General features: G+C 26.0%; 15 non-coding genes across 15 annotated transcripts; 9 read left to right on the top strand and 6 right to left on the bottom strand.

The window, feature by feature from the left end:
- The first annotated feature begins 19,332 nt into the window (after nucleotides 1-19,332).
- Trnak-cuu (transfer RNA lysine (anticodon CUU)) lies at nucleotides 19,333-19,405 on the top strand. The gene has a single exon. It is a non-coding gene; the product is annotated as a tRNA-Lys (tRNA).
- Nucleotides 19,406-21,853: 2,448 nt separating this feature from the next.
- On the top strand, nucleotides 21,854-21,925 carry Trnae-cuc (transfer RNA glutamic acid (anticodon CUC)). Its single transcript has one exon. It is a non-coding gene; the product is annotated as a tRNA-Glu (tRNA).
- A 753-nt stretch (nucleotides 21,926-22,678) lies between these two features.
- Trnap-ugg (transfer RNA proline (anticodon UGG)) lies at nucleotides 22,679-22,750 on the top strand. Its single transcript has one exon. It is a non-coding gene; the product is annotated as a tRNA-Pro (tRNA).
- Nucleotides 22,751-27,745: 4,995 nt separating this feature from the next.
- Nucleotides 27,746-27,818, top strand: Trnar-ucg (transfer RNA arginine (anticodon UCG)). The gene has a single exon. It is a non-coding gene; the product is annotated as a tRNA-Arg (tRNA).
- Nucleotides 27,819-28,316: 498 nt separating this feature from the next.
- Trnar-acg (transfer RNA arginine (anticodon ACG)) lies at nucleotides 28,317-28,389 on the bottom strand. The gene has a single exon. It is a non-coding gene; the product is annotated as a tRNA-Arg (tRNA).
- A 3,150-nt stretch (nucleotides 28,390-31,539) lies between these two features.
- On the bottom strand, nucleotides 31,540-31,612 carry Trnav-cac (transfer RNA valine (anticodon CAC)). The gene has a single exon. It is a non-coding gene; the product is annotated as a tRNA-Val (tRNA).
- A 1,142-nt stretch (nucleotides 31,613-32,754) lies between these two features.
- Trnae-cuc (transfer RNA glutamic acid (anticodon CUC)) lies at nucleotides 32,755-32,826 on the top strand. The gene has a single exon. It is a non-coding gene; the product is annotated as a tRNA-Glu (tRNA).
- Nucleotides 32,827-35,744: 2,918 nt separating this feature from the next.
- On the top strand, nucleotides 35,745-35,816 carry Trnap-ugg (transfer RNA proline (anticodon UGG)). The gene has a single exon. It is a non-coding gene; the product is annotated as a tRNA-Pro (tRNA).
- Nucleotides 35,817-36,640: 824 nt separating this feature from the next.
- On the top strand, nucleotides 36,641-36,714 carry Trnat-agu (transfer RNA threonine (anticodon AGU)). Its single transcript has one exon. It is a non-coding gene; the product is annotated as a tRNA-Thr (tRNA).
- A 1,185-nt stretch (nucleotides 36,715-37,899) lies between these two features.
- Trnap-ugg (transfer RNA proline (anticodon UGG)) lies at nucleotides 37,900-37,971 on the bottom strand. Its single transcript has one exon. It is a non-coding gene; the product is annotated as a tRNA-Pro (tRNA).
- Nucleotides 37,972-40,889: 2,918 nt separating this feature from the next.
- Nucleotides 40,890-40,961, bottom strand: Trnae-cuc (transfer RNA glutamic acid (anticodon CUC)). Its single transcript has one exon. It is a non-coding gene; the product is annotated as a tRNA-Glu (tRNA).
- A 1,142-nt stretch (nucleotides 40,962-42,103) lies between these two features.
- Trnav-cac (transfer RNA valine (anticodon CAC)) lies at nucleotides 42,104-42,176 on the top strand. Its single transcript has one exon. It is a non-coding gene; the product is annotated as a tRNA-Val (tRNA).
- Nucleotides 42,177-45,485: 3,309 nt separating this feature from the next.
- On the top strand, nucleotides 45,486-45,558 carry Trnar-acg (transfer RNA arginine (anticodon ACG)). The gene has a single exon. It is a non-coding gene; the product is annotated as a tRNA-Arg (tRNA).
- Nucleotides 45,559-46,056: 498 nt separating this feature from the next.
- Nucleotides 46,057-46,129, bottom strand: Trnar-ucg (transfer RNA arginine (anticodon UCG)). Its single transcript has one exon. It is a non-coding gene; the product is annotated as a tRNA-Arg (tRNA).
- Nucleotides 46,130-46,879: 750 nt separating this feature from the next.
- Trnad-guc (transfer RNA aspartic acid (anticodon GUC)) lies at nucleotides 46,880-46,951 on the bottom strand. The gene has a single exon. It is a non-coding gene; the product is annotated as a tRNA-Asp (tRNA).
- Between the last annotated feature and the right edge of the window lie 25,138 nt (nucleotides 46,952-72,089).

The following is a 72,089-nucleotide window of genomic DNA, read 5'->3' as shown; positions in this document are numbered from 1 at the left end:
TAACCTTAAAAGTGTATTTCTATTTAATTTAAATCAAAATCTAGAAACAAACCAAATAAAACGACTTGTGTTATATTTTCTACTACAGAAGAGAGAAATATAATTAAAAAACAGCTTATGACCCCTAAAATTCCTGAAATTTTTCCATAAATCTAGTATAAGTTTCAAAACTACCATTAAAATCGTCTAATACTTTTTTTGTTCCTCTTCGTCAACTCCAGCATATCTAGTATAAGTTTCAAATAATGACTTTATGGTCCCCTGTAACCGCATTACTGTTTATGGACCCCCAAGTTTCAGTAATGGCCCCCAAGGGGACCACTTGGCCCACTTTGTTGACCCTGGTGTATGCTGAGTTGTATATATGACGTAATAATGTGGTGTTTATAAACCGAACTATTAGCATTTTGTAAAGAAGCGCCATGGCTTAGTTGGTTAAAGCGCCTGTCAAATTCAAATGTCAGGGGTGCATTGCTTTTTTTATGGTTTTATATTAAGTTTTTTTGGTAGTAAACAATAACTTTACTATAGCGAGTAATTGTGAGCTTCTACTTCAAGGTAGAAGATCTGTTTGTAACCCATTAAGCCACATTTATTTCCATAAACGTTAATTACTCAATATGAAAATCACAGAATAAAATTTTTTCTGTCAAAAGTTGAAATCATTAAGCGTTAAATTAAAAGTATGTGTTTATTTGGCCAAATATTTATAAGTTGTTTTATTTCATTTCGAATAGGTTTATAAATATATTATCAACATTATGCTTTCATTTATAAATTTCTCACTAAAAGCTTTTCTAAAATTAAAATCATTATTTTTTTATCATTATTGAGCAGAAATTTAATTTTCTATTTAAGCTGACATTTTAAATCAAATTCAACATTTATATGTTTTATCTTAATATAGTAGCACTACTAGACTAAAGTCTTAAAATGTTAAAATATCGAAATATTTTTTTTTTCAATTTGAAAATTTTATAACCACTAGAATTTTAGTTTTGTACTGAACTTTATTTAATATAGTTTAAATTTTTTTTTTGAAGTTATGTTTAATTGTATCAAAATATCTTTAAAACTAAATTCTATAACTATAAACGTAAATTCAAAATTTAGTTTAATCTATAAAGGTTATTTATCAGCAGTGGCGTCGCGTGGTATTTTTTTTAGGTGGTGCAGAATTTTGAAAAAAAAACCCCTACTTTAAAACTCTTTTTTATCTTTAATAAAGACTTTTTTCTACAACAATTACATTAAATTGCTAATGTAACCTGAGAAATTTTGTTTAGAAATAAAACATTTATTTTTTCAAAAAAAAATTATGTAAAAAATACCTTTAAAAAAAAGGTAAATACTTTGAAATTTTAAGTAAATATAAGAATATAAGAAAAAAAAATATTTTAAGTAATTAACAAGACTCAAAAAGTGTTAGCTTACTTATGAGTATTAATTTTTAAGAAGGCTTTAAAATTTAAACTAACAGTAGAAAAAAAATTGGACTAAACAAATTTTTATTATATTGAAAAACACAGCAACTTTAATAGTTTTTCTTTTGCATCAACTTAATTTAAAAAATATTTGATTAAACATCATACCAGTGGCGTCGCGTGGGGTGTTGCACTGCCGCAACTGCACCACCTGGAAATTTTGTAAGGAAAAAATTAAGTATCTATAATATTTTCGTTATTTTTTAGAACGAAATCTCTCTTAAAACTCCAATTTAGAAAACGACCATTTTGCCCACTTCACTGCCGCAAACTCTTAGCTGACTGCCGCAAATGAACTCAAAAAAGCAAAATTTCTTCAAGAATTACCGCAAAATCAATATCTTGCGGTAAGTAAGCTAAGTTGAAAATTCCCTAAAACAGGACATGCTTAAGTATCATCTACAAGCTATTGTAAACATAAAATAAAAACAAAGCTAAGCTACTGCAAAGGATTAAACTTGAGTTTATGTACTCACATGATTTTTTAAATTTAAACTTGTCATAAATTAGATATTTTGAAAAAAAAATATAAGAAACTTAAATCACCAAAGTCTAAGAAATTCGATTTTTTATTTTAATCTGCATACATAAACTTAACTATAAATAATTATTGTAATCATAAAGTTAATAAAATATTTAAATAAATAATATTTAAATGTAAAATTTGAGTTCTGAAAAAAATGTTAAGCAGTTTATTATAAAACTCTAGTTTACTCTTACAGAAAAATAATTTAGATTTATATTAAATAAAAATTATTATTATTGAAACAGTCACATATTTAAATAAAGTAAATAGCCTTAACTTAAAATATTGGTCTGACCCCCCATGAAACTTTGATTACTTAGAGTAGTTTAACATTTTAGTCTACTTTATATGACTTTTGGTTTAATTTTTACATAAACAAAGCAAAAATTTTAGATAAAATTGTTGAAACATGGTTGCCTTGCCACATAATCAGGATAACTTAGAAATGTTAAAAAAACTCAAGATGACCCAAGATAAATTAAAACTGACCAAATTAGAAAATACTCAGGCTGACTAAAGCAGTTTTAGTTTTTTACTCTGAAAATAACAAGTTTATTTAAAGTTAAAATATAAGTGTTTTACCCCTATGGCAACATGAAAACTAACTAACCAATTTTTTACTGTTATAATGGTTACATTATTATTAATTATCTTTAAATTTCTTGAAAAGTTCAACAGCCTCACCAACTAAACTTTAAAAAGTTGAGCTCCTTAGAAAAATACTCTCATCAAAATGAAAAACAAATTAAATTTAAATACATAAAAGACACCCTTAAAAAACTATTGAATTTTAAACCTCCAACAAAAAAACATTAAGTTTAGAAAAAAAGTTTATAAAAATCTTAAAGTTTGTTGAAAAAATTGTGCAAAATAGTGAGGGGTAAAGGGGGGGGGGGGGGGGGGGATGTGTAGGCACTTTTTTACATGTTGTTCTTATTCTAAGTTTTTCAGAAAGCTAATAGTTACTCTTTAATAAACTTGAATCTTCCAATTAAACTTTTAGATACAACCAGTCAGGCCAGAGATTACATTGATTTATTATACAAGGAGCAAACTAAAAGAGCAAAAAAATACAATTTTACTGTAAACCTATATTCTCCATCATTTTTAAAGCAATTTTTATCAAACTTTTTCATCCTAATCTTTATGAAATTTTATACTTTTGTTGAAGAGAAGTGTTAAATTTTTAACTATCAATATATATTTTTATATATACAAAAAAATATTACTTTTGTTATAACTTTTTTTTCTTAGTGTTTTAAATATCTATTTTAGCAAATTGTTTTATTTTATAAAAGAAACATCTAAAAATTTTGAGGCCAACTTATAAAAAAAGATATGGTTTTAGTGATTTGATTTATTTGTTGTTTGAGTTTATATTATATTAATAAGGACTATTTTGTATCTCTGACTGTGAATTCCCATATCTCAAAAATTAATATGATTTTTTATATTGATAAAAAATGCCTTGCAGTTAAATTAAAACTGTATAAAATAAGTTCAGTAAAATAATTCTAAAGTAAATGTTAAGGGCATAAAAGGGGGGTAAAGCACTTTTTTTTTAACTCTGTTTTAGTTTGTGCCTCCTGTAAGGAACCTTTTGTTGCCTTCGACTTTGATCGGCTATATCTAAAAAAGTATTTTGAATTTAAAAAATCTGTAAAAAGCATCTTGTAGCTTAGTAAAACTTCATAAAATAAGATCAAATTGTGAAGAAAGTGTTTCATCCTCCCAATGCCCTTAAAAGCAAAGCTTATCTTCAGGTGTAGCAAAAGTTCAGTTGTTTTCAAACTTGATAGTAAAAATATATTAAAAAAAAAATCTTCATGTCCTTAAAGTTATTGTAAAATGAAACTCTTTGTTTTTAAAATTATTTTAATCTTTTTTTTTAGCTATATTCAGGATTGCCACATACTCAGGGTACTCAGTGAAACTTATGATATTTTAAGTTCTAAAAAATCTCGGGGAAACTCAGGGTATTTTGATTTTTTCTCAAAAACACATGGTGACTCAGGGCATTTCAAGGTCACTCAGGACAGTTTCTTTTGACTCAAAGAGTGGCAACCTTGCTTTTATTTAATTTTTTTTTTAATTTTGAAATTATTTATTAGTTTACTCTGTATAGTTAGAACAGTTTAAGAATTTCACAGTTATTGTTGGCAAAATATTTTACTGTTTATAAATCCTGTTTTCCTTTAGAACTTATAGAAACAGTGAAGAAGTGTTATCCTGTAGTTGAATGTAAACAGTTAGAAAGAGAACTAAAAGCATTTTATTCACATGCATCAGGATGATTTAGTGAAAATACTGTTATATCTTGAAGAACATAACCTGACTAAAATATTTAACGAAACTACAAAGTTTCTTAGAACTTTGATAACTATTCCCATTAATAGTGTAGACGCTGAAAGAACATTTTCATCTTTGAAAAGGATAAAAACATTTTTGAGAAATACCATGGGTCAGTCAAGATTAAATTCTTTGAGTGTAATTTCGATTTTAGGGACTTACTTAAAAACTGTACTAGTTTCCAAGAAGAGGTGATGGAGAAATTTATCAGCCAAAAGGAGAGAAGAATGAATTTTAGTTACAAAGGTGAAAAGTAAGAGTCTAAGTATTTATGTTTGCAAAGTTAGACTTTAGATTTAATTTTTTAGGTAGACATTCAGTAGTAACTATTTTCTGTACTAAGCAAGTTTAGTTTTTCTTTAAAAAGTTGTAATTTGTACATAAATTTTTCTTTATTTATTTTTTAATTTACTTGTAAGCTTCATTATGCATTCCTTTTTTTTTGTTTAGTTAAAAATAAGTAAAAATTTTATTTTTAGTTTGGTATTTAATCCAATATTTTTCAAGTAAAGTTGAAGCTAAAATGAAATATTATTATAGTTGCTGTGTTTTTATTATAATATAAGTTTCTTATATCTAAATTGTAAGCTACTTTTAGTTTTAACTTTAGAGCCTTTGTAAAACTTAATGTTATTTAGTTTGCTTATTTTACTTTTGAGTTTTTTACTTATTTAAACTTTTTTTTTTATCATAAATGAATTTTAAATTTCTTTACTGAGTAATGTAAGTTGTTCTTTAAAAAAATTTCAATTTCTACACAACATTTTATTTGTTTGTAGACTTTTTAATTTACTTGCCAAGTATAATTAGACTTTTTTAATTATTAAATATTAGTAAAGCAATTATTAATAGTTTGATATTTAATTGTTCCAATATTTTTAAATTAAAGTTGAGGCTAAAAAAATATTATTGCAGTTGCTGTATTTTCTTATTATAATATTAATCTGTTTAATCTAAATTGTAAGTTAGAGAATTCGTAAAATTTGATATTTATGAGCTTGCTTATTTTACTTTTGTGTTTTTAACTTAGTAGTCAAGCTGTTTTTTTTTCAAACATAAAAATTTTAATTAGTTATAAGTTGATACTCGTTTATTTTTTTCATTTTTCATCAGTAAATAAGCAATTATTTTGTACTGAGTTTTAATAAATTTTACTTAAAATAAACTTGCAGTTTGTACATAACATTTTTTTGTTTGTTTGTAGACTTTTTAATGTTCTTGCCAAGTCTAATAAGAAATTTCTTTTTTTTTTTGTTAAGTTAAATATTAGTAAAATAACCATTCTTAGTATGATGTTTAATCAAATATTTTTTAAATTAAGTTGATGCAAAAGAAAAACTATTAAAGTTGCTGTGTTTTTCAATATAATAAAAATTTGTTTAGTCCAATTTTTTTTCTACTGTTAGTTTAAATTTTAAAGCCTTCTTAAAAATTAATACTCATAAGTAAGCTAACACTTTTTGAGTCTTGTTAATTACTTAAAATATTTTTTTTTTTTCTATTCTTATATTTACTTAAAATTTCAAAGTATTTACCTTTTTTTTAAAGGTATTTTTTACATAATTTTTTTTTGAAAAAATAAATGTTTTATTTCTAAACAAAATTTCTCAGGTTACATTAGCAATTTAATGTAATTGTTGTAGAAAAAAGTCTTTATTAAAGATAAAAAAGAGTTTTAAAGTAGGGGTTTTTTTTTTCAAAATTCTGCACCACCTAAAAAAATACCACGCGACGCCACTGCATCATACTAAGAATGGTTATTTTACTAATATTTAACTTAACAAAAAAAAAAGAAATTTCTTATTAGACTTGGCAAGAACATTAAAAAGTCTACAAACAAACAAAAAAATGTTATGTACAAACTGCAAGTTTATTTTAAGTAAAATTTATTAAAACTCAGTACAAAATAATTGCTTATTTACTGATGAAAAATGAAAAAAATAAACGAGTATCAACTTATAACTAATTAAAATTTTTATGTTTGAAAAAAAAAACAGCTTGACTACTAAGTTAAAAACACAAAAGTAAAATAAGCAAGCTCATAAATATCAAATTTTACGAATTCTCTAACTTACAATTTAGATTAAACAGATTAATATTATAATAAGAAAATACAGCAACTGCAATAATATTTTTTTAGCCTCAACTTTAATTTAAAAATATTGGATTAATTAAATATCAAACTATTAATAATTGCTTTACTAATATTTAATAATTAAAAAAGTCTAATTATACTTGGCAAGTAAATTAAAAAGTCTACAAACAAATAAAATGTTGTGTAGAAATTGAAATTTTTTTAAAGAACAACTTACATTACTCAGTAAAGAAATTTAAAATTCATTTATGATAAAAAAAAAAGTTTAAATAAGTAAAAAACTCAAAAGTAAAATAAGCAAACTAAATAACATTAAGTTTTACAAAGGCTCTAAAGTTAAAACTAAAAGTAGCTTACAATTTAGATATAAGAAACTTATATTATAATAAAAACACAGCAACTATAATAATATTTCATTTTAGCTTCAACTTTACTTGAAAAATATTGGATTAAATACCAAACTAAAAATAAAATTTTTACTTATTTTTAACTAAACAAAAAAAAGGATTGCATAATGAAGCTTACAAGTAAATTAAAAAGTCTACAAACAAAGAAAAAATTTATGTACAAATTACAACTTTTTAAAGAAAAACTAAACTTGCTTAGTACAGAAAATAGTTACTACTGAATGTCTACCTAAAAAATTAAATCTAAAGTCTAACTTTGCAAACATAAATACTTAGACTCTTACTTTTCACCTTTGTAACTAAAATTCATTCTTCTCTCCTTTTGGCTGATAAATTTCTCCATCACCTCTTCTTTGAAACTAGTACAGTTTTTAAGTAAGTCCCTAAAATCGAAATTACACTCAAAGAATTTAATCTTGACTGACCCATGGTATTTCTCAAAAATGTTTTTATCCTTTTCAAAGATGAAAATGTTCTTTCAGCGTCTACACTATTAATGGGAATAGTTATCAAAGTTCTAAGAAACTTTGTAGTTTCGTTAAATATTTTAGTCAGGTTATGTTCTTCAAGATATAACAGTATTTTCACTAAATCATCCTGATGCATGTGAATAAAATGCTTTTAGTTCTCTTTCTAACTGTTTACATTCAACTACAGGATAACACTTCTTCACTGTTTCTATAAGTTCTAAAGGAAAACAGGATTTATAAACAGTAAAATATTTTGCCAACAATAACTGTGAAATTCTTAAACTGTTCTAACTATACAGAGTAAACTAATAAATAATTTCAAAATTAAAAAAAAAATTAAATAAAAGCAAGGTTGCCACTCTTTGAGTCAAAAGAAACTGTCCTGAGTGACCTTGAAATGCCCTGAGTCACCATGTGTTTTTGAGAAAAAATCAAAATACCCTGAGTTTCCCCGAGATTTTTTAGAACTTAAAATATCATAAGTTTCACTGAGTACCCTGAGTATGTGGCAATCCTGAATATAGCTAAAAAAAAAGATTAAAATAATTTTAAAAACAAAGAGTTTCATTTTACAATAACTTTAAGGACATGAAGATTTTTTTTTTAATATATTTTTACTATCAAGTTTGAAAACAACTGAACTTTTGCTACACCTGAAGATAAGCTTTGCTTTTAAGGGCATTGGGAGGATGAAACACTTTCTTCACAATTTGATCTTATTTTATGAAGTTTTACTAAGCTACAAGATGCTTTTTACAGATTTTTTAAATTCAAAATACTTTTTTAGATATAGCCGATCAAAGTCGAAGGCAACAAAAGGTTCCTTACAGGAGGCACAAACTAAAACAGAGTTAAAAAAAAAGTGCTTTACCCCCCTTTTATGCCCTTAACATTTACTTTAGAATTATTTTACTGAACTTATTTTATACAGTTTTAATTTAACTGCAAGGCATTTTTTATCAATATAAAAAATCATATTAATTTTTGAGATATGGGAATTCACAGTCAGAGATACAAAATAGTCCTTATTAATATAATATAAAATCAAACAACAAATAAATCAAATCACTAAAACCATATCTTTTTTTATAAGTTGGCCTCAAAATTTTTAGATGTTTCTTTTATAAAATAAAACAATTTGCTAAAATAGATATTTAAAACACTAAGAAAAAAAAGTTATAACAAAAGTAATATTTTTTTGTATATATAAAAATATATATTGATAGTTAAAAATTTAACACTTCTCTTCAACAAAAGTATAAAATTTCATAAAGATTAGGATGAAAAAGTTTGATAAAAATTGCTTTAAAAATGATGGAGAATATAGGTTTACAGTAAAATTGTATTTTTTTGCTCTTTTAGTTTGCTCCTTGTATAATAAATCAATGTAATCTCTGGCCTGACTGGTTGTATCTAAAAGTTTAATTGGAAGATTCAAGTTTATTAAAGAGTAACTATTAGCTTTCTGAAAAACTTAGAATAAGAACAACATGTAAAAAAGTGCCTACACATCCCCCCCCCTTTACCCCTCACTATTTTGCACAATTTTTTCAACAAACTTTAAGATTTTTATAAACTTTTTTTCTAAACTTAATGTTTTTTTGTTGGAGGTTTAAAATTCAATAGTTTTTTAAGGGTGTCTTTTATATATTTAAATTTAATTTGTTTTTCATTTTGATGAGAGTATTTTTCTAAGGAGCTCAACTTTTTAAAGTTTAGTTGGTGAGGCTGTTGAACTTTTCAAGAAATTTAAAGATAATTAATAATAATGTAACCATTATAACAGTAAAAAATTGGTTAGTTAGTTTTCATGTTGCCATAGGGGTAAAACACTTATATTTTAACTTTAAATAAACTTGTTATTTTCAGAGTAAAAAACTAAAACTGCTTTAGTCAGCCTGAGTATTTTCTAATTTGGTCAGTTTTAATTTATCTTGGGTCATCTTGAGTTTTTTTAACATTTCTAAGTTATCCTGATTATGTGGCAAGGCAACCATGTTTCAACAATTTTATCTAAAATTTTTGCTTTGTTTATGTAAAAATTAAACCAAAAGTCATATAAAGTAGACTAAAATGTTAAACTACTCTAAGTAATCAAAGTTTCATGGGGGGTCAGACCAATATTTTAAGTTAAGGCTATTTACTTTATTTAAATATGTGACTGTTTCAATAATAATAATTTTTATTTAATATAAATCTAAATTATTTTTCTGTAAGAGTAAACTAGAGTTTTATAATAAACTGCTTAACATTTTTTTCAGAACTCAAATTTTACATTTAAATATTATTTATTTAAATATTTTATTAACTTTATGATTACAATAATTATTTATAGTTAAGTTTATGTATGCAGATTAAAATAAAAAATCGAATTTCTTAGACTTTGGTGATTTAAGTTTCTTATATTTTTTTTTCAAAATATCTAATTTATGACAAGTTTAAATTTAAAAAATCATGTGAGTACATAAACTCAAGTTTAATCCTTTGCAGTAGCTTAGCTTTGTTTTTATTTTATGTTTACAATAGCTTGTAGATGATACTTAAGCATGTCCTGTTTTAGGGAATTTTCAACTTAGCTTACTTACCGCAAGATATTGATTTTGCGGTAATTCTTGAAGAAATTTTGCTTTTTTGAGTTCATTTGCGGCAGTCAGCTAAGAGTTTGCGGCAGTGAAGTGGGCAAAATGGTCGTTTTCTAAATTGGAGTTTTAAGAGAGATTTCGTTCTAAAAAATAACGAAAATATTATAGATACTTAATTTTTTCCTTACAAAATTTCCAGGTGGTGCAGTTGCGGCAGTGCAACACCCCACGCGACGCCACTGTTTATCAGTAGTAAATAAATCCTTAAAAAATCAGAAAAAAAAACTAATTTGCACAGTAGCAGAAATGATTTAACTATCTAAAAATTTTATAATTTAAAAAAACTTCTTTTTCATTATTTTGTCTTGCAAAACATTTTATAAAGCTGCATTTGTTATTCAATTATTTTTTTGTACTGAACACTATGTAACAGTGAAGTGTTTTCAAATATCACGATACAAACATTGAGTTTTTTTGTTTTATGATGTATATTTTTTTATTATATAGTACCTGTAAAACACTATATATTAAATTTTTAACTTTGCTGTAATAGTTTTATTAGTTTTTAATACCAAAATTTTTTTAACTGACTACTTTAAAAGTTTGAGTTAAAGTTAGAAAAAATTATGGATTACTACTTTTTTTCAAAAAAAAAAGTTTTTTTGTTTCAAAAGAAATCACAGTTTTCGTTTTTTTAATGAAAAATTAGGAATCCAATTATTTGTAAATCAAATACTTTTTTTTAAATATACACATTTTACAGATTAAATCAGTTTAATTTAGTTTATACTGTATTTAGGTAAAATTAATTTTAAGTGCAATTTAAAATAGCTAATTGTAGAAAAATAATCTCTTTAAGTAGGTGTTACTGATATATAGATTTAATTTTGATTAAAAAGCCACTATTAACATAAGTAGCTTATCATAACGTCATACAATTAAAATTAAAAGTCTTTAACTTTAAACTGTGTAATTATCTAATGAACAGAATAAACTTAACATTCTAAATAAATAAAATATTTAATTCTTTTTTAAGTTTAATTTTTAAATTTTTATTGTAAGCTTACATTAGTTTTTAAGTCAAATAAATGTAATTAAATGAGCTTAGTTTTTATTGACCGATATGTAAAATTTTTGATAGAAGTTAATTAAAATTACTAGTTTTAAAGAAATAAAGGTAGTTATTGGAACTAAACTTGAGAAAATATATATTTTAACATACTGATAATTTAGCCAACCTAAGTTAATTATAACTTTTATATACCAAGTTTTATCAGTATTACCTATTTAACCGTTTCAACACCATCAATTAAGAAAGCTGTTTGTGTTCACTAAATTAAACAAGCTGTGCTTTGTGACGTAATAATGCTAAATAACTGATATATAAACGCAGTTTGTAATTATAAATCGTGCAGTAGAGTGGCCGATTGGTCAAAGGCGCTTGATTCATGTCTCTGCCTCAGGTTTTTCAGTATTATTTCTTATATAAAGATGGCATTTCATCAACCTTGTTTAGATTAGTTCATTTAAAAGTATTCATGAAAAACAAATCCAAATTATTAGTTTTTTATATTATTTTTCATTTTTTCGTTAAAAAAGTTTATCAGCAAGTTAAAATTAATTCCATTGTCTTAACCACTCGGCCACCTGGTCTTGCATTCGAGTCCTGTTGCTAGGCAACATATAACGCGTTGTTAGATGGGTTAGCCTTTTTATAAGTGTTTAAGATGGAGCAAAAACATCCCTAATAACCTACTAAAACTGATATTTAAGAAGACATTCATTAAACGATTTTATCCAGAGTTAGTCTATTTATGGTTGTATTTTTAGTTGAAACACATAAATTAGCAAAAATAAGTTCAAACAAGTAAAGTTTAAGTATGAATAATTGACTTTAATGAAGTTAGTTTTAATTAAACTTAAAAAACAACCATAAAATAGTTAGTTTATAGTTGGATTTTTTTGTTTGTTATTGTTACATATATACTAAAATAAACAAGTAAAAAACTAAATTGGGATTTCAAAAGTTTGTTTAAACACTGTCTTTTAGCTTTAAAAAAGTTACCCATAAAAGTATTTTTGTGAATATAAAAAAAAAATTTCTACCAAAAAGTATTGTGAACATAAACTTATAAAAAACACTAAAAAAAAAATTCCAAAGATTATTGCTTACGTATTCTTAAAAACATTAATCAGATTTAGAAGTTTTCGAATTTTTTGTTGCAAAAGTAAACTATTGCAACCATAACACCCTAAAAAATACCTTTCGTAACTAGAATGTATCAGCTGAGTTGGAACGGGTCAAATATGCACGAAGACACTTTTGCACGAAAGGTCAAATATGCACGAAGGGACAATTTTGCACGAAGTGTCACTTTTGCACGAATGGTTATTTTGGCACGAGAGTAAAATAGTATATATACATAAAGGTTAAAAAAAAAATAATAAAAGATAAATTAACAAAAAACAGTTATCGACCGAGGGTAATGGTTAAGGGTAACAGTGATTGTAAAATAAAACATCTAATAAAATAAGAAAATCAAATTAATAAAAGAATTAAATAAATGAAGAAAAATTTCAACTTGTGTAAAAGTGTCTTCGTGCAAAAGTTACCCTTCGTGCAAAAGTAACTCTCGTGCAAAATTGACGCCTTGCAAAAGTGTCTTTGGGCAATAATGTCCTATCGTGCAAAAGCGTCTACGTGCGAAAGTGACCCTTCGTGCAATAGTGTCCTTTCGTGCATATTTGACAACTACCTCAGCTGAGTATTTATTAGCTCTGATTCTTAAAAAGCGATTATCCGTAAAATTGTACCTTATTAATAGCGTAACAACTTTAGCGAGCGAACTTCTTTTGAAAGAGTAAGAGCCTATTTGTTATTTTTCACTGACGCAAAACATTTAACCGCTAATTTCTTTATAAGGTCAATAAGTCAACTATACGTTACGTAATAATAAAAAAACGCTATATGTAATCTCAAACAGTGTTGTTTTTTGTTGATAGTAGATATGGAAACAAATAAATACTAAAGGACAAACAATAAAAATGTATTTGTAGCGAACAGGTGTTAGTTTTGCGAAGAATAGCAAATGTTTACACTTAAGCAGACGCCTTAGTTCTTTTGCTCATAGTAAAATGTTATATACCACCTCTTGTAGTAATTAGAGAAGTTTCTTGATTTTCATAGCTTGGTTGAAGTGTGTTGACCCATTAACACACATTCTAACTGTGTTAATGTAATAGAGAAAGAATACTGTTTAATTTGTTATTATTGGTTTACTATCATTTCTAACCCGATCATTTCTAACATGATCATTTCTAACCCGATCAATTCTAACCCGATCACTTCTAACCCGATCAATTCTAACCCGATCACTTCTAACCCGATCATTTCTAACCTGATCACTTCTAACCCGATCACTTCTAACCCGATCACTTCTAACCCGATAATTTCTAACCCGATCATTTCTAACTCGATCACTTCCAACCCGATCATTTCTAAGAAGATCATTTATAACCCAATCATTTCTAACATGATTATATCTAACCCGATCAATTCTAACCCGATCACTTCTAACCCGATAATTTCTAACCTGATAACTTCTAACCCGATCACTTCTAACCCGATCACTTCTAACCCGATCACTTCTTACCCGATCATTTCTAACCCGATCATTTATAACCCAATCATTTATAACCCGATCATTTCTAACATGATCATATCTAACCCTATCATTTATTACCCGATCGTTTTTGATCCATATATAATGAATTTGAAAAGTTTTGCTAAAAATAGTTACGTCATAAAGTATAAAAGTCTGTTTAAAATAAGAGTTAAGTTAAACTTTGCTAACTTTAAGTTATTTATGAAACAAAATTTTTAAAACAAAAACATTTAAGATAGTGAAAATTTCACTTGAAACTAAATTAAATAAAAAGTACATTACAAAAAGCGACAACAATAATACTAAAAGCACGCTATTTATAAAGTTTTAAATTATAAAAATCTCTTTGTTTGCAAATTTTTGGCTCGCGACTTCGAGTAAACAAAGATTCTAGAACTGAGAGATGGTAGGAGTTTCTCGCTCTGAATACAATTTTGAACCTACTATCCAGGTAGTTCTCAGCGCAACTACGGTTTTTTAAGAGATGATCATGAATAGATGATTGTTCACCTTTTGGTTTTACGTCGTCATTAAAAATAAACATTTTTAGCTTTTTCATGACGTGCTGCTCTCGCCTGACGTGGAAACGTTGAGATGTTCGACCTACGTAGTCATTTCCGCAATGACATTTAAATATGTATAATACATCACTTAAATCATGGGTAGGTGTGGCATATTTCACAATTCCGTTAAGCGGGCGGTTGGTGTTGTACAAAACACGTAGCGAAACGCTACTAAAGGTTGATTTTATAGTTAATGAAGCTTGCTTAGCCAGTCTTATTGAGTTTTCAACCATATAAGGAAGGCGGAGGTAGACTGTATATTTTTGTTTGTAAAAAACAACAAAACTTACCATCAAGTTATATTTTTATTCTTACATAAGTTATAAAATCAATAGTAAATTAATATAAATAGTCACTTATTTAATTAGATTATTGGCTAGTTTAATTTTTTGCTTTGTTTTATTTTTAGATACATTAAGCTTGTGAAACGTTTCTAATATATCAAAACATAAAGTTTAAACTAGTTTGCCTAAAACTGTTAAATAAAAACTTAATAAATACATAAAGAATTTCAAATATCAACGAACTTTTATACTTAAAAAACCGTTTCAATGATTTAAAACGTTTTTATCAAGAATTGTATGTTGTATAGTATATAACAAACGTTTACATTGATTTATCTATAGTTCGTTGTCGACAAAATTGAAATAATTTTTGTAAGTTAGATTTGTGTGTTAAAAAGAAAACAAAAATCTTTTAGTAAACATTTATTTCTCCTTAATTTTTTTAAAGGATTTTTTTGAACTTCTTCAGCAAACTTATTTGTTTTAGAGTACTTAGTTTACATAAAAGTAGTAAATAAATTATTTTCGGAATCGAACCCGGGCCTCCTGCGTGGCAGGCGAGAATTCTACAAGTGAACCAATAATTGTTGTAAAAGAAATTGAGTTTTTGCGTTTATAAACTTAAAGCTCCTGTATGTTTTGGCATGTCTGCCCAAAAACCCTTGTGAACAAAACTGATGTAAATGTTTCTGATTAAGTGGTAAGAATAGCTACACATAATAATCATATCAGCTTTCAAAATTCAAATGTCATTTTCATAATTGGTTTTTAGTTAAAAATTATTCACCTTTTGTGCTATATTTGCAGCAGTTTTAGTTGTTAAATTGACTTGACTTCTTATTTAAAGCTTTTTATAAAATAAATTTATACACTTATTTGTTCGTGTACTTATTTATTTTAAGTATAAATAAAAAATTTAGGCTACTGAAATATTACTGTTTAGATTGTTTAAAGTTGTAACACACCTATTGTTAGCTGCTTTATCCATAGCTTTTGAGTAAAGAGCTTTATAAAACCCTAATTACGAAAACAATTGCAAGCGTTGATGGTGTAATGGTTAGCGTTGTTGCCTCTCAAGCACTAGTTCTGGGTCCGACTACCGGTCGATGCAATTCTGCCTAGTTTTAGTTTTAATATTCTTTTAAACTTACACACAAAACAAACTTAGTTATTTTCTAAATCATAAAATATTTTATATATACTTTTTTATTTGCTTGTTAAAGCTCTAACGATTTTTTATTTCTTAAACAACTTATATTACTAAATTTTATAGCTTACTACTACAAGTATCTTTTCTAAAAATCCTAACATTAAAAAAGTTGTTTTTATTAGAAGCTAAGTGCAAAAGTTTTGTTTTTTTGTTATTAACATACTTTCTTTACCATTAAGTATTTTTATATTGTATTTAAGTATTAATTACAACAAAGGTAACAAAATATAGTTTCGACTATAAAAAATATGTCTTCTCGGTAGCTAATTTATTAGGATACATAAAAATAAACTGATTGTAAACAAAGGCCTAAAAGTTTGACTTTTCATTTTAAAAGTACTAAAGTTATTTAGACTTAGTTTTGATTTCGAACTTTTAACATTAATTAACTTTTTTATTTTAATTTTATTAGAGTGTTAAGTTTTAGTTGTAATGTTATTTTTCCTCCATTTTGCATGTACTACTTTAATAAGTACTTTAAAACATCTAATACTACTCATAAAAGTTTTCAAAGTGAGTTATATTATGAACTAAACTAGCTACATGAGTTGATACTAACTATTTGAGCTGACAGCTAGTTATGTTTATTTTAGTAAACTTATTTAGTAAGAATTAAATGTACTTATTTCTGTTTTAGAAATTATATAACAAAGTCGTAAAGGTAACTATAAAAGTTAGTTCATATAAAAGCTTTTTTTACTTATTTATTGTAGCTTGTTATACTAACTTAAGTTGTATTTAAAATTGTTTCTATATTAAATATGAAAATCAATTATTGTGTAAATTTCACAATAAATGTTTTAAATAAAACGATCGATAAAGACACAAAAATCACAAAGAACATCGAACAACCAAGGGAAGATTTGAGACACTTAAAACTAAAATATTCTTACAATAAATGTTTAAACTGATTATTTCATTTAGTAAACATTTGTATTTTTATAGGTTTAGTATACTATAAAAAAAAAATTTGCTTTTCCCACATGCAATTACTTACTTTTGTTAGCTTTAATATACTATAATAGCATGAAACAAATACAAAATTAGTTAACTTAAAATATTTATTTTTATTTGATAAAAATAAATAAAGTTATTTTCATCTTGTATTGAAACAGATTAGAAAAAAAATAAGGTAAAAAAAAACTTATAAAACAGACCGAGACTAGTTTTTTTTTTGGTTGTATTAATGCTAAATTTAAATACTTTGAGTTGAATTTCAATAAAGTTTGAGGCATATTTAAGTTTTTTTTTTCAACTTTCCACCACTGTGTACAAAAAAATGCAAAAGTAGATTTTATTAGAACAAGCCTAAATTAAGTTTAATTTTAGTAGCTCAGGTTACTTTGTTTGAATAAAGTTTATTATGTTTTACTTTAAAGTAGCAATCCTAAACCAGTTTTAAAACAAATATTTATGTATAATCAATGAGCTTATAAAAAAATACAAGGGTTACTTAAAAAAATAATTAGTACCAAAAAACTTACACTAAAAGGGCTTATCACAGTATTTTTATCTTAGTACAAAACACAAGTTTTTCTTGGTAGAACCTAATATTTTAACAACTTTGTAACAATTACTGTTGTAGATTGTCGTTTTACAACTAAATTAAGACCTCCAACCTCTTTGCTTAAATGTAGTGATGTACCGGACCCGGATCCGGACTTTTTTTTCGAATTAGAGTCCGGCCGGAACCGGAATCGGACTTTTTTTTTTCAAATTAGAGTCCGGCCGGAACCGGACCCGGACTTTTTTTTCAAATTAGAGTCCGGCCGGAACCGGATCCGGACTTTTTTTTCAAATTAGAATCCGGCCGGATCCGGATATCAGACAAAAATGGCAATATCCGGCCGGACCCGGACCCGGATAGTGAATCCGGTACATCACTAGAATAAACTAGCCTTAGTCAGAATGAGGTTTTTAAAAACTGAAAAAAAAGAACTTCAATCTAATAACAAGTAGAACAGCTAGCCACAAGGTTTACAAATTTAGGGGTTATTTACAATTAAAAATCTGAAATCAAGTTCTTGAACAAAATACACTAGAAAATTACAAAATATTGAAAACTGGGTCAGCTCAAACTCCTTCAAAATCTAAAAGAAAACTCGCCTGAGTTTTTATATAAATTAAACTAGCCTGAGGCAGTCTAAGATTTTCTAAAATTCCCAAAAATTTTCAAACTAGCAGGGTTTCCACTGTTTAAGTCAATAAAACTAGCTAGAGTAAGTATAAACAAGCCTGAGTCAGAATGAGGTTTTTAAAAACTGAAAAAATTACTTTAACCTAATAATCAGTAGAACAGCTAGCAAAGATTGACAATTTGGTAGTAAAGTTGTGGTACACTTAACTTATTAGTACTACCCATCATAATTAAATCCTACCTTATTTAATTAACATCTAAAAAATACTAAATTCTAACTAAGACGACTTTCTATAATCAGACACGACAGTTTTGAGTGATGAATCTTTTATATAAAACACAACAAGAAGTACTAGCATATACAAAATTATTAATTACTTTGGTAACACTTTAAAAACTGGAAGCTATTTAAATCTATATCAAAAGATTTAAAACAAAAAACTAAAAATTAAATAAAACTTTTAGTAAACAACAAACTGTAAAATTTTTAATAAACTATTAAACTATAAACCTGGATTAAATTTTTAAACAATTAAACACCTGTTGAAATATTCATTTTTGAAACAAAACACTACTTACAATAAGCATTCACAAAAACGTTCAAGATATTTTGTTGCTTCAAGCTACACACCAAACTAACTAACTGCTTACATATAAACTGCCTGTCATGTTTTGATGTTTTGTTGCATCAGTTTTTAGTTTGAAACATTTTGTCATATGATTCTCACTGGCTCGTACATTCAACCGTTTTAACTCTGAATATTATCTGAGCTCAACTTTAAACAATAAATAATGCAAGTATTCATTCCAAAGTTTCCAATTTTACAACATATGTAAAGAGTTTTATTTCATGAAATGTTTTTTTCATAGTTTAAATGTAAACAAATGTAAATTAGTCACGTGTCCAAAATGAGCCGATCACGGTAGGTGTTTAATTTTAACTGACGAAAATGACTCTTATTAATTTACACAGGGTTTGTTTTTGAAAAAATACTTTTCAGTATGCTCTTTTTTACTAACTAGATCCGGGTCCGGCCGGATCTCTGTTAGGATCCGGCCGGACCCGGATCCGGACTTTTTTTTCAAATTAGAATCCGGCCGGATCCGGATATCAGACAAAAATGGCAATATCCGGCCGGACCCGGACCCGGATAGTGAGTCCGGTACATCACTACTTAAATGGCAATTAGTAATAACATCTAAGAATAAAAAATTCACAATGTTAGTAGTTTATACTATAGCTATGTATTTTTTGTAAAACCGATTTTAAATAATCTTAAGTTGTACAGACTTTTTAAGTAAAAACTGTACGTCTGTTTTGAAGTTTAAAACATACTAAGCAAAATTTAAGGTAATTTCTAGATACTCTGCTATTTATGGATCCATTGATTAGTACACGTATCCAACTCTGAAATAGGTTGGTTGTACTATTTTGTAAGTCAAGTTATCATTTATTAAATAAAATTTGTGGTTTGGTCATTCACAGATTCAAGTACGCTTTGTTACGTCGTAATCCTAATTTTGTATTAATATAAACGTAAAATTAAGTTATTCTAACGTGCCCGGCTAGCTCAGTCGGTAGAGCGTTGGACTCTTAATCCAACGGTCGTGGGTTCGAGCCCCACGTTGGGCGCTTTAGTTTTTTCTGCTCAAAAACTAAAAAAATTAAATGCTTAATATTTTTTATTTCGCAAACACTAGTGTTGTACTTAATTCTACAAATCATCTTAAGAATTTATAACGTTGTAGAAGTAGCAGCATATCCTAGGTATTTTAGAATTTCATATTTATGATATTTTTTAAACTATGGAAGTTTGTAAGCTTTAATAAATAAAAATTACTTATTTTAAAACTACACAGCACTCACTTACCTTATATATACTTTAAAATTTACATTGTAAATCAAAACTAAATAGACTATTTAATACCTCTTCCTCATTAGAATACCTACTTTTCTAACCTAAAGCATAAACATTTTACTTGATGTTTCATCGTGTTTTATAACTAATCCGAACTTGTATTTTTAATTAGTTAAAATGTTTTCCATAGCTTATTTACACTACTTTAAAATAAAATACTATTGTATTACATCAATAAAACAAAATCAGTGTTAAAATAAAAGTATAACGGTTATAAAAACTATGTATGAAAAGCAGTGGCGTAGCGTGGTATTTTGGTCAGGGGGTGCGCAAATTTTTTTCTCAAAAAATCCTCTAAATTAAAACTTTTGTAATTAGCTATAAAAAAACTTTTTATAAGTAATATAATTGAAATAAATCTATTAAGTAAAATAAGTTTGTTAACTGTTTTAAAAAATATTTATATATTGAAAATTAAACAATTAAATAAAAGTATAAATTTCATTAGAATTACTTAAACTTGCAAAAATGTAAAGTTACTAAATAAAAATTGTTTTTATTACTTATAGTAAACTTAATATCTTTGAAAATTTATATATTCAATAAAACGAAAGTACCTGTTTTATTTACGAAAAAAATATCAATCTCTTTAATATACAATACAACAGTGATAACAACACTTCATTGTAAATTATTTTAATAAAGTTACACAGAAGTTAAAATAGACCAACTTTATAACTGTTATTACAGTTTATTACAACTTAGTAAAATAGTTAAAAGTATACTTTTTAAATTTAATTCATTTGATTGTATTTGTTTAAAATAAAAATCACAAACAAAGTTTATTTCTCATAGGCCGACACGCTTATCTTGTATGTTTACAAAAATAAAGTTCAGAAAACTAGCAGTAGTCTTAACAATGTAGCATGAAAAAAAAATTGTAAAATTGTTTAATTTTTCTTTAAGCGTGACGTATTTTTGTAAATTTTTTGTAGAAAAATAATCTGCCATAAGGTTATACTACAGCGGTGCGCTATATTAATTGCGTGCTTTTTGAGTCTAAATTCTTATGAAGTTAATGAACTTATAAAATTTTTCCTTATGGAGTTTTTCATCAACATCGGTGCGCATTTGCAATTACGCACCGAATCAGTATATTGAGTAATAACATGTACTTTCCTAACTTGTCACTAATTGGTATTCAAAATTTCGTTAAACTTTTTAATATTAGATAAACATAGTTGAAAAAAGGTAAATTAAGCAGAAAAAATAAATTATAAAGGATAAAGATATTACATTCTTTTTTTTACATTTTTCTTTTTTTGGGTGGCACGCATGCGCCAGTGTCCCTCCCCACGCTACGCCCCTGATGAAAAGTAATCATACTAGATATTTAAGCTCAAAAAATTATTAAAAGTAGTTAGTACAATTGTTAAAAAATTAAAATATTTGATTTAACATTCGTAGCATACAAAGGTTAATTTTCTTGTAGAAATTTTATCGAGTTAGTGAAAAAAAAAATTGTAACTTAAAATCTTTTTATTAATATTTTTATTTAAAGACCTTTAAAATTTGTAAGGTTGTTTAATAAAACTTCAAAGAATTTTCTTAATTAGTATATTAAACTTTTATTATAACTATTTTTAGTAAACAGTTTAAACTTATACTTACATTAAAATATCGAATTAAAGAAAGTTTTAAGGAAATATTTTGATGAAAAACTACATGAACTAAAATTAACTTACTAGGTAACTAAAATTTATAAATAAGAATTTATTTTTACTTTTAAGTTACTGAAGTATTTTTCTAAGATAATAAAAAACTTGACACGTATTATCATTTAATTATTTTATTTACAGTCGACAACTTTTAAAGACACTAAAATATAATCTCTACAAATAAATTTTCTATACAACAACTAAACTTTTTAGTCTTAGAAACTTAAGATATGTACTAAAATTACTATACAAACAATTGTAAACATTTGTATATGCCTATAAAGTTATGTCTAGAGTTCATGTTTGGAAAATACAAGCCACTTTAACACCTTTTTATACCTCACACACAAGCTTTACGAACTGCAGTGACTAAAAGTACTTAGCAAAAGCACTTGAGCATGCTTAAAGAAGTTTGGTATGTAAAGCATGCTAAAACATACACGTCATAAGCTACAAGCGCGCATTTGTAGCTTTATAGATGCCTTATTATCAGCACTAGCGTCCTCCCAGGTGGTCTAGTGGTTAGGATTCGTGGCTCTCACCCACGCGGCCCGGGTTCGATTCCCGGTCTGGGAACATTTTTGAAATTAAAGCTGATTTTATAAATTAAGTTTATATACTTCAGTATAACAAGATTAAATATTTAAAAAATTGTTATACAGCATTCAAAATTATTAGTTAAGTTGAAAAGATATTGCCTTGAACAATATACATGACTAGTGTTTTAGTCTACTACCTAAAATAATAAGTGTATTCGAAACTATTAAGTACAAGCTGCAACTAGATATAACAATAAAAGAAAATAGCTTTGAGAAAATATTTGATCTAAAAAATGTGCATTTTAAATTTTGATTAGTTATACTTATATAGCAGTAATTAGTATTAAAAAATTCACTAAAATAATTTTTGTTTTAAATTAAAAATGTTTGAATTACTTTCAAAAATGTGAACTATATTAAGTACATCAACTGAATTTTTTGTAAACATACTTTTATATTTAATACTAGAGTTTGATAACAAATCGTAGATTACACCAATGTATACAAAATAAGTATAAAATAAGTTTAAGACTTTTTACAAAGTAATATTAATTTGAAAGCGTATAGTATGTTTATAACTATTTTCTAATAAGTTTGACAAGAAACCTAAGTCTGAGAAAATTAAAGCAAGTTGCTAGAAGATTAATTGTAAGAAGTGTGAAAATTTTGTAAGCAACTAGCTTACTTCCATAGTATGTAACAGTTGTATTATGATCGAAACTATCTGGATTATTACGTCATACTAACAATAAAACTGTATATATTTGCTGTATAGCTGTCTTAAACAAGCGGCTCGTTGGTCTAGGGGTATGATTCTCGCTTTGGGTGCGAGAGGTCCCGGGTTCAAATCCCGGACGAGCCCACTTATTTTTGTTTTAAGTCGGTGGTTTGGTCAGTTGGATTATTATATAATAAAAACTAAAAATTACAATCCGCGTCCACCGACTTAAAACAAAAATAAGTGGGCTCGTTATATGGTTGAAAACTCAATAAGACTGGCTAAGCAAGCTTCATTAACTATAAAATCAACCTTTAGTAGCGTTTCGCTACGTGTTTTGTACAACACCAACCGCCCGCTTAACGGAATTGTGAAATATGCCACACCTACCCATGATTTAAGTGATGTATTATACATATTTAAATGTCATTGCGGAAATGACTACGTAGGTCGAACATCTCAACGTTTCCACGTCAGGCGAGAGCAGCACGTCATGAAAAAGCTAAAAATGTTTATTTTTAATGACGACGTAAAACCAAAAGGTGAACAATCATCTATTCATGATCATCTCTTAAAAAACCGTAGTTGCGCTGAGAACTACCTGGATAGTAGGTTCAAAATTGTATTCAGAGCGAGAAACTCCTACCATCTCTCAGTTCTAGAATCTTTGTTTACTCGAAGTCGCGAGCCAAAAATTTGCAAACAAAGAGATTTTTATAATTTAAAACTTTATAAATAGCGTGCTTTTAGTATTATTGTTGTCGCTTTTTGTAATGTACTTTTTATTTAATTTAGTTTCAAGTGAAATTTTCTCAGTTTAATTATTTAATCTATGTTTGATAAATGACAAAAAGTTCTAAAATAAGTTTTATATGACTTTTTCAATCTAATATTAAAAAGAATAAGTTAGTACTATTTATTTTAACAAGTGTATAGTTGTATTATGAATTCATAACCAGTTTAAAAAAAAAAAATATATTTTATGTTTGAATTTATTTATATGTATCACACTGTTTCTGAAAAATATTTATGTTTAATATTCAAAGTTTGTTGTTATTTAACTAAGTTATTTTATTTAACAAGTTTGTTTTGTAAAAAAAAAAGTTTGATTCTTTTTTACAGCTTTTATTTAACAAATATTTTTTTAATAAGAACATTTTTTATTATTTTTTCACAGCTTTAATATTTATGCTACCAAAGCTAGTAATGACATTTACAAAGACGTGTACTCTTCCTTTCATTATGAACTATTTTTGACAAAATAAAGTAATTGTGCATCTGAATTTTATGTAATTTTGTGAACTGTTTTATTTTATATCTCTTTTGATTTTTATTTAACTACTAAAATTTAAGATTTTTATCTAAAAAAAGCAACAATTTTTGCAATAATTTTCTGAAGTGGGGAAACTGTTTTCAAAGTTATATATTTTAGGCCTATCAGTAATACTATTAAAGTTAAATTCTTAATCAGTATTTTTATTTAAATGTAAGTTCTTAAAGGTTCATAAAAGTTTCAACACATAAAAAATTATAGGGGGTCAAGAGCAGTACAAATTGCCTTGTACTCAGTTATTCGTTATACTTCAACATCCTATTTATTTTAACTTATAACAAAACTGCGCACTTTCATATAAAATTAAAGGTACTTAAAACTATTACGGTAGGACTTTTTATGTGTACTATTTTATGGGCACTATTTTATGTGTACAATTGCTGCAATCAATTCTGCCTATAATTTGATGTGATGTCATTAACATTATGTGTAGTATTTACATGTTGCTGCAATTAAGTTGCTGCAATTAAATGAAAAATAAAATACTGTCCAGGCCTTATATAAATATTAAGGATAGTTTTTGAGTTTTGAATTTATAAACAAACAAATTAAAAAAACTTGAATACACATAAACCAATAGTTTGATTTATTTGTACATTTATTTAAATTATATTTTCTAAACTAAAAAAAGTAGTGGCTAGACTTATTAAAAGATTATGGATTATTTTTTTTTAAGATTTAATTTGAATAAAATTAAAACTTGAATACACTTAAACTAATTGTTGGATGTAAAAATATATTTATGTAATTTATATTTTTTATATTAACAGAAGCAATGGCTTGGCATATTATAAATATTTTGAAATTTTTATTTACTTAAGATTTTATAAACAAAATAAAAAAATTAAAATTGAGCACACATAAACAAATTGTTTGATTCATAGTTGTATATATGTAACTTATATTTAGTAAACTTATAAAAGTAGTGGTTTGCTCTTATGTGTACTATTTTATGGGCACTATTTTATGTGTAGAATTGCTTCAATCTATTATATTCAATGGGTAGTATTTAGATGTTGCTGCAACAAAATGAAAAATAAAATACTTTCTAAGCCTTATATAAATATTATGGATAGTTTTTGTAGTTTTAAATTTATAAACAAACAAATAAAAAATAACTAGAATACACATAAACCAATAGTTTGATTTATTTGTACATTTATTTGAATTGTATTTTGTAAACTAACAGAAGTAGTGGATAGACTTATTAAAAGATTATGGATAGTTTTTTTATGTAATATTTGATAAAAAATAAAAGCTTGAATACACTTAAACCAATTGTTTGATTTAAAAGTAGACAGTATCTTATTTTTACTTAATTGCAGCAACATCTAAAAACTACCCATAATTTATATGAAATCACATAAGTTAATTGAAGCAATTCTACACATAAAAGAGTGCCCATAAAATAGTACACATAAGGCCAAACCACTACTTCTATAAGTTTACTAAATGAAAATTACATATATACAACTATAAATCAAATAATTGGTTAATGAGTTTTAAATTTTAATTTTGTTTATAAAATCTTAAATAAAGAAATATCCAAAATATTTATAATATGCCAAGCCATTACTTCTGGTAGTATAAAAAATATAAATTTCATAAATATACTTTTAAATCAAACAATTGGTTTAAGTGTAATCAAGCTTTTTTTTTCTTTATTAAATCTTAAATAGAAAAATTATCCATAATTTTTTAATAAGTCTAGCCACTACTTCTGTTAGTTTACAAAATACAATTTAAATAAATGTACAAATAAATCAAACTATTGGTTTATGTGTATTCAAGTTATTTTTTTTTTGTTTGTTTATAAATTTAAAACTACAAAAACTATCCATAATATTTATATAAGGCCTGGACTGTATCTTATTTTTAATTAATTACAGCAACATCTAAATACTACCCATAATTTAAATGAAGTCATATAAATCTATGGGCATAATTGATTGAAGCAATTCTACACATAAAATAGTGCCCATAAAATAGTAAACATAAAAGCATACCACTACTTTTATAAGTTTACTAAATATAAATTAACAACTACAAATCAAACAATTGGTTTATGTGTGTTCAATTTTAATTTTTTTATTTTGTTTATAAAATCTTTAATAAAAAAATTTTTCAAAATATTTATAATATACCAAGCCATTACTTCTGTTAATATAAAAAATATAAATTACATAAATATACTTTTAAATCAAACAATTGGTTTAAGTGTATTCAAGTTTTTTAAAATTAAATGTTAAATGAAAAAAATTTCCATAACCTTTTAATAAGTTAAGCCTATACTTCTGTTAGTTTACAAATTATAATTTAAATAAATGTAAAAATAAATTAAACTATTGGTTTATGTGTATTCAAGTTATTTCTTATTTGTTTGTTTATAAATTTAAAACTGCAAAAACTATCCATAATATTTATATAAGGCCTGGACAGTATTTTATTTTTCATTTAATTGCAGCAACATGTAAATACTACACATAATGTTAATGACATCACATCAAATTATAGGCAGAATTGATTGCAGCAATTCTACACATAAAATAGTGCCCATAAAATACTACCAATAAAAAGACCTACCCGTCCCTGTTACGTACTATTATTAAGCTTTAACAAGTATTAATATTATATTCTATAGTTTAGCTTAACACAATAGTAAATGAAAAGTGTGTTTAGAACAATGTTCTACTTCAATGTTTTTGTCGTTATCTTTTATTAATGAATTGTACCCAAAAAAGTTACTGACCTGTTTTTTTAGTTCTACATAATTTTCATGTACTAGAAAACTTTTATAAGTTTTTTTATAAACAAACAATTGTAACAAGTTTTTATATACTCAAAATAAATCTAAGTTAGCTAAATTAGGCAAAAACTAAATTTATATAATACTTAAAAATTGAACATATAAAGCCCAAAAGCATTTGATTGTAAACAAGTGTGCTTAAACCAAAGTGATTTTTGTTAGCATCTTAAGTATATAGTTGCATAAAGTCGTATTCTAACAAGTCCTCATTAGTATAGTGGTGAGTATTCCCGCCTGTCACGCGGGCGACCGGGGTTCGATTCCCCGACGGGGAGGATATTTTTAATAAAATTTTGTTGACTATATAATGTCCGTAATTACCGTTAGTTATATAGTATTTTTATTTAGAAATTATAACCAATTTTATTAAATAGGGTTATTTATAAAATTATTTTATGACGTCAAAGTTTTAGTACGTTAATAGTATATGAAAAACATCAAGTTTTAAATGTTTTATATAAATTTATAAACTGTTAACGTAAAGTTTAAAATTTCGGACAAGCCCAATTTTGACGTCAGAGTAACAATATTGTGTCATAACACCTGTAAAAAAGCTTTATAAACTGAACATCATTCTTTTAAAGCGTGCTCGGCTCAGTCAACGATTAAAAAAGGTGTTGATGTAATATTATTTTCTAGTTGAAATGCTTTTATTTTTATTTTAACATATTGTTCTTTGTTACCAAGTAAACTTAAAAAATTAACCATAAAGCAATTAAACAGAAAGTAAATAATATCTTATTGACTAAAAAGACTTATAAATATAAATTAATAAAAAAAAATTAAGCATTAAAAGCGTGTTAGATTAATAATATTCTTTTTATTTTTACAAATTGCGATTTTTACAAAGTCAACTAAAAATTGCAACCATTTAAAGATAGAAGTAAATAGCTATGAGCTACATTAGTGTTTGCTCACAACATAGGTAGTAGAGAATACACAAAAAGTAAAAGTGAAAAACTTGTACTTTATAAAACCATATACAAGAGGTTAGTCGACTGGCCGTGTGGCCTAATGGATAAGGCACTCGACTTCGAATCGAGGGATTGCGGGTTCGAGTCCCGTCATGGTCGCTTTTAAGTTTTTGTTAAGAATCTGTGCACGATAAAATTATTGTATTAACTTGATCATATTGGTGGTCATATGTTTATAAACTATTAGTATATCTATGCCAACTTGATTTACTGATTACAAGCTTCTAATACATTACTAATTAGTTAGAATGCCTTAACTTATTATCATTACAGACCACTTTTTTGCTTGTAAAATAATTAACTGTCGAGGCTAAAATTAAACATAGGCTACAAAGTTTGAATGTAAAAATATCTTTGTCGACTTACGGCGTTTAGCTGATTATAAAATGTATAAAACTCTGTAGAAATTAACGAGTAAGTATATCCAACAGATAAATACAAAAACTATGTGCATGTTTATCGTACATCTTTTACAGATTCCGTAGATTTGTCATATTTTATGAACAGCTTAACTACGTAACTCAATAATCATTGCGTACAAAAACAAATGATCAAAAAAAATTTATCGTTATTGACAAAAGATTGCGAACTAAAACTTGACCACGATGGGACTCGAACCCACAATCTTCCGGTTCGTAGCCGGACGCCTTATCCATTGGGCCACACGGCCGGTCTGTTGAAATCTCATATTAGCGTTTATAATGTTAAAAGTGATGCACGTTAAACTGAAAACTGTTAAACAAATACTCAATAAATACATACAAAACTTCAAAAATCAACGAAGTTTTATAATTAAAAATCCGTATGAAAAAACAAACTTTTTTAGCAAGAATTATATGTTGTAGAATATATAACAAACGTTGATTTATCAATAGATCTTTGTAGACAAATTAAAAAAATTATTGTAAGTTATATTTGTAAGTTTAAAGGAAAACAAAGTAAATATTTATTTCTTCTTAACTTTTTGTATGTATACTTTTTGAGCTTCTTCAGCAACTTCATTGGATATAGAGTACTTCGTACACATAAAGTTAGTAAATGAATGCAAAAGTCTATAAGTTACTAATATTAATTCTCAAAATTATCCTTTACCTACATCAATACAAAAATGCATTGTCCTGGAATCGAACCCGGACCTCCCGCGTGGCATGCGAGAATTCTACCATTGAACCAACAATGCTTATAAATGTGGGGTTTTCGCGTTTGTAAACTTAAAGCTCCTGCATGTTTCGGCATGTCTGCCCAAAAACCCTTGTGAACGAAAGTGATGTAAATATTTCTGACTTTAAGTGGTGAAAATAGCTACACATAATAATCACATCAGCTTTTAAAATTAAAATGTTATTTTCATAGTTGCTTTGTTGTTGTTAAACAAAACTTTATTAAAAAAAAAATATTTGTTTTAATTGTCAAAAAAGCTTATGCTTTTTGGTTTTTATTTTAAAATTTTTACAACAATTTACAAGAAAGTTTTGAAATTAAAAGAGATCTTTTATTATATTTTTTGGTGTAATTAAATTTACTTATTTATTTATTCGTTGTCTAAGTATGTATGCTAGTCTTGTTGTTAAAACTGTATCTATACAACTGATTATATATAACTTTTACAAAGCTTTTTCTACACCGTCTAATTATTAACAACTGTAGCTGTATAAACAATAAATTTTTAAAAATTATCAAACTTTAATAAAATATTATTCTTAGACAGTTTACGATATATTTTACAACATTTAACAAATTAGAACTTATTATTATGTACATCAAACTTGTTGTTTTTAGTTAAAAATTCTTCACCTTTTGTGCTAGATTTGCAGCAGTTTTAGTTGTTTTTAAGTTAACTTGACTTCTTATTTTAAGCTCATTACAAAATAAATGTATACACTTATTTATTCGTGTACTTGTTTATTTTAAGTATAAATAAAGAATTTTGGCTGCTAAAATACTTGTGAAAAGTATTGCCATTTAATTTGTTTAGAGTTGTAACACACTTATTATTACCTGCTATATCCATAGCCTGTTGCGCAAACAGCTTTATAAAACCCAAATTGCAGATTTAAATGCAATCGTCGATTGTGTAAAGGTTAGCATTGATGCTTTCCAACCTCCAATCCAAGCACTAGTTCCGGGTTAGACTGCCGGTCGACGCAAATTTTGCTTAGTTTCAGTGTAAAATTTATTTATTGATAATCTCTTTTTAATTTACACTCAAAACAAACTTAGTTATTGTTTGATTCGTAATATATTTATAACAATTTATAATTTGCTTGTTACAGCTCTAATGACTTTTTTTTCAAACAACTTATATAAAAAAAATTTAAAGCCAACTACTACAAGTATCTTTTCTAAAAATCGTAACATTGAAATAGTTGTTTTTATTAGAAATTAAGTGGAAAAGTTTTATTTTTTTTTTGTTTTATAAATATACTTTCTTAATATTTAAGTTTTAACCACAACAAAGTTAACAAAATATAGTTTCGACTGTAAAAAATATATCTTCTCGGTATCTACTTTATTAGGTTACATAAAAATAAACTATTTGTAAACAAAGGCCTAAAAATCAGTTCGATTTACTTTTTTAGTTATTGGCAAGTTTTTAAAAAAGCTAAAGTTATTTAGAGTAAATTTTGATTTTGAAGCTTCAACATCAAATAACTCAAATAACTTTTTTTATTCTTTTAGATTGTTAGGTTTTAGTTGTAGTGTTATATTTTCTCCATTTTGCATGTGCTACTTTAATAAGTACTTTAAAACATCCATATACTACTCATAAAAGTTTTCAAAGTTAGTTTCATTATCAACTAAACTAGCTACATGAGTTGATACCAACTATTTGCGCTTACACCTAGTTATGTGTGTTTTAGTCGGGAACGGGTCAAACATGTACGAAGACAACGAAGAGTCATTTTTACACGAGAGTAAAAAAAAGTAAATAGAAAAATAAGAAAAAAAAAAGTTACTGACCGAGGGTAAGGGTTAGCGGTAATAGTAATAGTAAAAAAATAATAATCAATCAAAATTACTTTAAAAAATAATTAAAAAATTTGTCAACACGTGCAAAAGTGACTCCTCGTGCAAAATTGACGCCATGCAAAAGTAACTTCGTGCATACTTGACCCTTCGTGCAAAATTTTCCACACGTGTATTTTAGACTCCTACTAATTTTAGTTAACTTATTTAGTAATACTCAATTAGATTTATTTCTGTTTTAAGAAGTATATAAGAAATTTATAAGAGTAATTATAAAAGTTAATTCAAATAACAGCCTTTTTTACTTATTTATTGTGGCTTGTTTTACTAACTTAAGTTGTGTTTAAAATTGTTTCTGTAGTACATTTGGAACTCAATTAAGTTTTAATTGTCACAATAATTATTTAGATTGTTTATCTAAATTTGTAAACATTTGTATTTTTAAAGGTTTTGACTTAAGTATGTTATTTAAAAAAAGCATTTGCTTTTCCAACTGCAACTAGTTACTTTTGTTAGCTTTAATGCAATACCTACACTATAGTAGCATAAAATAAATACAAACTTATTTAACTTGAAATACTTAAAGTACGCTTTATTACGTCGTAATCCTAATTTTGTTCCTTTATAAACGTAAAAATAAGGTATAAAAGCCACCCGGCTAGCTCAGTCGATAGAGCGTTGGACTCTTAATCCAACGGTCGAGGGATCGAGCCCCACGTTGGGCGCATCCGTCTTTCTCTTTTTTCTAAAATTAATGAATTAAATGCTGTATATTTCGCAATACACTAAAACTACTCAATTCTATAAATCATCCGAAGTGTCTATAACATTGAAGAGGTAGCAGCATAAAATGTGTTTCAGCCCGGGCTCGAACCGGGGACCTTTCGCGTGTGAGGCGAACGTGATAACCACTACACTACTGAAACACTTGATCACATAATACATTTTGAGTTTATAATACACAACTGTGAAAGTTAGATTCAATCCATTTCACTGAATAAATATTTCCAAAAAGCTTTACCATTATTCTAAATTCATTCATCGTTTTTATTAATAATAGCAAAAAGATTAATCAAAGTACTTAGATTATTAATTATTCAAAGATTTTCTTGATGAATAAGTCTTTAATTGTTATACTTTTATATACAACTTAAGGTAAAGTTAATCAAAACCCTTACTTTCAAATGTTACAATAAAACCAGAAAGGTTATAAAGACTATGTATGAGAAAATAATCATATAAGGTATTTAAGCTCAAAAACATTAAAAAAATAGTTACTAAAATTGTTATAAAACTATAATATATAATTCAACATTCATAGCATACAAGGATTAATTTTTTTATAATTTTTTCTGTAGAAATTTTATTAAGTTGGTGAAAAAAAGTTATTAGCTTAAAAACGTTTTTCAATTATTATCAAAGCCCTTTAAAATTTATAAGGTTATTTTAATGAACTTCGGAAGAATTTTTTTAATTAGTTGACTTAAGTTTTATTGTAACTATTTTTAGTAAATAGTTAAAACTTATACTTACATCAAAATATCGAATTAAAAAAAGTTTTAGGGAAATCTTTTGATGAAAAACTATATAAGCTAAAAATAACTTACTAGGTAACTAAGATTTATACTTAAGAAATTATTTTTACTTTTAAGTTACTTAAGTATTTTTCTAATAAAAAAGCTGGGCACATCTTAGCCTTTAGTTATTTTAATAACAGTAGACAACTTTTAAATACAGCAAAATGAACTATTTATAAAATAGTTTTCTTTAAAACAACTAAACTTTTAGTCTTACCATACTAAAACGACTATACAAAAAACTTATAAACATTTGTTTATGCCTAGTAAGTTCTGTATAATATTCATGTTTGGAAAATACAAGCCACTTTAATACCTTTTTATACCTAACACACAAGCTTTACGAACTGCAGTGACTAAAAGTACTTAGCAAAAGCACTTGAACATGCTTAAAGAAGTTTAGTATGTAAAGCATGCTAAAACATACACGTCATAAGCTACAAGCGCGCATTTGTAGCTTTATAAATGCCTTATTATCAGTGATAGCGTCCTCCCAGGTGGTCTAGTGGTTAGGATTCGTGGCTCTCACCCACGCGGCCCGGGTTCGATTCCCGGTCTGGGAATATATTTTTAAACAAAAATTATTTTTCTAACTTAATTTTATATAGAATTTAAAAATATATATGACTCGTAATGTTTTAGTCAACTATCTAAAATAGTAAATGCTTTTAAAAGTATAAAGTACAAGCTGTAACAAGATAAATAATAACAAAAGTAAATAGCTTTGAGAAAAGATTTGGTTTAAAAACATGTTTATTAAATTTTGATTAGTTATACTTATATCAGTGGCGTCGCGTGGTATTTTTTTTAGGTGGTGCAGAATTGAAAAAAAATCTCCTAACTTAAAACTCTTTTTTATCTAAAATAAAAAAAATTTTCTATAACAATTACATTCAATTGCTAATGTAACTGGGGAAATTTTGTTTAAAAAAAAAAATAAAATTCAAAAAAAATTATTTATGAAAATAACTTTAAAAAAAAAAGTTAATACTTTGAAAATTAAAGTAAATATAGGAACAAAAAAAAAATTAAGTAATTTAAAAGACTCAAAAATTGTTAGCTTACTTATGAGTATTAATCTTTAAGAAGGCTTTAAAGTTTAAACTAACAGTAGAAAAAATTTAGACAAAACAAATTTTTATTATATTGAAAAATACAGCAACTTTAGTAGTTCTTTTTATTTGCCTCAATCTTATTCAAAAAATATTTAATTAAACATCATACTAAGAATGGTTATTTTACCAATATATAACTTGACAAAAAAAATTTTTATTAGACTTGACAGGAAAATTAAAAAGTCTAAGAAAAAATGTTATGTACAAACTGCAAGTTTATTTTAAGTAAAACTTATCTTACTCAGTAGAAAATAATTGCTTATTTACTGCTGAATATTGAAAAAAATAAACGAGGATCAACTTATAACTAATTACAATTTTTGATGTTTGAAAAAAAACAGCTTGACTACTAAGTTAAAAACACAAAAGAAAAATAAGCAATCTCATAAATATCAAATTTTACGAAGTCTTTAGATTACAATTTAGATTAATTAGACTAATATTATAATAAAAGAATACAGCAACAAGTTTATTAAAGAGTAACTATTAGCTCTCTGAAAAAGTTATAAAAAGAACAACATGTAAAAAAGTGCCGATACACCCCCCCTCCCCTTACCCCTCACTATTTTGCAAAATTTTTTTTACAAACATTAAGACTTTTGTTAACTTTTTTTCTAAATTAATGTTTTTTTGTTGGAGGTTTAAAATTCAATAGGTTTTTTAAGGTATCTTTTCTTTATTTAATTTTAATTTGTTTTTCATTTTGATGATAGTATTTTTCTCAGAAGCTCACCTTTTTTAAGTTTAGTTGGTGAGGCTGTTGAACTTTTCAAGAAATTTAAAGATAATTATAAATATGTAACCATTATAGCAGTAAAAAAATGGTTAGTTAGTTTTCATGTGGCCATAGGGGTAAAAAACTTATTTTTAAATTTTAAATTAGCTTGTTATTTTCAGAGTAAAAAACTAAAACTGCTATAGTCAGCCTAGCCTGACTATTTTTCTAATTTGGTCTGTTTTAATTTATCTTGGGTCATCTTGAGTATCTTTAACATTTCTAAGTTGTCCTGATTATGAGGCATGGCAACCATGTTTCAACAATTTTATCTAAAGTTTTTGCTTTGTTTGTGAAAAAATTAAACCAAAAGTCATATAAAGTAGACTAAATTTTCCTAAAATGTTAAACTACTCTAAGTAGTCAAAGTTTCTTGGGGGTCAGACCAATATTTTAAGTTAAGGCTATTTACTTTATTTAAATATGTGACTGTTTCAATAATAATAATTTTTATTTAATATAAATCTAAATTATTTTTCTGTAAGAGTAAACTAGAAGTTTATAATAAACTTCTTAACATTTTTTTTTAGAACTCAAATTTTACATTTAAATATAATTTAATTAAATATTTTTAACTTTATGATAACTATAATCAGTTATAGTTAAGTTTATTTAGGCAGATTAAAATAAAAAATCAAATTTTTAAGACTTTGGTGATTTAGGTTTTTTATCTATTTTTTTCAAAATACGTAATTTTTGACAATTTATGTTCTTTTATTGTTACGTTTTAATAGAAGTAATCTCTTAAATTTCAAAAATCATGAGGGTACATAAACTTAAGTTTAATCCTTTGCAGTAGCTTAGCTTTGTTTTTATTTTTGTTTACAATAGCTTGTAGATGATACTTAAGCATTTTCTGTTTTAGGGAATTTTTAACTTAGTATACTTACCGCAAGATATTGATTTTGCGGTAATTTTTGAAGAAATTTTGCTTTTTTGAGTTCGTTTGCGGCAGTCAGCTAAGAGTTTGCGGCAGTGAAGTGGGCAAAATGGTCTTTTTCAAAATTAGAGCTTTAAAAGAGATTTCGTTCTAAAAAATAACGAAAACGTTATAGATACTTTTTTTTTTCTTACAAAACTTCAAGGTGGTGCAGTTGCGGCAGTGCAACACCCCACGCGACGCCCCTGACTTATATTGCAGTAATCAGTATTAAAAAAATCACTTAATTATTTTTGTTTTAGATTAAAAGTGTTTGAATTATTTTCAAAAATCTGAACTAATTACTTCAACTGAATTTTTGTAAACACGGTTATATATTTAGTACTTTAGAATTTAATAATAAACCGTAGATTACACCAATGTATATAAAGTAATAATGTAATATGTTTAATACATTTTAAAAAGTAATATTTTTTGAAAACGTATAGTATTTTTATAACTATTTTGTAATAACTTTGATAAGAAACATGAGTCTGAGAAAGTTAAAGCAAGTTGTTAGAAGATTAATTGTTATAAGTGTTAAACATTTGAAAGCAAATAACTTATTTTTAAAATAGGAAATGCTTGTATGACGATCGAAACTGTCTGCATTGTTACGTAATAGAAACAGTAAAACTGTATATATGTGCTGTATAGCTAGAGCTACCAAGTGGCTCGTTGGTCTAGGGGTATGATTCTCGCTTTGGGTGCGAGAGGTCCCGGGTTCAAATCCCGGACGAGCCCATTCTTTTATGTTTCAAGTCGATGGTCTGGTCACGTCAATTGTATTATTACATAATAGAAACTATAAAATACAATCCGCCTGTTTATTGTATTTGTAAATTTATGCTAATTTTAATTTGTGTTACACATAAAAGTAAATATTTTATAAATAAAAATGCATTTATGTAATTAACCCAGTAAAAGTATATTAATATAAAGTACACACTTAATGTTTGTAAACTCATTGTAAACATGAATTTAACATAATTTGAAAAATGCATGAAGAAGATCACTTCTACTGGATATTTACTTTAAAATGTAAGTTTTTAAATTGAAAAACAAATAATACCACGAAAAATGCTGAAGTTACAATGTAAATTTTGTTTTATACAATGGAAACCTTGCCGTTACACATAAAAGTAAATTTAGTTATGAACTTTTGTTCATATAACTCAATTATTAAATTATAGTTTTCTTGTTATAAACTGTAAGTTTGAAAGGTATTGACAAAACTAGTACTAATAAAAAAATAGAAGAAGAGTAGAAATATTCATTTAAAAAAGCTGCATAGTTATATAACTAAGATTATTATTGAACAAAAATGTATTAAACACCAGCACTTAAAACAACATTAATGAAGAGTTTTAACTATCAAAAAAGTTGCATGTAGGTAAAAATATGGAATTATTTAAACAATTTGCTTTGAATTTGACAATTCAAGCTTGTATTTTATTATGCTTAATAACTTACTACTCTTTAAACATGTATGTTTACTTATTCATGTACAACGTGTAATATAAGAATGTATTGTTTTAATATTTTAAATTGTCTAAATTCTTTGAATTGGCGCCATGGCTTAGTTGGTTAAAGCGCCTGTCTAGTAAACAGGAGATCCCGAGTTCGAATCTCGGTGGTGCCCAGCCTCTCGTTTACTCTCAGATAAAGTTATTTACATTGCATTACATTTGTTAAATCAACTTAAACTAAGTTTCTTAACTTAACTTCTGATTTAATAAATACATGCTTTCTATAAAAATTATAATTACAAAAAGCTATTAAGACAATACTTTATTAATTAAATAAACTATACACTTATTCAAATGATTGTAAGCTTTACTGAAACATGGATACTAACTTTCAAACAAAGATATAGGAATCACAAATCTTCATTCAACAACATTAACAAAACACATACAACAGAACTGGCATATTACATTTGGAACTTAAAAGACAACAATACAGACTACAAAACTAAATTTTCGACATCAAAAATTGAATGTTGAAGTACGAGTGATAACTGTATACAAGGCAATTTATTTTGCTCCACACCCCATATGACTCTTTATGTCATGCCACTTGTGTAAACCCAGAAAACATTTATTAAAAAAAATTACAATTTAACTCAAAAACATTAATATTGTTTTCTATCAAACATTTAAACGTATAAAATCAAACATTTAACGTAGTCAATAGTTACAACAAGTTATGCAAATTTTTGTAACATAAAATTGTATGATTTTGATTTTTGAAGCTACAGCTTCCAATAGGTTTAATTTTGCATTGTAGCTTTTTGACAAAACAATGCTTAAACGCGCTAAATGTTACAATTTGGATGTATTTAATTCATTCAATTTTTTTACGACACTAAAAATGCTAAAGAGTACATATATGTCAAAATTATCTCTCAGGAGTGCATAACTAAGCATAAATGATTACTAAAAGCTAAGAAAGCAGAGTTTTTTCAAGCTGAAATAAAAGCAAGTTTTTTCGCACATAAGTATACGTTTCTATAGATTTGCAGAAACGTACCAAGCCACGTCCCTGCTACGTAATAATAATTATAAATTTTCAAAGTTCTAATAATAAGTTTAAGCCGTTTTTTGAGTTTACAAACATTAAGTGTGTACTTTATATTAATATACTTTTACTGGGTTAATTACATAAATGCATTTTTATTTATAAAATATTTACTTTTATGTGTAACACAAATTAAAATTAGCATAAATGTACAAATACAATAAACAGGCGGATTGTATTTTATAGTTTCTATTATGTAATAATACAATTGACGTGACCAGACCATCGACTTGAAACATAAAAGAATGGGCTCGTCCGGGATTTGAACCCGGGACCTCTCGCACCCAAAGCGAGAATCATACCCCTAGACCAACGAGCCACTTGGTAGCTCTAGCTATACAGCACATATATACAGTTTTACTGTTTCTATTACGTAACAATGCAGACAGTTTCGATCGTCATACAAGCATTTCCTATTTTAAAAATAAGTTATTTGCTTTCAAATGTTTAACACTTATAACAATTAATCTTCTAACAACTTGCTTTAACTTTCTCAGACTCATGTTTCTTATCAAAGTTATTACAAAATAGTTATAAAAATACTATACGTTTTCAAAAAATATTACTTTTTAAAATGTATTAAACATATTACATTATTACTTTATATACATTGGTGTAATCTACGGTTTATTATTAAATTCTAAAGTACTAAATATATAACCGTGTTTACAAAAATTCAGTTGAAGTAATTAGTTCAGATTTTTGAAAATAATTCAAACACTTTTAATCTAAAACAAAAATAATTAAGTGATTTTTTTAATACTGATTACTGCAATATAAGTCAGGGGCGTCGCGTGGGGTGTTGCACTGCCGCAACTGCACCACCTTGAAGTTTTGTAAGAAAAAAAAAAGTATCTATAACGTTTTCGTTATTTTTTAGAACGAAATCTCTTTTAAAGCTCTAATTTTGAAAAAGACCATTTTGCCCACTTCACTGCCGCAAACTCTTAGCTGACTGCCGCAAACGAACTCAAAAAAGCAAAATTTCTTCAAAAATTACCGCAAAATCAATATCTTGCGGTAAGTATACTAAGTTAAAAATTCCCTAAAACAGAAAATGCTTAAGTATCATCTACAAGCTATTGTAAACAAAAATAAAAACAAAGCTAAGCTACTGCAAAGGATTAAACTTAAGTTTATGTACCCTCATGATTTTTGAAATTTAAGAGATTACTTCTATTAAAACGTAACAATAAAAGAACATAAATTGTCAAAAATTACGTATTTTGAAAAAAATAGATAAAAAACCTAAATCACCAAAGTCTTAAAAATTTGATTTTTTATTTTAATCTGCCTAAATAAACTTAACTATAACTGATTATAGTTATCATAAAGTTAAAAATATTTAATTAAATTATATTTAAATGTAAAATTTGAGTTCTAAAAAAAAATGTTAAGAAGTTTATTATAAACTTCTAGTTTACTCTTACAGAAAAATAATTTAGATTTATATTAAATAAAAATTATTATTATTGAAACAGTCACATATTTAAATAAAGTAAATAGCCTTAACTTAAAATATTGGTCTGACCCCCAAGAAACTTTGACTACTTAGAGTAGTTTAACATTTTAGGAAAATTTAGTCTACTTTATATGACTTTTGGTTTAATTTTTTCACAAACAAAGCAAAAACTTTAGATAAAATTGTTGAAACATGGTTGCCATGCCTCATAATCAGGACAACTTAGAAATGTTAAAGATACTCAAGATGACCCAAGATAAATTAAAACAGACCAAATTAGAAAAATAGTCAGGCTAGGCTGACTATAGCAGTTTTAGTTTTTTACTCTGAAAATAACAAGCTAATTTAAAATTTAAAAATAAGTTTTTTACCCCTATGGCCACATGAAAACTAACTAACCATTTTTTTACTGCTATAATGGTTACATATTTATAATTATCTTTAAATTTCTTGAAAAGTTCAACAGCCTCACCAACTAAACTTAAAAAAGGTGAGCTTCTGAGAAAAATACTATCATCAAAATGAAAAACAAATTAAAATTAAATAAAGAAAAGATACCTTAAAAAACCTATTGAATTTTAAACCTCCAACAAAAAAACATTAATTTAGAAAAAAAGTTAACAAAAGTCTTAATGTTTGTAAAAAAAATTTTGCAAAATAGTGAGGGGTAAGGGGAGGGGGGGTGTATCGGCACTTTTTTACATGTTGTTCTTTTTATAACTTTTTCAGAGAGCTAATAGTTACTCTTTAATAAACTTGTTGCTGTATTCTTTTATTATAATATTAGTCTAATTAATCTAAATTGTAATCTAAAGACTTCGTAAAATTTGATATTTATGAGATTGCTTATTTTTCTTTTGTGTTTTTAACTTAGTAGTCAAGCTGTTTTTTTTCAAACATCAAAAATTGTAATTAGTTATAAGTTGATCCTCGTTTATTTTTTTCAATATTCAGCAGTAAATAAGCAATTATTTTCTACTGAGTAAGATAAGTTTTACTTAAAATAAACTTGCAGTTTGTACATAACATTTTTTCTTAGACTTTTTAATTTTCCTGTCAAGTCTAATAAAAATTTTTTTTGTCAAGTTATATATTGGTAAAATAACCATTCTTAGTATGATGTTTAATTAAATATTTTTTGAATAAGATTGAGGCAAATAAAAAGAACTACTAAAGTTGCTGTATTTTTCAATATAATAAAAATTTGTTTTGTCTAAATTTTTTCTACTGTTAGTTTAAACTTTAAAGCCTTCTTAAAGATTAATACTCATAAGTAAGCTAACAATTTTTGAGTCTTTTAAATTACTTAATTTTTTTTTTGTTCCTATATTTACTTTAATTTTCAAAGTATTAACTTTTTTTTTTAAAGTTATTTTCATAAATAATTTTTTTTGAATTTTATTTTTTTTTTTAAACAAAATTTCCCCAGTTACATTAGCAATTGAATGTAATTGTTATAGAAAATTTTTTTTATTTTAGATAAAAAAGAGTTTTAAGTTAGGAGATTTTTTTTCAATTCTGCACCACCTAAAAAAAATACCACGCGACGCCACTGATATAAGTATAACTAATCAAAATTTAATAAACATGTTTTTAAACCAAATCTTTTCTCAAAGCTATTTACTTTTGTTATTATTTATCTTGTTACAGCTTGTACTTTATACTTTTAAAAGCATTTACTATTTTAGATAGTTGACTAAAACATTACGAGTCATATATATTTTTAAATTCTATATAAAATTAAGTTAGAAAAATAATTTTTGTTTAAAAATATATTCCCAGACCGGGAATCGAACCCGGGCCGCGTGGGTGAGAGCCACGAATCCTAACCACTAGACCACCTGGGAGGACGCTATCACTGATAATAAGGCATTTATAAAGCTACAAATGCGCGCTTGTAGCTTATGACGTGTATGTTTTAGCATGCTTTACATACTAAACTTCTTTAAGCATGTTCAAGTGCTTTTGCTAAGTACTTTTAGTCACTGCAGTTCGTAAAGCTTGTGTGTTAGGTATAAAAAGGTATTAAAGTGGCTTGTATTTTCCAAACATGAATATTATACAGAACTTACTAGGCATAAACAAATGTTTATAAGTTTTTTGTATAGTCGTTTTAGTATGGTAAGACTAAAAGTTTAGTTGTTTTAAAGAAAACTATTTTATAAATAGTTCATTTTGCTGTATTTAAAAGTTGTCTACTGTTATTAAAATAACTAAAGGCTAAGATGTGCCCAGCTTTTTTATTAGAAAAATACTTAAGTAACTTAAAAGTAAAAATAATTTCTTAAGTATAAATCTTAGTTACCTAGTAAGTTATTTTTAGCTTATATAGTTTTTCATCAAAAGATTTCCCTAAAACTTTTTTTAATTCGATATTTTGATGTAAGTATAAGTTTTAACTATTTACTAAAAATAGTTACAATAAAACTTAAGTCAACTAATTAAAAAAATTCTTCCGAAGTTCATTAAAATAACCTTATAAATTTTAAAGGGCTTTGATAATAATTGAAAAACGTTTTTAAGCTAATAACTTTTTTTCACCAACTTAATAAAATTTCTACAGAAAAAATTATAAAAAAATTAATCCTTGTATGCTATGAATGTTGAATTATATATTATAGTTTTATAACAATTTTAGTAACTATTTTTTTAATGTTTTTGAGCTTAAATACCTTATATGATTATTTTCTCATACATAGTCTTTATAACCTTTCTGGTTTTATTGTAACATTTGAAAGTAAGGGTTTTGATTAACTTTACCTTAAGTTGTATATAAAAGTATAACAATTAAAGACTTATTCATCAAGAAAATCTTTGAATAATTAATAATCTAAGTACTTTGATTAATCTTTTTGCTATTATTAATAAAAACGATGAATGAATTTAGAATAATGGTAAAGCTTTTTGGAAATATTTATTCAGTGAAATGGATTGAATCTAACTTTCACAGTTGTGTATTATAAACTCAAAATGTATTATGTGATCAAGTGTTTCAGTAGTGTAGTGGTTATCACGTTCGCCTCACACGCGAAAGGTCCCCGGTTCGAGCCCGGGCTGAAACACATTTTATGCTGCTACCTCTTCAATGTTATAGACACTTCGGATGATTTATAGAATTGAGTAGTTTTAGTGTATTGCGAAATATACAGCATTTAATTCATTAATTTTAGAAAAAAGAGAAAGACGGATGCGCCCAACGTGGGGCTCGATCCCTCGACCGTTGGATTAAGAGTCCAACGCTCTATCGACTGAGCTAGCCGGGTGGCTTTTATACCTTATTTTTACGTTTATAAAGGAACAAAATTAGGATTACGACGTAATAAAGCGTACTTTAAGTATTTCAAGTTAAATAAGTTTGTATTTATTTTATGCTACTATAGTGTAGGTATTGCATTAAAGCTAACAAAAGTAACTAGTTGCAGTTGGAAAAGCAAATGCTTTTTTTAAATAACATACTTAAGTCAAAACCTTTAAAAATACAAATGTTTACAAATTTAGATAAACAATCTAAATAATTATTGTGACAATTAAAACTTAATTGAGTTCCAAATGTACTACAGAAACAATTTTAAACACAACTTAAGTTAGTAAAACAAGCCACAATAAATAAGTAAAAAAGGCTGTTATTTGAATTAACTTTTATAGTTACTCTTATAAATTTCTTATATACTTCTTAAAACAGAAATAAATCTAATTGAGTATTACTAAATAAGTTAACTAAAATTAGTAGGAGTCTAAAATACACGTGTGGAAAATTTTGCACGAAGGGTCAAGTATGCACGAAGTTACTTTTGCATGGCGTCAATTTTGCATGAGGAGTCACTTTTGCACGTGTTGACAAATTTTTTAATTATTTTTTAAAGTAAATTTGATTGATTATTATTTTTTTACTATTACTATTACCGCTAACCCTTACCCTCGGTCAGTAACTTTTTTTTTTCTTATTTTTCTATTTACTTTTTTTTACTCTCGTGTAAAAATGACTCTTCGTTGTCTTCGTACATGTTTGACCCGTTCCCGACTAAAACACACATAACTAGGTGTAAGCGCAAATAGTTGGTATCAACTCATGTAGCTAGTTTAGTTGATAATGAAACTAACTTTGAAAACTTTTATGAGTTGTATATGGATGTTTTAAAGTACTTATTAAAGTAGCACATGCAAAATGGAGAAAATATAACACTACAACTAAAACCTAACAATCTAAAAGAATAAAAAAAGTTATTTGAGTTATTTGATGTTGAAGCTTCAAAATCAAAATTTACTCTAAATAACTTTAGCTTTTTTAAAAACTTGCCAATAACTAAAAAAGTAAATCGAACTGATTTTTAGGCCTTTGTTTACAAATAGTTTATTTTTATGTAACCTAATAAAGTAGATACCGAGAAGATATATTTTTTACAGTCGAAACTATATTTTGTTAACTTTGTTGTGGTTAAAACTTAAATATTAAGAAAGTATATTTATAAAACAAAAAAAATAAAACTTTTCCACTTAATTTCTAATAAAAACAACTATTTCAATGTTACGATTTTTAGAAAAGATACTTGTAGTAGTTGGCTTTAAATTATTTTTATATAAGTTGTTTGAAAAAAAAAAGTCATTAGAGCTGTAACAAGCAAATTATAAATTGTTATAAATATATTATGAATCAAACAATAACTAAGTTTGTTTTGAGTGTAAATTAAAAAGAGATTATCAATAAATAAATTTTACACTGAAACTAAGCAAAATTTGCGTCGACCGGCAGTCTAACCCGGAACTAGTGCTTGGATTGGAGGTTGGAAGGCATCAATGCTAACCTTTACACAATCGACGATTGCATTTAAATCTGCAATTTGGGTTTTATAAAGCTGTTTGCGCAACAGGCTATGGATATAGCAGGTAATAATAAGTGTGTTACAACTCTAAACAAATTAAATGGCAATACTTTTCACAAGTATTTTAGCAGCCAAAATTCTTTATTTATACTTAAAATAAACAAGTACACGAATAAATAAGTGTATACATTTATTTTGTAATGAGCTTAAAATAAGAAGTCAAGTTAACTTAAAAACAACTAAAACTGCTGCAAATCTAGCACAAAAGGTGAAGAATTTTTAACTAAAAACAACAAGTTTGATGTACATAATAATAAGTTCTAATTTGTTAAATGTTGTAAAATATATCGTAAACTGTCTAAGAATAATATTTTATTAAAGTTTGATAATTTTTAAAAATTTATTGTTTATACAGCTACAGTTGTTAATAATTAGACGGTGTAAAAAAAGCTTTGTAAAAGTTATATATAATCAGTTGTATAGATACAGTTTTAACAACAAGACTAGCATACATACTTAGACAACGAATAATTAGTTAAGTAAATTTAATTACACCAAAAAATATAATAAAAGATCTCTTTTAATTTCAAAAATTTCAAAACTTTCTTGTAAATTGTTGTAAAACTTTTAAAATAAAAACCAAAAAGCATAAGCTTTTTTGACAATTAAAACAAATATTTTTCTTTTAATAAAGTTTTGTTTAACAACAACAAAGCAACTATGAAAATAACATTTTAATTTTAAAAGCTGATGTGATTATTATGTGTAGCTATTTTCACCACTTAAAGTCAGAAATATTTACATCACTTTCTTTCACAAGGGTTTTTGGGCAGACATGCCGAAACATGCAGGAGCTTTAAGTTTACAAACGCGAAAACCCCACATTTATAAGCATTGTTGGTTCAATGGTAGAATTCTCGCATGCCACGCGGGAGGTCCGGGTTCGATTCCAGGACAATGCATTTTTGCATTGATGTAGGTAAAGTTTTTGTTTTATAAGTTTGAGAATTAATATTAGTTACTTATAGACTTTTGCATTCATTTACTAACTTTATGTGAACGAAGTACTATATATCTAATGAAATTGCTGAAGAAGCTCAAAAAGTATACATACAAAAAGTTAAGAAGAAATAAATATTTACTTTGTTTTTCTTTAAACTTTAAAATATAACTTACAATAATTTTTTAAATTTGTCTACAAGATCTATTGATAAATCAACGTTTGTGATATATTCTACAACATATAATTCTTGCTAAAAAAGTTTGAATTTTTCAAACGGATTTTTAATTATAAAACTTCGTTGATTTTTGAAGTTTTGTATGTATTTATTGAGTATTTGTTTAACAGTTTTAGGAATAAACGTTTAAGCCAGAAACATGCAAACTTGAGCTAAAAAAAAACAGCGAGATAATTGCAGTCAACAACCAATTTAATAGTGACGTAACAATTTTATCGAATATATTTGCAACGTGCTCTATAGCTTGAAGTTGATATTTCTTGCGTGCATCACTTTTAACATTATAAACGCTAATATGAGATTTCAACAGACCGGCCGCGTGGCCCAATGGATAAGGCGTCCGGCTACGAACCGGAAGATTGTGGGTTCGAGTCCCATCGTGGTCAAGTTTTAGTTCGCAATCTTTTGTCAATAACGATAAATTTTTTTGATTAGTTGTTTTTGTACGCAATGATTTATTGAGTTACGTAGTTAAGCTGTTCATAAAATATGACAGATCTACGGAATCTGTAAAAGATGTACGATAAACATGCACATAGTTTTTGTATTTATCTGTTGGATATACTTACTCGTTAATTTCTACAGAGTTTTATACATTTTATAATCAGCTAAACGCCGTAAGTCGACAAAGATATTTTTACATTCAAACTTTGTAGCCTATGTTTAATTTTAGCCTCGACAGTTAATTATTTTACAAGCAAAAAAGTGGTCTGTAATGATAATAAGTTAAGGCATTCTAACTAATTAGTAATGTATTAGAAGCTTGTAATCAGTAAATCAAGTTGGCATAGATATACTAATAGTTTATAAACATATGACCACCAATATGATCAAGTTAATACAATAATTTTATCGTGCACAGATTCTTAACAAAAACTTAAAAGCGACCATGACGGGACTCGAACCCGCAATCCCTCGATTCGAAGTCGAGTGCCTTATCCATTAGGCCACACGGCCAGTCGACTAACCTCTTGTATATGGTTTTATAAAGTACAAGTTTTTCACTTTTACTTTTTGTGTATTCTCTACTACCTATGTTGTGAGCAAACACTAATGTAGCTCATAGCTATTTACTTCTATCTTTAAATGGTTGCAATTTTTAGTTGACTTTGTAAAAATCGCAATTTGTAAAAATAAAAAGAATATTATTAATTTAACACACTTTTAATGCTTAATTTTTTTTTATTAATTTATATTTATAAGTCAGTGTAGATATCTTTTTAGTTAGTAAGATATTATTTACTTGCTGTTTACTTGCTATTTAATTGCTTTATGGTTAAATTTTTAAGTTGACTTGGTAACAAAGAACAATATGTTAAAATAAAAATAAAAACATTTCAACTAGAAAATAATACTACATCAACACTTTTTTCAATCGTTGACTGAGTCGAGCACGCTTTAAAAGAATGATGTTCAGTTTATAAAGCTTTTTTACAGGTGTTATGACACAATAGTGTTACTCTGACGTCAAAATTGGGCTTGTCCGAAATTTCAAACTTTACGTTAACAGTTTATAAATTTATATAAAACATTTAAAACTTGATGTTTTACATATACTATTAACGAACTAAAACTTTGACGTCATAAATATGATTTTATAAATAACCCTATTTAATAAAATTGGTTATAATTTTAAAATAAAAATACTATTATAACTAACGGTAAGTACTGACATTATATAGTCAACAAAATTTTATTAAAATTATCCTCCCCGTCGGGGAATCGAACCCCGGTCGCCCGCGTGACAGGCGGGAATACTCACCACTATACTAACGAGGACTTGTTAAAATACCACTTTATGCAACTATATACTTAACATGCTAACAAAAATCACTTTGGTTTAAGCACACTTGTTTACAATCAAATGCTTTTGGGCTTTATATGTTCAATTTTTAAGTATTATATAAGTTTAGTTTTTGCCTAATTTAGCTAACTTAGATTTATTTTGAGTATATAAAAACTTGTTACAATTGTTTGTTTATAAAAAAACTTATAAAAGTTTTCTAGTACATGAAAATTATGTAGAACTAAAAAAACAGGTTAGTAACTTTTTTGGGTACAATACATTAATAAAAAATAACGACAAAAACATTGAAGTAGAACATTGTTCTAAACACACTTTTCATTTACTATTGTGTTAAACTAAACTATAGAATATAATATTAATACTTGTTAAATCTTAATAATAGTACGTAACAGGGACTTAGCTCAATCAAAAAAGTTACGAATCTGCAAAAAAAAAAAACAAGAATGAAGTGTGATGACGTCATAAGGGAATACAATAGTTATAACTACCTTTAATTTTATATGAAAGTGTGCAGTTTTGTTATAAGTTAAAAAATAAATAGAATGTTGAAGTATAACGAATAACTGAGTACAAGGCAATTTGTACTGCTCTTGACCCCCTATAATTTTTTATGTGTTGAAACTTTTATGAACCTTTAAGAACTTACATTTAAATAGAAATACTGATTAAGAATTTAAATTTAATAGTATTACTAATAGGCCTAAAATATATAACTTTGAAAACAGTTTCCCCACTTCAGAAAATTATTGCAAAGTTTGTTGCTTTTTTTAGATAAAAATCTTAAATTTTAGTGGTTGAATAAAAATCAAAAGCGATATAAAATAAAACAGTTCACAAAATTAGATAAAATTCAGATGCACAATTACTTTATTTTGTCAAAAATAGTTCATAAAGAAAGGAAGAGTACACGTCTTTGTAAATGTCATTACTAGCTTTGGTAGCATAAAAGTTTAAGCTGTAAAAAAATAATAAAAAATGTTCTTATTAAAAAAAAAATTGTTAAATAAAAGCTGTAAAAAAGAATCAAACTTTTATTTTTTACAAAACAAACTTGTTAAATAAAATAACTTAGTTAAATAACAACAAACTTTGAATATTAAACATTAATATTTTTCAGAAACAGTGTGATACATATAAATAAATTCAAACATAAAAAATATTTTTTTTTTTAAACTGGTTATGAATTCATAATACAACCATACACTTGTTAAAATAAATAGTACTAACTTGTTCTTTTTAATCTTAGATTGAAAAAGTTATATAAAACTTATTTTAGAACTTTTTATCATTTATCGAACATAGATTAAATAATTAAACTGATATATATTTTTAAATTTAGTAAACTACTCTAAAACTTATAAACTTTTTTTAAAACAACAGATACAAACCATATTCTTGATATGTTTAAAGAAAATATAGAACACAAAAATCTTCATATTGTAAACAACAATGCTTGTAGAAAAATAAAATTTACAGCAATATTTAAAAACAAGTTGAAACAAACTATATATTTTACATAGTTGTCTGAAAACATTATTGAAAGAGCTTTTTCTTGAAGTACTTATCTGGAACTCATTGTAGCAAACTAAACTTCAGATTGATTGACTTAGTTTATATTATAGCTTTGAGTGTCAATAGTACCAAGTGGGTGGTTATACTTTCAAATGATATTTGCATAATTTTAACGTTAGAAAACTTAACTTTTGAATTTAGTTTTAAAAACCTGTAAAACAACTTAACTTGTTAAATCCACTGATAGTGTACCAAGTTTACAGTAGTAATACAAATAATACTCAAAAACTACTTTTCAAAATGTAAAGCTAACTAGAAAATACAAATTTACTAATTTAATATTTTGTAATTTTGTAAACTACTTAAAAGTTGTTATTATAAAGATAAACAGAGATAATGAAAAACCTTTGAAAGTTAGGAATAAAACCAAAAACTCTGAAAAAATATTCATATAACAAAACAATATGCATAGAAAACAAACTCATTGTAAACAAATAATATAATGATACAAGTAAAATAGGTATTAACAACAGCTCTACCCTATGACCAACACCAATTTCAGGATTTTATTTTTGAATTTTTCTTCTTATTTTTTGAAATAAGACTAACTTTTCAAATTTATCAATGTTTTTTACAAAATTGGTCATAAAATAAAAGTTTATTAAAGCTAGCTAGCAAAATCTCATTCAAGTCTAGAAAAACATCTGTTAAGACATTATTAACAAACCTAAAAATGTCCTTAGTTTTTCATAGATAAAAAAAACTATACTGAGTCAGCCTGAGTTCAAAAATAAAACTCTAAATATCCTAGAGTTATCCAGAATACTTTAAGTGTGTGGCTACAATGTACAATTTAAATCTTTCAACTTTGCTAAAAAATGCAATAAAAACTTTAACCAAGGTAAGCATATATAAAATATTTAAAACCAGTTTTAATTAAAAAATAAAGTTCTAAAATGCAATAAAAACACTATAATTTGTTTATATTAACCTTGAAAAAATAAAAACTTTAATTTACTTGAGATTTATAAAATATTTAAAACAAGTTTTAATTAAAAGATAAAATTTTAAAATATTAAAAAAAAAAAATTTGTTTATTTTTTTCTTGAAAAAATGCTTATATTATTGAGTTTTTCAATTTTTCTTCTTGTTGCAGGCTATTTGTCTTATTGTGTTTTTTTTCTGATTTAATAGATTCTAATTTTTTTAATAAAACTTCAGGAAATGAGATTATTACCACTGTTTCAAAAGTTTTCATTTTTGTATATTTGTCAACCAAAGGGATTTAATCTTAAAACATTCAAGTCAGAGAGTCAATTTGATTTAAAACAAAAGTTAATTCTTCATGGTACTTTACTTTGAGGTTCATCTATTCTAAAATTCATCTAGTCTTATATCTTCTATCTGTATTTGCTCTTTTGTAACACAAAAAAATGTTAAGTTCTTTTTGACTCACCACAGACATTTCAATAGTACTAGATCCTCTCTCACACTTACATTTTTTTATTCTCTTACATCATTTAAACCAAATCTACAGCCTTGAAATGGATCTTTTTACAATAGTTTGCTATTTGATTATAGATTTTTAAACCAAGCTATTTGTATACAATTTAGATGTATTCAATTTGTTTAATATTTACGACACTAAAAGTACTAGAGAGTACCTTTAAAATGAAATTATTTCTCAGGAGTGCAAAACTAAGTATAAGCGAATACTTGAAGCTAAAGAAACAAGGTCTTAAAAGCTTAATAATCGAAAGAAAAGCGAGTTTTTTCGCACAAATATTTACGTTTCTGTAGATTTGCCTGGTACGTAATATTAAGTTTAAATACTTATGCAGAATAAGAATTACTTTTTAATCATAAGTAAGTAAATAGAATCTTAAGAGGGTGAAAGGATATTACAATAAGGTATATACATATAAGTTTAAAAATTATATAACGTAAATAATTACTATAAAAATAATATGAAAACGTTTGATGTAAATTATAATTCAGTTAATTTACTTATTTAAAAGAAATAAAGCTATCGTATTAAAGAACTTAAATTTTCGAACATTACACTAAAATATACTTATGCAATTTACAGTGATCTAAATAAAAATACAAAAATAAAATTAAATAAAAAATAAAGAAATTATAACAGTTTATACAAGTTAGTATAGAAAACAAACTTTTGTTTAAAAAGCTTAGGCTTATAGGTTTTTTTTAAATAAAATTCTAAAGCACTTAAATAATATATGTTACGTCCTTTACTTAAAATTGTAAATTTGTTGACATTATAATGTTTGAAGCATTCCGGGTAGTTTAGTAAGTAATCTCTAATTTCCGAAGGATTTTTGGTAGGTTTATTACTTCTATTGCCCATCCAGTTTCTTAGGGTTTTTGATACATTCTGATCCCTTTTCAGATGGAATCTCTGAGAAGTTCTCCCGATATTAAAACAAAAGTTTGTTTACAATACTAACTTAAGTAGACTGTTAGTTTTTTTTATTTTTTCATTTAATTTTATAACTTTGCATTTAGTTTACTTTGAATACTGTTTTTTAACTAAGTAGTATATTTTAGTGTAATTGTTTTGAAATTTTAATTCTTTAAAACCATAGGTTTATTTCTTTTAAATAAGTACATTAACTAAATTCGGATAATTATATCTAATTTCAAACTTTTTCATATTTTATTTATAACTAATATTTACATTTATATAATTTTAAAACTTATATGTATATATCTTATTGTAATATCCTTTTACCATATTAAATTTCTATTTACTTACTTATGCTTAAAAAGTATTGTTTAGTTAATTTCACCAAATTCTTATCTAAACAGTATTTATTTCACACTTTTTATTTAAAGTCATTGTGACGTATCTATTATCAAGTTTTTATAAATGTTAATATTGTATTCTATGGAAGCCGACAATTTCTAATTCGCTATAATTTCTAACCCAATAATTTCTAACCCGATCATTTCTAACCCGATTATTTCTAACTCGATCACTTCTAACCCGATCATATCTAACTTGGTCATTTCTAACCCGATCACTTTTAATCCAATCGTTTCTAACCGACCACTTCTAACCTGATCGCTTCTAACCCGACCACTTCTAACCTGATCACTTCTAACCCGATCATATCTAACCCGATCATATCTAAATCGATCATTTCTAACTCGATCATATCTAACTCGATCGAACCCGAACATTTTTAACTCAATCAGTAAATTTATTTAGATTTTTAGATTTCAATAATCAAAATTTATTTTTAAAGCAAGCTAAACTTAAAATGTTCTTTTGTTGAAATTCAACTTTTCTGTCTTAAACAAAACTTAAGTGTTTATAATATTCTACTTAGAATACACTTTTAGTATTAACTTCATTTCAACTTATTATACTTACAATTTTTTTTTTTTTGAGTTTTTTCTTATTATTAATCTGCTCATATCGAACTATTGTTTTTGAATATATAAAATTTACTACACGACAATCATTCTATAATAAGGAGAAATCAGGGTAATCTTGCTTAATAATTTTTATCTTAATCTAAATTTACTGACATAATATAAAATTAAAGGTAGTTAAAACTACTCTATTCCCGTTATGACGTCATCACACGTCATTCTTGTTTTTTTTTTTGCAGATTTGTAACTTTTTTGAGCTAGCTAAGTCCCTGTTACGTACTATTATTAAGATTTAACAAATGTTAATATTATATTCTATAGTTTAGTTTAACACAATAGTAAATGAAAAGTGTGTTTAGAAAAATGTTCTACTTTAGAGGTGGGCAACGTTTTTAAATAAACGGGCCGGATTCGGAAAAATTTAGTCTTTTGCGGGCCGGAGCGTTTCGAATTAGTGACCCGTTCCCTTATAATACAGTCTATAAAAGGGGTCGGCAGCCTTTTCCAAGTCGCGGGCCAATTTTTTAAGAGAAAATTGCTCGCGGGCCGCAGTTTTTACAACATTTTTGTAGGAATCAATATAAAAATATTATTTTTAATTAAAAATATGATAAAATAAGCTCTAATTGAGCACTAGTTATATGTAAATCTTAAGTAACAGCCTAACTTATAGCTTTTAAAACAAACAGCTTTTTGTATTACTGTGTTAAAAAAGTATGTATTTAACTGAAAAGTATCTCGCGGGCCGCAGATTTTGACTTTGAGGGCCGCATTTGACCAACGGGCCGCAGTTTGCCGACCCCTGGTCTATAAGCTATGCTGTAACCAAGTACAAACATTGTATACTTCTTCACTAATCTTTAAAATGAGGTTTGATCATACTAATTTGATCATCAGACAAAAAGCCTTCGGTAGACTGAGACCAGTTTGGTACTAATTAGGACTCATTAGTCAGCCAGTCACAACCGAAAAACTCACAGTCATCATTTACTGGATATTAAATTATAACAAAAATTTTAAGGCAACTTTAAAAAATATTTCAATCTTTTATTTGATTAAAATATATTATTCGCTTCAAAATCTTTATCAATTCCAGTTCAAAATCTATTTTCATTGTTTTCAAAATTTAATTAAACAATAATAAATTAATTTTAATCAACTTTAATTGACTACCATCAACAGCCTTATAACCAGGAAAAAGAAATAAACTTTGTATGTATTTAAGCTTAAACTTCAAGGTAGAAGAGGATAAAGAAATAAAACTTATTATATTGAGAGCTACTCCATATTCATTTATAAAAAAGTAAAAAAAAATTTTGAAACTAGAATATAGTGATTAGTTTTATTTCAATTTAAAAGGTAACTAGGCTGTGAGCAAAAGAAAAGCATTTTTGTAATATACATTTTCAGCCTTGTTAATTAAAGACAATGTAAAATATAAAAATTTAATTTAAAATCAGATGTTAAGAAAAGTTGTAAACGTTAACTAGTATCAGGCATTCAGAAAAAAATTAAAAAGCTACTACTTTTAAAGAAATTTTTAAAAGAAAATCACAACATGCTATGAAAACATTTAAAAAAACATAAAACAATTAAAAATGAGGTCAGTTTAACCAACCACAGAAAAAACACACTTTAATTGTAGTTTTCAGAGAAATAGTTAGCGAATATGCAAATTTGTAGATCAACTATAAACTAAACTATAACTTTTAGTTTCAAAATTTAGGCTTTAAGACTAAGTAATCTTATTTAGTTAGGTTAAGGATAAAAGATTAAATAAAAAAGAAAGTTTTGTGCGTCTACTAATGGTCGGTCAAACATGTTTTTATACAAAGCACGCGGACAAGACGCGTCCATTAGAACCCGGCTCGGCACTTCTCCACGCGACTCCGTCACTGACCAGCCGTTCGTTTTCGTTGAACTTGAACACTCTCACCTCGGTGCGCAAACTTCTGCAAACCTCAGAACGGTAGCGGCTGATCGCGTGGACCCTGCCGCCCTCGCTAGCGGCAAACTTCGCCCCTTCCAAGTAGTAGAAGTTTTTGTAAAAGTAGAAAAGTTCGCGCCTCATGTCGAACACAAGCACGTGCCTGTCGAAGTTCAAGCAGTCGGCTTTGATGAAGAGCTTCTCGCGCTTCTCGCTGCAAAACAGCTTCTCGAATGACCACATTTCAACTTTTTCCAACTCGCAGTCGACCCTCACGTCTTGGTCGGACAGCTTTTGGTTTTTCAAAACACGAAAGGTTTTGCCGCAAATTACTAACAAATGAATGCTATGAAAAGTGTAATTGCATTCCAATTTTGCAGGCATGTGGTAAAACACGTAGAGTTTGCCGTCGTGGCAATGTGAAAAATGTATTCTTGCCCTGAATCCCCAATAACTCAACGTATCCATGAACGAATCATGGATTGTTATTGGTAGGCTGAAACGTTCAGCTTCGCAAACCTCCAAACAGCCCGCATGCTTTTCCCTGCGAAGCAACGACAAACTCAAATTGAAGCTCTCGCTCCCATCCTCGACTTGGTTGAAAAGGTAGAGGACTTCCTTGTCGGTGCAAATCGACGTTTTATCGGCGTCCACGTACTTCGCGCTGTCAACCACGCACCTGGACGCTTTTCCTGCCAAAAAGTCGTACTGAAACAAAACGCGAGCTTGACCCGCGGAAGCCATGGAGCACAGCGCGCGGCCGACGCGATGCAGCTGACCGAAACCTGTCAGCGTCGTGCACTCTTCGAGCACGTGGGCGGATTCGAAATGCTTGGACTTGATTTTCAAACGCGTAGTTCCTCCCCTGCCCTCTTGCAGAAAGTACAAGCCGGAGTAGGAGATGTTGCCGCTTTTTCCGAACTTCGCCGCTCTCTTTTCAAACTCGCCGAACAAGCAGGGTTGTTTTGCGATCAGGTCCAACTGCGACCCCAAAGTGTTTCGGTTCAGGTTGAGAGTGAAGTGGTCGATGCAGAACTGTTGCAGACACTTTATTTGCAAATACACTGCAAGGTGGTATGTTTCGAAAATTGAGTTAATATCAAGTGTGATGCTATCACTAATAACAAGTTGCATCACTTTGAAGAAAATTTCATCTTTTTCCGGTAAGTTAACATCAATGAAGTCAGATTTGTGGTCTTTGTAACAAGTTTTAAACATTGCCCGAAAATAACCAGACTTGCCAAGCAGCTTTTTCTTATCAACTTCTATTACCAGGTCATCATTACTATAAAAAACAACACTGTTTTCGTTTTGGTAACACTTTAACTTCATTTTTTAATTCAAGCTGTGTAGTACTATATATAATTTTAATCTTTGACTTAAAAAGTTTACAATTTTCTTTTCTTAACTACGATACAAACACAAGGCTTTTATTACAATATCAAAAAAAACACAACATAATTTTTTTAGATATTTTTTTTTTATAAAATGAAATTCAAAAACAACAGAACATATATTTTATAAAAACAATTTTATGAAACATATGATCTGTTCTATTTAATTTTAATTTTTTTCAATAAATTATACATATATATATAAAATTTCAGTTTATTCAAACTTGAACACCTTCTACTGAGCCCACATTCTAGAGACAATCTTTTTTGTCTTTATGAAACATATGTTCCAGTATTTTTAAAATCGTGCATTTCAATAAATTATATATATATATATATATATATATATATATAGTAGAAGGTGTTCAAGTTTGAATATTAGCCTTATTTTATAAATATATATATACCTATATTAAAGGTTTTATACAAAGTTCTGATCGATAGTGCTCGACAAATCAAATTGGAGCTTAATATTTATTTAATTATATAAAAACTATAATTTAAACAGCTGTTTCACACATTGAAATGTAAAATTTCATGTGATCGTCAGTAAGTTACAGTTTATTATAATAGTGAACAGAAATTTCGATTTTAGAATTTTTTATAATAATTATGACGTAGTAATGGTACAGTTTATTGTACGATTAGTTGAATTTGAAATACGCTGTGAATGTTATTCTATGCTTTTTAGGAAAGTTTAAACTTTAAAAAAAATTAAACAAAATAACCTTTTTAAACTTTCCTAAAAAGCATAGAATAACATTCACAGCGTATTTCAAATTCAGCTAATCGTACAATAAACTGTACTATACTACGTCATAATTATTATAAAAAATTCTAAAATCGAAATTTCTGTTCACTATTATAATAAACTGTAACTTACTAACGATCACATGAAATTTTACATTTCAATGTGTGAAACAGCTGTTTAAATTATAGTTTTTATATAATTAAATAAATATATATACCAAGGGCGTCGCGTGGGGTGTTGCACTGCCGCAACTGCACCACCTTGAAATTTTGTAAGAAAAAAAAAGTATCTGTAGCGTTTTCGTTATTTTTTAGAACGAAATCTCTTTAAAAACTTCAATTTTGAAAACGACCATTTTGCCCACTTCACTGCCGCAAACTCTTAGCTGACTGCCGCAAATGAACTCAAAAAAGCAAAATTTCTTCAAGAAATACCGCAAAATCAATATCTTGCGGTAAGTAAACTAAATTAAAAATTCCCTAAAACAGGACATGCTTAAGTATCATCTACAAGCTATTGTAAACATAAAATAAAAACAAAGCTAAGCTACTTCAAAGGATTAAACTTGAGTTTATGTACCCACATGATTTTTTAAATTTAACAGATCACTTCTATTAAAACTGGACAATAAAAGAACAAAACTTGTCATGAATGAAATATTAAAAAAAAAAAGATAAGAACCTTAAATCACTAAAGTCTAAGAAATTCGATTTTTTATTCTAATCTGCATACATAAACTTAATTATAACTGATTATTGTTATCATAAAATTAATAAAATATTTAATTAAATTATATTTAAATGTAAAGTTTAAGTTCTGGAAAAAAAATAAGAAGTTTAATATAAACTTCTAGTTCACTCTTACAGAAAAATAATTTAGATTTATATTAAATGAAAATTAGTATTATTGAAACAGTCACATATTTAAATAAAGTAAATAGCCTTAACTTAAAAACTTTGATTACTTAGAGTAGTTTAACATTTTAGGAAAATTTAGTCTACTTTATATGACTTTTGGTTTAATTTTTTCATAAACAAAGCAAAAGTTTTAGATAAAATTGTTGAAACATGGTTACCTTGCCTCATAATCAGGATAACTTAGATATGTTAAAAACTCAAGATGACCCAAGATAAATTAAAACAGACCAAATTATAAAAATATTCAGGCTGACTAAAGCAGTTTTAGTTTTTTACTCTGAAAAAAACAAGCTTATTTAAAACTAAAAAATAAGTGTTTTACCCCTATGGCCACATGAAAACTAACTAACCAATTTTTTACTGCTATAAGGGTTACTTATCTTAAATTATCATTAAAATTCTTTAAAAATTCAAAAGCCTCACCAACTTAATATAAAAAAATTGAGCTCCTGAGAAAAATACTGTCATCAAAATAAAAAACATATTAAAATTAAATAAAGAAAAGGTACCCTTAAAAACTATTTAATTTTAAACCTCCAAAAAAAAAACATTAAAATTAGAAAAAAAGTTAATGAAAATCTTAATGTTTGTAAAAAAAAAGTGCAAAATAGTGAGGGGTAAGGGGGGGGAAGGTTTATAGGCACTTTTTTACATGTTGTTCTTATTTTAACTTTTTCAAAAAGCTAATAGATACTCTTTAAATTTGAAATTTCCAATTGAACTTTTAGTTACAACCGGTCAAAGCCAGAGAGTACAATGATTTATTATACAAGGAGCAAATCAAAACAGCAAAAGAATACAATTTTACTGTAAACCTATATTCTCCATCATTCTTAAAGCAATTTTTATCAATTTTTTTCATCCTAAGTTTTATAAAATTTGTTTACTTTTGTTAAAAAGAAATTTATATTTTTAAGTATCAATATATATTTTTATATATACAAAAAAAAACACTTTTGTTATTTTTTTTCTTAGTGTTTCAAATATCTATTTCAGCAATTTGTTTTTTTTTTATAAAAGAAACATCTAAAGATTTTGAGGCCAACTTATAAAAAAAAGAGATTATTTTAGTGATTTGATTTATTTGTTGTTTGAGTTTATATTATATTAATAAGGATTCTTTTGTACCTCTGACTGTGAGTTACCATATCTCAAAAGTTGATATGAATTTTTTTTATTTATAAAAGATGAGTTGTAATAAAATTAAAACTTTATAAAATAATTTCAGTCAAATAATTCTAAAGTAGATGTTAAGGGCATAAAAAGGGGGGGGGGGGGGTAAAACAATTTTTTTTTAAGCGCTGATTTAGTTTGTGCCTCCCATAAGGAACCTTTTATTGCCTTTGACTTTGACCAGCTATATCTAAAAAAAATATATTGAATTTTTTAAATTTGTAAAAAGCATCTTGTAGCTTTATAAAAACAACATAAAATAAAATCAAATTGTGAAGAAAGTGTTTCTTTTTTTTTTGATTGTTGACTTTTTAATTTCCTTGCCAAGTCTGATAAGACATTTATTTTTTTGTTAAGTTAAATATTAATGAAATAACCATTCTTAGTATGATGTTTAATCAAATATTTTTTAAATAAAGGTGAGGCAAAATAAAAAAAACTATTAAAGTTGCTGTATTTTCATTATAATATCAATTTGTTTTGTCTAAATTTTTTCTACTGTTAGTTTTAACTTTAAAGCCTTCTTAAAAATCAATACTCATAAGTAAGCTAAAATTTTTTGAGTCTTTTAAATTAATTAATTTTTTTTTTTTAATATTCCTATATTTGCTTTAATTTTCAAAGTATTTACATTTTTTTATAAGTTGTTTTATTAAATAATTTTTTTTTTGAAAAAATAAATGTTTTATTTTTAAACGAAATTTTCCAAGTTACATTAGCAATTTAATGTAATTGTTGTAGAAAAAAGTCTTTATTTAAGATAAAAAAAGAGTTTTAAAGTAATGGACTTTTTTTTTAATTCTGCACCACCTAAACCAAATACCACGCGACGCCACTGGATGTAGGTACCTTTAGATCATAAACTTAATTTATACTAAATGTTTATTTTCAATAATACTTAGAGCTACTTTATCAAAAACTAGGCATAACATGAGTTAACATATTTTATATAAAGAACAATTGCAAACACTAACAAATATATAAAGAACATCAAATTTAAAAAACACTTTAAATGTGGTCAAAACCTTTACACAAGATTTAATCTAGCAAGAATATACTTTAAGAATGTATAAAACAAAACAAGATTTAACTACTTAAAATGTAAATAAGAAATACTTATAAAAACAACACTAATAAAAAACACTTTATAAAACACAAGAAAACAATATAAACGTCTATTCTTCATTCTCACGTTTACTGCAGCAGGCTGTGGCTAGAATCCCCCACAATTTTCTGTGGCTGTTTTATATAGCAGCGTTCTTAACTTTTTGCAACATTACATCAGTAATTTCTGGTCTGCACTTTATTTTCTCGTTTTTCAACTGTATTAAACTTGCATCAGTATAAAACTTGACCTTGCGAGCTTTCTCTTAACCGCTTGAATGAACTTTCAGCTCAAAACTTCCAACCAATCTAAACAGTAATCAAGTGCAAATTGATATCCTGTTACAAGAGTTTATTATTTTCATGCTTTAATGAAAACTTATAGACTAGATTATTTTTTAACATTTGATGTTTAAGTGCTACAGAGCAGGGTTGCCATTTTACCTGGAAAAACCTGGAATTTAACAATTTTGGCAAAAAATAACTTGAAAAACCTAACATTTTGAACAAAAAACCTGGAAAAACCTGGACTTTTCAAGTTTGAGTTTTTGTTGATTTTTATAAAATATATAAAATTAAAATACTTAAAGTTTTTATGACTTATAAATCTGTAGTTTAAGCTAACTTTGTTGTTATGGAAACAGTAATGTTTTAACATTAACTTTTTGTTGATACTGTTAGTGAGTGTAAGTCATTAGAAAAGAAATAAAAACATTACTTTGTACTTGTAACAAAAATGTTACAAGTTTTTTACAAAAAAATATGAAGTAAACATTCTAAGTAAACTCTTCTAAGTTTCTTAATAAAAATATAGTAAACTAAACAATGCACATTTGTATGTTGTCATTCTTCTATTTTAGTACAAGATGAATTTAGTGTTCTTCAGACAAATTAGTTTTTTTCTTTAACTTTAGAAAATGATTTAAAAAGCTTAAAAAGCATTAATAAGACTAGTTACAATCTATTATATGTTTATTTCAATGAAATAGAAGTTTCACGTACTGTTTTATTTAGTTAAACATGATTAATATAAAATCATTCAACTGGAGCAAAGTATTAATATAATGAGAAAATAAGTAGCAGGAGAAACTAAAACTGATGTAAGTATTTATCATGAACGACAACAAAAGTGCTCAAAATATTTAGTCATAGGGCCTGGTGCACCACAAAACCTTTCGGATATCGAGTCGCACACCACTGGGATATATTTTAACGTCTTGTCCAGGACTCTGATGGGAGAAATATTATATATGTATGAGTATGTTGAGAAGAAGTCAGTTTTATTGCAATGAGCCTTAAGTCAAGACCTTCCTGATTTAAGTCCAGAATTAGCTTTATTACTATTCATACTTTTATTGTAAAGTTTTATTTGTTAAAAATGTTATTTTTTTTAACTAGTTTCTGATATCAGTTTAAATAGTTAAGTATCTTTATATTCAAAACATTCTTAAGTATATTTATCTAGGGTTTAAATTGTTTTTAAAAATTACTTTTAGATTTAAGGATTTAATGTTTTTAAAGGTAAGTGTTGTTTTTTATTTTTATGTTATCTTTACTTACAACTTAGGTTTTGTTGATTTCTTTTCATAAACTTAAATTTAAAGTAGACATTTAGTTGTTTGTATTAAACCAACATAACGGCTTTCGAACAATCATCTTAGAAGAATTCAGTACAGGCTCCATCATAATAAAATAAATTTCAATACTTACAGTAACACTTAAATATTTTATATCTTTTGAACAGCAGTTTTTTTTAACTAAATTATAACTTACTACTAAAAATTATCAAAATAGATGTGCTTTCAAAAACCTGGGAGAAAATCTAAAAAACCAAGAAGAAATTTAGAAGACCTGGAAGAAATTTGGTAAACCTGGAAAAAATTTTGAAAAACGAGTGGCAACCCTGATTATGTGTCCATAAAACAAAGTTAAAAACTTTACAAAATATTTTTTATTAAAGTTAACTTTTAAAAAGTAGCTTTACTTAAACATTATTTGTAAATTTTATTGAACTTGCTATTGGATATTGAATAGCTGAGTATTGTAAATAAAAATAGTGCTCAGTAAAGAAAAATTTTTTGAAAAACCTTATACAAATAAAACAGAACTGTACTAAGTAAAGTATGGCTATAGCGTATGAAAATTTAATAAAGGTACTTATGTAAAGTTTTTTGTTCCACTCAATTTTTATCATACTTATGTTTTAAAAGGTTTTTTCATTATTTTATTTTAGTTTAAAATATTTTTGTCTGATGTATTTGAAACAGAACGAGCAACTGGTAAAAAGGTTTTATACATCAAATATATAAATATTAAGTTAAATAATTAAGTTAGTTTAAAAAGTATTGTTACAAGAAAAGAGTTACTTTGTTTATTAGTTTTTAGATCATTTTTGATTACTGCAATGTTTTTAATATAAATGAAAACTGTACAACAGTGTAAGGAAGTAAATTGAAGTTTTTTTTTTAATCAAATATATCTTATTTTTGCTTTGTACTCGTATTTGTATTTGCTTCACCTTACGTAGGATCTACACTAGTACTAAAATTATTAAATGGATCATATCTTTTAAACTTATTTCTGCAAAGTAGTTCAGTCAGTGAAAGCTTTATAAAATTAAAATTCATAAGCTTAAAAACTGTTTAAACCATTATGAATTTTTTTTATGCTTTCTAATAGGTCAAAAATGCTAAACTACTACCTAGTTAAATTCAGTATATACTCAAAATACTTTTAAATTTAAATTGCAAACAATTAGTGAACTAACAAGTAAAACTTTCAAAGTTCAAGGGTTTGTTATATCTAGTTACTTTCTAATACTATGGTACTTAGAAGTATATTTTAATTTATCTTTGATATTTGTAACATTTTAGGCATTTTTAGCATACAAAACTAACCTAAGTGAAATACCAAATTATTACTTTTTTAAGTAGTATAAGTTTACCAACAGTTAAATATTTTATAATATATAAGCTCTTACTTTCATTCAAATCTAATCATCTTTTAAGATTTTAAATTTAAGTTTTTGCTAGATAAGGTCATAAGAAGTAGTTTTTTTGATATTTCTAAATTAATTAAAGGCCCCTGTTTGTCCAAAACAATGAACATTGTGTTTGAAAGTTTTTTTTTATTGTTTTTGAGGTATGTTCTAGTGATATTTTAGTAGGCTATATATCTAAAACAGACTATAAGAAATTACAGATTAAATACTTTGGTTATAAAAGTTTTATAAATAAAATATGTATTTACATCAAAAAGAAATTAAAAATGCTTTGATGATTTTAAATAAAGTTTTTTTAAGTTTTGAAATCTTGAATTTAAAAAACAATTTTTTATCTTTAGTAAAGGAGAGAAAACTTTTTATTTTATTATACTGACTTTTACCATTAACTTTGATAGAATGTTACATACTTAAGGTTGTCAAAAACTCAGGATACTCAAGATATTTAAAGCTAGTTTAAAGTTTTTGAAAATTCAGGGTAGTTGACCTAGTTTAAACTTCAAAAAAAAAATTAATTACTCAAACTTATTGTTTCTTTTTAAACTCAGGCTAGTTCTAACACTTTTTTCTCATGCTACTTTTCGTTAAACTAATTTATATGATTTTTTTAAAACTTTGTTTACTATTTTCATAACTAAGGCTGCCTTTTTTGCCTTAAACAATAGTAATCCTTAAAACTTTAAGTAAACAAACTAAAGAATACATTTTTTTTCTGTTTAGTTTATTTAACCAAATAAAAACGCTCAAAATATTTGTTTCTGGGACTTTTAATATATATATAGGTATATATCAGTGGCGTCGCGTGGTATTTGGTTTAGGTGGTGCAGAATTAAAAAAAAAATCCATTACTTTAAAACTCTTTTTTTATCTTAAATAAAGACTTTTTTCTACAACAATTACATTAAATTGCTAATGTAACTTGGAAAATTTCGTTTAAAAATAAAACATTTATTTTTTCAAAAAAAAAAATTATTTAATAAAACAACTTATAAAAAAATGTAAATACTTTGAAAATTAAAGCAAATATAGGAATATTAAAAAAAAAAAATTAATTAATTTAAAAGACTCAAAAAATTTTAGCTTACTTATGAGTATTGATTTTTAAGAAGGCTTTAAAGTTAAAACTAACAGTAGAAAAAATTTAGACAAAACAAATTGATATTATAATGAAAATACAGCAACTTTAATAGTTTTTTTTATTTTGCCTCACCTTTATTTAAAAAATATTTGATTAAACATCATACTAAGAATGGTTATTTCATTAATATTTAACTTAACAAAAAAATAAATGTCTTATCAGACTTGGCAAGGAAATTAAAAAGTCAACAATCAAAAAAAAAAGAAACACTTTCTTCACAATTTGATTTTATTTTATGTTGTTTTTATAAAGCTACAAGATGCTTTTTACAAATTTAAAAAATTCAATATATTTTTTTTAGATATAGCTGGTCAAAGTCAAAGGCAATAAAAGGTTCCTTATGGGAGGCACAAACTAAATCAGCGCTTAAAAAAAAATTGTTTTACCCCCCCCCCCCTTTTTATGCCCTTAACATCTACTTTAGAATTATTTGACTGAAATTATTTTATAAAGTTTTAATTTTATTACAACTCATCTTTTATAAATAAAAAAAATTCATATCAACTTTTGAGATATGGTAACTCACAGTCAGAGGTACAAAAGAATCCTTATTAATATAATATAAACTCAAACAACAAATAAATCAAATCACTAAAATAATCTCTTTTTTTTATAAGTTGGCCTCAAAATCTTTAGATGTTTCTTTTATAAAAAAAAAACAAATTGCTGAAATAGATATTTGAAACACTAAGAAAAAAAATAACAAAAGTGTTTTTTTTTTGTATATATAAAAATATATATTGATACTTAAAAATATAAATTTCTTTTTAACAAAAGTAAACAAATTTTATAAAACTTAGGATGAAAAAAATTGATAAAAATTGCTTTAAGAATGATGGAGAATATAGGTTTACAGTAAAATTGTATTCTTTTGCTGTTTTGATTTGCTCCTTGTATAATAAATCATTGTACTCTCTGGCTTTGACCGGTTGTAACTAAAAGTTCAATTGGAAATTTCAAATTTAAAGAGTATCTATTAGCTTTTTGAAAAAGTTAAAATAAGAACAACATGTAAAAAAGTGCCTATAAACCTTCCCCCCCCCTTACCCCTCACTATTTTGCACTTTTTTTTTACAAACATTAAGATTTTCATTAACTTTTTTTCTAATTTTAATGTTTTTTTTTGGAGGTTTAAAATTAAATAGTTTTTAAGGGTACCTTTTCTTTATTTAATTTTAATATGTTTTTTATTTTGATGACAGTATTTTTCTCAGGAGCTCAATTTTTTTATATTAAGTTGGTGAGGCTTTTGAATTTTTAAAGAATTTTAATGATAATTTATAGATAAGTAACCCTTATAGCAGTAAAAAATTGGTTAGTTAGTTTTCATGTGGCCATAGGGGTAAAACACTTATTTTTTAGTTTTAAATAAGCTTGTTTTTTTCAGAGTAAAAAACTAAAACTGCTTTAGTCAGCCTGAATATTTTTATAATTTGGTCTGTTTTAATTTATCTTGGGTCATCTTGAGTTTTTAACATATCTAAGTTATCCTGATTATGAGGCAAGGTAACCATGTTTCAACAATTTTATCTAAAACTTTTGCTTTGTTTATGAAAAAATTAAACCAAAAGTCATATAAAGTAGACTAAATTTTCCTAAAATGTTAAACTACTCTAAGTAATCAAAGTTTTTAAGTTAAGGCTATTTACTTTATTTAAATATGTGACTGTTTCAATAATACTAATTTTCATTTAATATAAATCTAAATTATTTTTCTGTAAGAGTGAACTAGAAGTTTATATTAAACTTCTTATTTTTTTTCCAGAACTTAAACTTTACATTTAAATATAATTTAATTAAATATTTTATTAATTTTATGATAACAATAATCAGTTATAATTAAGTTTATGTATGCAGATTAGAATAAAAAATCGAATTTCTTAGACTTTAGTGATTTAAGGTTCTTATCTTTTTTTTTTTAATATTTCATTCATGACAAGTTTTGTTCTTTTATTGTCCAGTTTTAATAGAAGTGATCTGTTAAATTTAAAAAATCATGTGGGTACATAAACTCAAGTTTAATCCTTTGAAGTAGCTTAGCTTTGTTTTTATTTTATGTTTACAATAGCTTGTAGATGATACTTAAGCATGTCCTGTTTTAGGGAATTTTTAATTTAGTTTACTTACCGCAAGATATTGATTTTGCGGTATTTCTTGAAGAAATTTTGCTTTTTTGAGTTCATTTGCGGCAGTCAGCTAAGAGTTTGCGGCAGTGAAGTGGGCAAAATGGTCGTTTTCAAAATTGAAGTTTTTAAAGAGATTTCGTTCTAAAAAATAACGAAAACGCTACAGATACTTTTTTTTTCTTACAAAATTTCAAGGTGGTGCAGTTGCGGCAGTGCAACACCCCACGCGACGCCCTTGCCCACATCCATAGGTTACACTCTTAGAAAAAAATGTTGTACTTTTAGTTTTCTTAATTGAAAAAAAAGTCCCATCGAAATTTATTTTTACAACAAAAAATGTTTAAAATTAAAGTAAATACATAGGCATTATTATCTTAATCAATTGTTGTATATTATATAAAAACAACAGTTGAAGTTTTGTGGTGCTTATCTCAGAGTCTAATGTTTAGTTTTACTGTCTGTGATGCATTTTACAAAGAGCTTATTTTTGGTATTTTCATAGTGCTTATCTAATCTATCTCGCCTCGGTTCGTTGACTATAAAAAGAGCTTACCTTAAGATTCTGTTTTTAGTTTTTAGCAGCTTAACGTAATAACTTAAAAACTTGTAATTTAACTCATCATGCTAATTAGTTTGTCTTATGAATGTTAAAACTTTCATACAACTTAACTTATTCTTATATCCGTACTTATGTAAATTGTTCTACTTTTACTTTTATTTAAAAATGACTAATTTTTATTTTAATAATTTAAAGCATAAATTTAGTACACAAGATTTTTACCATCTTATAAGCCTTTAGTCTCAATAATATACAATTAAATATTGTATTTTTTTCACTACTAAAATTACTAAAACTATAAAAAACATTAATATTCTAAGCTAAAACTTACCTTGTTAATCTAATAGTACATAGTACTGTTTTTTACTCAGAAAACAAATATTATTAGCCTTATGTTTATGATAAAATTAGTTTGTGTTACAAAACTAAACAAGTTTACAAGTCATTTTTGAATAAAAAACAATGTTATTGTTTAGTTACCTCGTATTATTTATTGTTTTAATTTTATTATTAATCTTTAATCTATACTTTTTTGGTATCAAGCTCATTAATTAAAACTTTTTATTTTGACCATAACATAATAATTTCATTAAATTTCTCTTTTTTTAGTAATTTTTTCTTTGAACAATTTATATGTTGTGCTTTTTTACATTTATATTGCCATTTATTGTAATTTAATGTTTTAGTTGATGCAATTACACGTAATGTATTAGTTTAGTTACACTAGTTGCAGAATATTTAATTTTTTAAAACTTAAAAGTTTTTATTACATACTAAAATTATGTTATTACGATTTTAATACCTTTTTTAAGCTGTTACTTGTATGTCTTAAAATTTTATTTTTATGTTATTTATTTATTTTTAAGATAGTTTAATACAAAATAGGTAGTTCAAAACATTTTACAAGACTCTAGTGGAAACACTAAGTCTGCATAATTTTTAATTTATCGTCAAAGTATGTTCAAGTTCTTAGAATGCATGTCTTGTTCTAACTAGCAATTTTTTTTATTTTTTGTTTAGAAATTTATTGACTGACTTTTGAATGATAGTTTTTAATAAATAATGGAAGCTTTGAATACTATAATTTTTAAAACTTTTTTTTTTTTCAACAGCTTGGTTTTAAGATTAAAAGCATTTTTGAACTGAATTATAATTGTAAAACTGTTTGAAAGAATATACAACTGGAATTTGTTTTGATCTCGGATACGGCTTAACTTGATTTTACAATAATTTTATATAGGTAAAACACCTTGATACTTTCAAAAGGTCTTCTTTGTTGTCTAAAATCACAAATTAAAACTGTATAAGTCAAAAAAAAAATAAACAGAGAGGGTTGTAATACTTACAGTTTGCTTAAAAATATTATTACTTTTAATTTAATTTATTCAGTTTTTAAACCTCACAAAAAGCAAATAAACAGTTTAATTATTTCATCTTTAACTTACATCGATACAAATTGAAAATGAAAAATTAGATAAAATATAACGGCATATAACTTTTGTTGATTGCTTTTTTCTATGTTCTGTTTTATCATTATTGTTTTTATTTTTTTTTTTAATAAGTTTAGTTTTATCTTTAGCACACAAAACCTACCAATCATTGTTTCAGTTTAAAACTTATATATTTGAAAGCTGTAATTCTAAATTTGATATCTGTAGTGTCTATGCTGTAAAGTTAAGCAAAAAAAAAACCAAAAATATTTTTCTAACCATCTATTTATGCTTATAAAAAAACAAAATGTATGTCTTTTTTATTTCATTTAGTTCCACATGTAAGTTTCTTTTGATATTAAAAAGACAAACTTTTTAAACTGAAAATATATTTGTTTTTAGATGGATCGGTATAAAATTTGCATAGCTATAGTAAATAAAATTGTAACATCCTACTACTCAGGGGGGTGTTTTGACTATTTTCCTGTTTCCTGTGCAACCCTTGAAAAAACTAAAATGAACGTAAAAAAAAGATTTTTAACGTTGAAAACTTTTGACAAAATCAAATAGCGTATTTATTTTTACGATATTAGAAAAATCGTAGTTTTATATGTTGTTTTTTTCATCAAGTTGTAAAATAACTTTTTACGTCTGCTGTTAGTTTGTTTTCAAAAATATATCTAGTTTTTGATTACAAATTTGATTTTAGCTATACTATTTTAACTGCAACTGTTTTACTAAATAAGTTATTTATATATCATTGAATAAGTCATTCTATTGTAAGGACAGTGTTCTCTAGCTGTTGTTTTCATAAAGTATAACATAAATATTATCTGTCAAAAGTTTGTATTTTTTGCCGCCTTTTTAAATATATGACACATTTCCGCCTTGGGAAGTTTTTTTAATAAGTACTTGTTTAAACTATAGAAAGTTTCCGCGAGAATGGAAATTTTCGTCGATAGAAAAGCCAATTCTATTGAAAAAAATTACCGATATATATACACTAGATTTGCTTAATGCGGGCGACTTTTAAAGCTAACTATATTAGTTTTTGCGGTTCAAATATTAAGCAAGTTATTTAGTTTTCAAATTTCTAGAAGACTTTAATTTTATATTTTCGTCACTGAACTTATAATTTTAGTAGTAACAAAACTTGTAATCGATAAATTCGGTAAAGTAGTATTTATACAACTATTCTTCTATTTATTAGTGCAGTAACAATGTTCTAATATTAAGTTTTTCAATTGGTCCGCTGATATTTTCTTTAACCATCGTGAGCACTTTACTACTTCTAGTCATTCTCTTAGTGTAGTGCTTATACTACTATCAAGACAAAATAATTACTAATTTTTTACCGTTTAGACAAGTTAATTAATAATTTTGGTTAGTACTTCGTTTTAAGTTTCTTATGTATAAAATGTTTTGTTCTTTATTAACTTCACAATATAAGGCTAAATTTCACATAGTCAATAAAGACATAACTTATATTATATTTAACTTTTAATTAAAGAACTTGACTATTAATATAGAAATACATTTCGTTTTAGTGGTATTTTCAAATTGTTTAAATTTTTTTTCTGTACCTAAGAAAGTTTAGACAGTTACACAAAAGACAATTTTCTAAAGTTTATTATTAAAAGCTGGTACACAATATACTCCATTAATATTAAATCAATATAAAAAAAAATGTGCAATCCCACTAAAAAAAGTCTTGACACGCCACTGAGTATGACTGGTGTCAATTAAGTTATATATTCAATACAGCTTTGTTATCAATATTTAATTTTGTAATCCGGCCCTAAAAGACTTCCTTTAATTAGCTTGCTCTGCGAATAAGTTTGTCTTTTAGACATGGTTAGTTATTTAAAGTTAACCGTGAGTTTAGGTTGTAAAATAATGTTATAACTGAGCAAATCTATAGTTAAGTATCTAAACTAGTGAACTTTAAAACTAGTATCCTTAAAAATGCGTAAAATCTATAAAGACCTAAATTAAGTTTTTAGTTTTATACTTTAAGTTAGCTGAAACATAATTTTTGTTTCTTTGTGTTTGACAAAATGTTTGTTATTAAAAAAATAGTCACAGGGCGGATCCTACCTGAAAAACATATGATTTTTATCTTTATTGTAGGACATAATCAATTTGACCGAAAATTAATAAACAAAAAAGTGTTTATTTAGTTTTACTTAATTTTTGTAGAACATAATTATGGTTGGCTGCAGAGGTGAGATATAATATTTTTTTATTCATAATATTAAGTAAGTTATAGTAACACAGTAGAGCAGTATATTTAAGATATCTAAACTCCAATATCTAATCTGTTTACCATAATTTTAAAATTTATGTAAATTACAGTTTGTTATTCGAAAAAGTCAGCATCTAAATGAAAAATATGCTACAAATACTTAAATAATTTTTACTTTGGTTTTCTTATCATAACAGTTTATAAAGTAAACTACCAAGATAAACAATAGTTTCTGCATTAAAAAGTTTTTTAGCATACTCCTTTTAAAAGTAATATAAGTTAAAAATATATAGTGTTTATTGAAAAAGGGCATAAAATATTTGGTCCTGAGACCAGTGTGCACAAAGAACCTTTCGTTTATCGAGTCGTACACCACGGATACCTTTGATTAGCTTCAAAGTTACTACAATAAATTATATAAAAACTAATTGTACAGTAATCTTCCTTTATTGTACCAACATATGTTTCTGTGTGTTAACGAATCAACACACTTCAACTGGGTTCTGTAAAAAATAATTACTGTAATGAAAAAATAGAAGCATAGAACAAAGTGGATGTATACATGTTTTTCATAAAGATAAAATAATTTCTACAGATAATAGTTAATAATAGGTAAAATACTTAATAACAAATCCGACTGTTATAAAACTATATAATATTTGTAATTATTAAGTCTAAAATAATCAAAGTAAACTAAAATACACAACAAAACAACAAATCATAATATAAACAAAGCACTCACGTTAATGGGAAAGATAACTAATTCAAATTTACTGTTGTTAATCAATAAACGAAATACATTCATTAAATCTAATAATTACGTCACATCACTAGTCACAACATAAATGAGGGTATTTCAACTGTTTAATTTGTATTGCAAAGTTTGTTAATTTACTTTATATGTTTGTAATCTATTTAAAAAAAAAAACATCAACCATTATTTAGTGAATCAATAAAATTTAATAAAACTTAACAACGGCGAAGATAATAAAAATCACAGAAACTCCATGTTACATGTATATTATATATCAAATGCTTGTATAGATTAAATCAAAGTTATATACAATTAGGAAGCAAATTTAGTTTAAATGTAAAAATGAAAAATGAAAAAATTAAATTTCATAAATCAAAACACAAAAAAAAAAAAACTTCTTATTGAGCTTACAAAGTACTGACAGAAAATTGAGTTGCAGTGACATACATAAAGTCACAATGACTTAAAGTTACATATATATCGTGTATAATAATTATAAAAATAAAAAAAATATATAAAAAACAATTGGTTGATTAAGTAGCAGTCGGTTGTTTAAATTAAATATCCCATACAGATATTTTAAATATTTAATAAGTAAACTAAATTATATATGAAAGTTAAAATGTAAAATAACAAGTGGTCATATGCTAAGTATAAACCTGCAGTAAAAAATCTACTAGCTCTCTTGGGCGTAGTAGGTAAAAAAGTACGGTTTATCTGTGATTTGAATACAGGCTTCCAATTAAACTTGGAACTTAACACATTTGGGCATGAAAAATTATAGTATGGGGGTAAAGTGAATATATGAAATGTCGGAGAATAGAAAGTGACTTTTGTGAAATAGATATGTAAATAGTAAATGAATAAGACTATATATTACTTGGTAATATTATTATATTAATATTAATAAATGTTAAGTGAATGTGTGTGTGTGTGTGTGTGTGTGTGTGAAAAGTGAATGAAAAATATGTAAGGTGAGAAAGCGCCAAGGTGTGATTTGAAGAAGAACCGTCGGTTGTGTGCACGGTTGTTTGAAATATCACATCTTTTATTTAGTAATTGTTTACTATCTTCTGCTAAAATTGCCATTCGTTCTCATATTTGGCTGCATATTTGGCAGATCTTGCTCGCGCTACTGATGTTATTGTTAGCAACATTTTTCATTCATTCTTCATTTTTCATTGTGCATTCATTTTTCATTTTTACGTTTAAACTAAATCTGCTTCCTAATTGAATATAACTTTGATTTAATCTTTACAAGCATTTAATATATAATATACATGGAGTTTCTGTGATTTTTATTGTCTTCGCCGTTGTTAAGTTTTAACAAATTTTGTTGATTCACTAACTAATGGTTGATGTTTTATTTTGTTCAAAATAGATTACAAACATATAAAGTAAATTAACAAACTTTGCAATACAAATTAAACAGTTGAAATACCCTCATTTATATTGTGACGTAATTATTAGATTTAATGAATGTATTTCGTTCATTGATTAACAACAGTAAATTTGAATTAGTTATCTTTCCCATTAACGTGAGTGCTTTGTTTATATTATGATTTGTTGTTTTGTTGTGTATTTTAGTTTACTTTGATTATTTAGGACTTAATAATTACAAATACTATATAGTTTTATAACAGTCGGATTTAATATTAAGTATTTTACCTATTATTAACT

This window comes from Thalia democratica, chromosome 5 (assembly GCF_965202585.1).
Source record: "Thalia democratica chromosome 5, ktThaDemo2.hap1.1, whole genome shotgun sequence".
Taxonomy (NCBI): Eukaryota; Metazoa; Chordata; class Thaliacea; order Salpida; family Salpidae; genus Thalia; species Thalia democratica.
Note: the sequence above shows the minus strand (reverse complement) of the source record. Positions and strands in the feature narration are given on the sequence as shown.